Below are 60,948 nucleotides of genomic sequence, written 5' to 3' on the forward strand. Positions count from 1 at the left end.
CTGCAGTATGACGTAATGCTATAGCATTACGTCATACTGCTTTTTTACAGGCAGTCTAGCAAGCCACCCTGTGTGGATGGCTTGATAGGCAGTCTGTTAAGGCAGCCCTGGGGCCATTCATTAGGCCCCCGGCTGCCATGACACCTGCACGACTCCCCCGATCTCACCGCGGGGGGGGGGGGGGGGGCGTACGGGACCCCCAAACAGCGTTAGGGGCATCTAAAGGGTTAATAGCCGCGATCGGCCAAACGGCCGAGCGCGGCTATTGCCCGCGGGTGTCAGCTGTAATAAACAGCTGACGCCCGCGCTGTATGGAGGGAGATAGCGGCACTACCTCCCTCCATACACGTCCTGCAACAGCAGGACGTAGTTTTACGATAGCGCCGTCACTAAGGGGTTAAAACCAGAGCGTGTTGTAAAATGCTGCGTATAGTTCTTTACTAGAGATGAGCGAACACCAAAATGTTCGGGTGTTCGTTATTCGGAACGAACTTCCCGCGATGTTCGAGGGTTCGTTTCGAATAATGAACCCCATTGAAGTCAATGGGCGACCAGAACATTTTTGTATTTCGCCGATGCTCGCTAAGGTTTTCATGTGTGAAAATCTGGGCAATTCAAGAAAGTGATGGGAACGACACAGCAACGGATAGGGCAGGCGAGGGGCTACATGTTGGGCTGCATCTCAAGTTCACAGGTCCCACTATTAAGCCACAATACCGGCAAGAGTGGGCCCCCCCCCCTCCCAACAACTTTTACTTCTGAAAAGCCCTCATTAGCATGGCATACCTTTGCTAAGCACCACACTACCTCCAACAAAGCACAATCACCGCCTGCATGACACTCCACTGCCACTTCTACTGGGTTACATGCTGCCCAACCGCCCCCCCTCCCCCCCACAGCGCACACCAAAGTGTCCCTGGGCAGCCTTCAGCTGCCCTCATGCCACACCACCCTCATGTCTATTTAGAAGTGCGTCTGCCATGACGAGGGACCGCAGGCACACACTGCACAGGGTTGGCACGGCTAGGCAGCGACCCTCTTTAAAAGGGGCGGGGCGATAGCCCACAATGCTGTACAGAAGCAATGAGAAATAGAATCCTGTGCCACCGCCATCAGGAGCTGCACACGTGGGCATAGCAATGGGGAACCTATGTGCCACACACTATTCATTCTGTCAAGGTGTCTGCATGCCCCAGTTAGACCGGGCTTTTTAATTCATAGACACAGGCAGGTACAACTCCCTATTGTGAAGTCCCTGTCGACCGACAGCATGGGTGGCTCCCTGGAACCCACCGGCGGTACACAAAAATATCCCATTGCATTGCCCAACACAGCTGAGGTAGTAATGTCGTGCGTAATACAGGTGGGCTTCGGCCCACACTGCATGCCCCAGTCTGACTGGGGTTCTTTAGAAGTGGACACATGTAGGTTAAACTCCCTGTGGACCCACTGCCTGGGTGGGTGCCAGGAAGCCACCGGCGGTACATAGAAATATCCCATTGCATTGCCCAACACAGCTGAGGTAGTAATGTCGTGCGTAATACAGGTGGGCTTCGGCCCACACTGCATGCCCCAGTCAGACTGGGGTTCTTTACAAGTGGACACATGAAGGTTACACTCCGTGTGCACCTACAGCATGGGTGGCTCCCTGGAACCCACTGGCGGTACACAAAAATATCCCATTGCATTGCCCAACACAGCTGAGGTAGTAATGTCGTGCGTAATACAGGTGGGCTTCGGCCCACACTGCATGCCCCAGTCTGACTGGGGTTCTTTAGAAGTGGACACATGTAGGTTAAACTCCCTGTGGACCCACTGCCTGGGTGGGGGCGGTACATAGAAATATCCCATTGCATTGCCCAACACAGCTGAGGTAACGTCAGCTGGAATGCAGGTGGGCTAAAAATTAATTTGATTACACTGTAGGCGAGGGCCCACAAAAATTGCTGTATCAACAGTACTAATGTACATCCCAAAAATTGGCCATGGCCAGCCAAGAGGGCAGGTGAAACCCATTAATCGCTTTGGTTAATGTGGCTTAAGTGGTAACTAGGCCTGGAGGCAGCCCAGTGTAACGAAAAATTGGTTCAAGTTACAGTTCCAACGCTTTTAAGCGCATTGAAACTTATAAAAATTGTTCAGAAAAATTATTTGAGTGAGCCTTGTGGCCCTAAGAAAAATTGCCCGTTCAGCATGATTACGTGAGGTTTCAGGAGGAGGAGCAGGAGGAGGAGGAGGAATATTAGACACAGATTGATGAAGCAGAAATGTCCCCGTTTTGGATGGTGAGAGAGAACGTAGCTTCCATCTGCGGGTGCAGCCTACGTATTGCTTACGTATCGCTGCTGTCCGCTGGTGGAGAACAGAAGTCTGGGGAAATCCAGGCTTTGTTCATCTTGATGAGTGTTAGCCTGTCGGCACTGTCGGTTGACAAGCGGCTACGCTTATCTGTGATGATTCCCCCAGCCGCACTAAACACCCTCTCCGACAAGACGCTAGCTGCAGGACAAGCAAGCACCTCCAGGGCATACAGCGCTAGTTCAGGCCACGTGTCCAGCTTCGACACCCAGTAGTTGTAGGGGGCAGAGGCGCCACCGAGGATGGTCGTGCGATCGGCTACGTACTCCCTCACCATCCTTTTACAGTGCTCCCGCCAACTCAGCCTTGACTGGGGAGCGGTGACACAGTCTTGGTGGGGAGCCATAAAGCTGGCCAGGCCCTTAAAGACTGTTGCACTGCCTGGGATGTACATGCTGCTCGATCTCCGCACCTCCCCTGCTACCTTGCCCTCGGTACTGCGCCTTCTGCCACTAGCGCTGTCGGCTGGGAATTTTACCATCAGCTTGTCCGCAAGGGTCCTGTGGTATAGCAACACTCTCGAACCCCTTTCCTCTTCGGGAATGAGAGTGGGCAGGTTCTCCTTATAGCGTGGGTCGAGCAGTGTGTACACCCAGTAATCCGTTGTGGCCAGAATGCGTGCAACGCGAGGGTCACGAGAAAGGCATCCTAACATGAAGTCAGCCATGTGTGCCAGGGTACCAGTACGCAACACATGGCTGTCTTCACTAGGAAGATCACTTTCAGGATCCTCCTCCTCCTCCTCCTCCTCAGGCCATACACGCTGAAAGGATGACAGGCAATCAGCCGGTGTACCGTCAGCAGCGGGCCAAGCTGTCTCTTCCCCCTCCTCCTCATCCTCCTCATGCTCCTCCTCCTCCTCCTGTACGCGCTGAGAAATAGACAGGAGGGTGCCCTGACTATCCAGCGGCATACTGTCTTCCCCCGCCCCCGTTTCCGAGCGCAAAGCAGCTGCCTTTATGGTTTGCAGGGAATTTCTCAAGATGCATAGCAGAGGAATGGTGATGCTAATGATTGTAGCATCGCCGCTCACCACCTGGGTAGACTCCTCAAAATTACCAAGGACATGGCAGATGTCTGCCAACCAGGCCCACTCTTCTGAAAGGAATTGAGGAGGCTGACTCCCACTGCGCCGCCCATGTTGGAGTTGGTATTCGACTATAGCTCTACGTTGTTCATAGAGCCTGGCCAACATGTGGAGCGTAGAGTTCCACCGTGTGGGCACGTCGCACAGCAGTCGGTGCACTGGCAGCTTAAAGTGATGTTGCAGGGTGCGCAGGGTGGCAGCGTCCGTGTGGGACTTGCGGAAATGTGCGCAGAGCCGGCGCGCCTTTACGAGCAGGTCTGACAAGCGTGGGTAGCTTTTCAGAAAGCGCTGAACCACCAAATTAAAGACGTGGGCCAGGCATGGCACGTGCGTGAGGCTGCCGAGCTGCAGAGCCGCCACCAGGTTACGGCCGTTGTCACACACGACCATGCCCGGTTGGAGGCTCAGCGGCACAAGCCAGCGGTCGGTCTGCTGTGTCAGACCCTGCAGCAGTTCGTGGGCCGTGTGCCTCTTATCGCCTAAGCTGAGTAGTTTCAGCACGGCCTGCTGACGCTTGCCCACCGCTGTGCTGCCACACCACGCGACACCGACTGCTGGCGACATGCTGCTGCTAACACATCTTGATTGCGAGACAGAGGAGGAGGAGGAGGGTGCTTTAGTGGAGGAAGCATACACCTCCGCAGATACCACCACCGAGCTGGGGCCCGCAATTCTGGGGGTGGGTAGGACGTGAGCGGTCCCAGGCTCTGACTCTGTCCCAGCCTCCACTAAATTCACCCAATGTGCCGTCAGGGAGATGTAGTGGCCCTGCCCGCCTGTGCTTGTCCACGTGTCCGTTGTTAAGTGGACCGTGGCAGTAACCGCGTTGGTGAGGGCGCGTACAATGTTGCGGGAGACGTGGTCGTGCAGGGCTGGGACGGCACATCGGGAAAAGTAGTGGCGACTGGGAACTGAGTAGCGCGGGGCCGCCGCCTCCATGATACTTTTGAAGGACTCCGTTTCCACAACCCTATACGGCAGCATCTCAAGGCTGATGAATTTTGCTATGCGGACGGTTAACGTTTGAGCGTGCGGGTGCGTGGCGGCGTACTTGCGCTTGCGCTCCAACAGTTGCGCAAGCGACGGCTGGACGGTGCGCTGAACTACACTGCTGGATGGGGCCGAGGACAGCGGAGATGAGGGTGTGGGTGCAGGCCATGAGGCGGTAGTGCCTGTGTCCTGAGAGGGGGGTTGCATCTCAGTGGCAGGTTGGGGCACAGGGGGAGAGGCAGGGGTGCAAACCGGAGGCGCTGAACGGCCTTCGTCCCACCTTGTGGGGTGCTTGGCCATCATATGTCTGCGCATGGTGGTGGTGGTGAGGCTGTTGGTGTTGGCTCCCCGGCTGAGCTTTGCGCGACAAAGGTTGCACACCACTGTTCGTCGGTCGTCAGGCGTCTCTGTGAAAAACTGCCAGACCTTAGAGCACCTCGGCCTCTGCAGGGTGGCATGGCACGAGGGGGCGCTTTGGGAAACAGTTGGTGGATTATTCGGTCTGGCCCTGCCTTTACCCCTGGCCACCACACTGCCTCTTGCAACCTGCCCTGCTGATGCCCTTGACTCCCCCTCTGAAGACCTGTCCTCCTGAGTAAGCGTTGCACACCAGGTGGGGTCAGTCACCTCATCGTCCTGCTGCTCTTCCTCCGAATCCTCTGTGCGCAGCTCCCTCGGACTTACTGCCCTTACTACTACCTCACTGCAAGACAACTGTGTCTGATCGTCATCGTCCTCCTCACCCACAGAAAGTTGTTGAGACAGTTGGCGGAAGTCCCCAGCCTCTTCCCCCGGACCCCGGGAACTTTTGAATGGTTGGGCATCAGTGACGATAAACTCCTCTGGTGGGAGAGGAACCGCTGCTGCCCAATCTAAGCAGGGGCCCGAGAACAGTTCCTGGGAGTGTTCCCGCTCCTGAGCAGGTGTCATTGTAGTGGAGTGAGGAGGCTGGGAGGAAGGAGGAGCAGCAGACAGAGGATTCGGATTTGCAGCAGTGGACGGCGCAGAACTGCGTGTTGACGATAGGTTGCTCGAAGCACTTTCTGCCATCCAGGACAGGACCTGCTCACACTGCTCATTTTCTAATAACCGTCTCCCGCGTGGACCCATTAATTGGGCGATGAATGTGGGGACGCCAGAAACGTGCCTCTCTCCTAATCGCGCAGCAGTCGGCTGCGACACACCTGGATCAGGAGCTCGGCCGGTGCCCACACCCTGACTTGGCCCTCCGCGTCCTCGGCCGCGTCCACGTCCTCTAGGCCTACCCCTACCCCTCAGCATGCTGTATTACCAGTGATTTGATTTCACAGGCAGGAAATAAATTGGCGCAAGACTGCAGGCCAAATATAATTTTTTCCCTTTTTTGAAAACGAAAGGCCCCACTGCCTCTAGTGAATGAATAATCTAAGTTTAATAACTGTGCTGTGTCCCTGCTAATGTGTCACAGAACGTGAGGGTAGCAGAGTTATTAACTCTGGCAGAGCAGGTATTTTTTTTCCCAATTAAGGAAAGCAAATGGCGAAGCCAGGAGTAAAACGTAGCTGGGTGCGTCTGATTTTTAAACGTTGCACACGCAGCCGACACGTGTCCACCGCCCTTAGGACGGACAGAGGCAGGACAAATAGAATTATTTTCAGTTTTTTTCCACCAAAAGGCAGCACTGCGTATATTCAATGAATAATAACTGTGTTGTGGCCCTGCCTACACAATTCTTTCCCTGCAGTATCAATGGAGGGTGCAATGCTCTGCAGAGGCGATTTTGAGAAGAAAAAAAAAATGCAGCACAGCTAACAGCAGCCAGCACAGTACTGCACACGGTTAAATATGGCCCTAGAAAGGACCGTTGAGGTTCTTGAAGGCTACACTCACTCCTAACACTCTCCCTGCCTATGCAGCACTTCTGTCCCTAATGCCGGGTGCAACGCTCTGCAGAGGCGATTTTGAGAAAAAAAATAATTGCCACTGCTAACAGCAGCCAACACACAGCTATCAGTGGCCCTAATAAGGACCTTTGGGGGTCTTGAAGCCTACACTAACTACCAATTCTTTCCCTACAGCAGCTCCGGTACAAACAGCACTGTCCCTCATCTAACTCACACGGCATCTGAGGCGAGCCGCGGGAGGGGCCGACTTTTATATTCGGCGGACACCTGATCTCCCCAGCCACTCACAGCAGGGGGGTGGTATAGGGCTGGAACAACACAGGGGGAAGTTGTAATGCCTTCCCTGTCTTTCAATTGGCCAGAAAAGCGCGCTAACGTCTCAGGGAAGGAAGTGAAAGTAACCCGAACACCGCATGGTGTTCGTTACGAATAACGAACATCCCGAACACCCTAATATTCGCACGAATATCAAGCTCGGAAGAACACGTTCGCTCATCTCTATTCTTTACTGATGTGTGAGCCGGCTTACTGCCATGTATGGCAGCAATTTTGCACTGCGCATGACAGCGTATCCCACACACCCTGTCATGCGCAGTCTTTTTTTTTTTTCATTTCCTGCTCTGGCGCTTAGCGATGTTGCGTGTAATTATACACAATCTAATTACACGCCCACAGAGAATAATAGGGCTCTATCGCGCCTGATACGCGGTATAATAGAACATGCTGCATTTTTTTACATGCGTATTTCACGCAATTTATATAGGCAAGTGTGACTGGATCAATGAAAATTAATGTACTTTCGTTGACTCTATTCACCACGTAATAAGCTATTAAATTAAGCTGGTGAGCATGCCCTAGGGCACCAGGACATATGCATCAACTATGATATATAGTGGCACTCCGGCTGTCAAATTAAAGGGGTTGTCCCGCGCCGAAACTGGTTTTTTTTTTATTCAATAGGCCTCCCGTTCGGTGCGAGACAAACCCAATGCATGGGTTAAAAAAAAACAAACGTTTAGTACTTACCCGAATCCCCGCGCTGCGGCGACTTCTTACTTACCTTACCAAGATGGCCGCCGGGATCTTCACCCACGATGCACCGCGGGTCTTCTCCCATGGTTCACCGTGGGCTCTGTGCGGTCCACTGCTGATTCCAGCCTCCTGATTGGCTGGAATCGGCACACGTGACGGGGCGGAGCTACGAGGACCAGCTCTCTGGCACGAGCGGCCCCATTCACCAGGGAGAAGACCGGACTGCGCAAGCGCGTCTAATCGGGCGATTAGACGCTGAAATTAGACGGCACCATGGAGACGAGGACGCCAGCAACGGAGCAGGTAAGTGAATAACTTCTGTATGGCTCATATTTAATGCACGATGTATATTACAAAGTGCATTAATATGGCCATACAGAAGTGTATAACCCCACTTGCTTTCGCGGGACAACCCCTTTAAGCCCTTTGGGTGGCTTTATACGACAGTGCTTGCCCGTGTTTTTGCACGTGCAAAACATACAGAACAGAACCCAATTATTTCAATAGGTTCATTCTCATGAGCGAAATACGCGGTAGGACTTGCTCTATTTTCCTGCGTTTTGTACAGCAAAGACCCCCATAGAAGTCTATGGGAAATGTGCAAATACACAAGATGTATGAAACACAGTGCAAAAAATACATTACTATGAGCAGGCATGTGCGCAAATGTACTTCATCCAACCTCGTTCATGCACAAATACATTGCGCTGCGGTGAGTGTGAAGCCGCCCTTAGATGTGCTTTTACTACTAATCACACCATCTAAGTAGTGTAAAAAAAAAGGTGGAGGCTGATCATTGTATACGGACAGTGCGGTACTGTAATAATACTTGCTAAGGCATCTCTTGGGTGTATGAGCCTAGATCTACAAACGCACGCACATTCTGTATACTGTAATACTTCCCTTTTATTGGAATGATCTGACTACCATAGTAGAACCATAAGAGCAGTTCTTTCTAACATCTGCTTGTAGTTAGTGGCGGAGCAATATCCTTTTTCCACAGCAGAGTTTTCAGAGATCCTCTCCTGAGCTGTGGGTGCATGCAATAGCATTTTTAAAGTAAAGCAACATGAAAAATCCCTTGTATGTAAAGCTATGCTTTCTGACTCTGGAAATGAATATTTGCAAATTCATTTGATGCACATTTGGATTGAGTACAACCAAAAGTGCCCTCCTAGTGGTGGAATATTATACTACATGGTGCTCAATGTAGCCAAGCTAGTTTATTACATTGCTGTTTTCATTTTGTACAGGTTCCATTGATTTTTGATGCCTGGATCACAGACAAGATCTTTAAATGGTTTCCGCACCTCAGACGTTTATGGCATATTGATATATGACTCCAATTTGACACATAGAGAGGTACAATTTGGGCCCAACTTTCTACTTGTAGCACAGTCCTGTGCACTAGCATTACCCAGTTCACAATTACCATAAAATTCACAATCAGAGCTACCAGCAAGCGGGAATTTTAAATCCCTGGCTGCTGATAGCTGAGAACTACAGAGCTGGGGACAGCGTCAGAAGCTGCTGCTGAGCCCCGGCAGGTGAGTATTTTCTTTTTCACTATTTTAAATGGCTTTTCAGGGAGGGGCTTATGAAGCCCTTCCCTGAAAAGCTACTGACAGCAGCCGGGGCTCAGCGGGGACTTCTGCCGCTGTCCCCGGCTCTATAGTTCTCAGCTAGCAGCATGCAAGGATTTAAAATCACCGCCTGCTGGTAGCTCTGATTGTGATTGGCTAAAGCGCTCTGCCATTCACAATTAGAGCTACCAGCAGGCGGGGATTTTAAATCCCCGCATGCTGCTAGCTGAGAACTACAGAGCCGGGGACAGCGCCAGAAGACGCGGCTGAGCCCCGGCAGCTGAAGGGAGGGGAGTATCCTTTTTTTTTACATTATTTTTTTGGATTTTCAGGGAACGGCTTATGTTTAAAGCCCTTCCCTGAAATCCAATGACGGGGATGCTGGCAGCAGGATCCTCTACCGCAGCTGTCATGTGTGATAGCTGCGGTTGAGAATTAAAGAATTCTGCTGCTGCATCTGCCACAGATGTAGCAGATGTAGCAGCAGAGAATTCTTTTAACTAGCGGGGGTGAAGGAGACATCTGCGGCAGATGTGTTCTTCATGCCCGCGGGGGTCACGGCAGCGGTGGAGAGGTAAGTTTTTTTTATGCACTAAAATGTTTCTTTTTCAGGGAAGGACTTATATGTAAAGAATGCAGGGGGCCAGCAGAGCATTGTTTTCAATGGAGCTGCCGGCAGCAGCCGCTGCTCCATTGAAAACAATGTGTGCATTCCCTATGGTGCACACATGTCCTATTTCTGCAGGCACGCACCTGCAAAGTACGGACATGTGCAAACACAATAGGGAATGCATTGTTGTAAATACAAGCCACCCTTAGAGCGGAAAAATGCAGATCGGAAGAGAGTCATGCTGTGGATTTGCAAATCTGCAGCATGCTCTATTTGTTGCAGAAATTGCGTAGATTTTCAGCACTGAATTCATTCATTGCAATGTTGTAAGTCAATTTGAGGGTGAAGTCACACGAACGTATATTGGCTCGGTTTTGACGCCGAGCCGATATACGTTGTTCTCGTGTGCAGGGGGGGAGGATGGAAGAGCCAGGAGTAGGAACTGAGCTCCCGCCCCCCCTCTCTGCCTCCTCTCCGCCCCTCTGCACTATTTGCAATAGGGAGAGGTGGGACTGGGGCGGGGCTAATTCTCGGAACTTAGCCCCGCCCCTGCCCCGCCTCTTTCCATTGAAAATAGTGCAGAGGGGCGGAGAGGAGGCGAAGAGGGGGACGGGAGCTCAGTTCCTTCTCCTGGCTCTTCCATCCTCAGCCCCCCTGCACACGAGGACAACGTATATCGGCTCGGCGTAAAAACCGAGCCGATATACGTTCGTGTGACTTCACCCTGACAGTGAAAACCGCATCAAAATCTGCACCAAAATCCACACACGGATTTTAGTGCAGATTTTGGTGTCGATTTTCATGCCCTTATTGGGTCTACACAGAGCCAACACAATACATGGCAAACAGGAAGACAGTTAAAGGGTTTGTGGCAACATTACACAAATAATCACCAGACCGTCTGGCCGCTAACTATACACCGGATTTGGCCCAAACTCACTGATCTAGTGCCATCACACTTCATGTCATCAGAACACAGTCCATTACCCACTCTTGGGCTGCAGTATACATAGTGTGGGTGGCAGAACCCCAGGAACTCCAAGCTCGTAGTGCAGGCTGTAAATGAGAGGGACATGCACCTTCCTTTTACAAAAAAACCAATATGTGCCTCTTAATTAACACACAGAGGCATCTATTCTCTGCTGTACACATTTTATTAGAGCCCTCTAGTGGCCACTTCCAGTACTGTTTTACCACAGGGACATGACAGGTTCTCATTAAAAGACACATATATAAAGCCTGTTTGCCAGTTAATTGATGGATTGTGAGTAGAGAGTCAATAAAATTCCGAAATAAGTTGAAACTTTGGAGTAATCAATGAAAAATGCATGACTTTATGATGATCAGGCTTGAAGAGTAGTTGAAGCTGCACAGCCTCATAAGTAACGGGTCCTGATGATAGCAGTGATCCACCAACAGCTTCCATGTCTACACGTGCTAACTTTGTTAACAATGCAATATTATTATAAGCAAATATCCTTGAAACTTCCACCAGCTCCAGAGACCGGCATTTAGTATGGATCTGTACTGGCACTATAAAATGAAACTCTGGTGTCTCCTCCGTGCTGCCAGAGAAATTCAATGAATTTTTTTAATACAACAAGTGAGATGAAGGGCTCAGGTAAAGGCCTCATGCTCACGGACGGAGAGGGATACGCCCACAGATTTCCGCCACAGGAGTGCGCGAGTGCCCACGATCAATCGCATAATTCCGCTACAGAAATACCGAGGTCTCCATTAATACTATATTAATGGAGACCTCCCGCGGCTGAAAAACGCGGTGAATTAAAACATGTTGCGATTTTTTTCCCGCGGCGTAAATTCGCGGCAGAATCACGCATGTGAGCATTGAGCTATTACGTCCAATAGAACCTAAGGCCTCATGTCCACGGGGAAAATCAGGCCCGCTACGGATTCTCCATGGAGAATCCGTAGCGGGTCCCTCCTGCCCCGCGGACATGAGCGCTGAAAAGAAGAATTAATAAGAATTAACTTACCCGCAGCGGACCGGGAAGGTCTTCTCTTCTTCACGGCCGGATCTTCTTTCTTCGGCCGGCTGATGTACTCGGCACGTCGGCGGCGTGCCGCGCGCAGGCGCCGGGCTGAAGCAAGAAGATCCGGCCGTGAAGAAGAGGAGACGTGCCCGGCCCGCTGAGGGTAAGTTATCCTTATTTTAGGTCTCCCGCGGATCCGGACGGCTTCCATAGGCTCCAATAGAAACCTGCGGGAGCCGTCCCCGCGGGAGACCCGCACCAAATGGAGCATGGTCCGGATTTTTTCATGCTCCATTTTTTTTTTAATCACTTTTATTGACCATCCGCGGGTATTTATCTACCCGCGGGTGGTCAATGCATCCCTTTGGGGTGCGGATCCGCGGGCGGGAGAAGAGTTAAAATCTGGTGCGGATTTTAATTCTTCTTTTGCCTGTGGACATAAGGCCTAAGAGCAGCGGAATTCCGCCACAGATTTACGCCGCGGGAACCGCTATGAAAATCTGTTTGTCGGCATTAGCCCAAAAAATGATAAAAATCCACTATAACTGAAACTTGATGATTTAAATTAGTTTCACAGCTCATCAAGCCTACAGTTTACGGCTGTTGGTCCTTGGATCTGGAATAAAGTGGAACAGGCAGCCATAGTCAGATATAAGCTAAGTCCAGCACACAGGTATATGAGGTGTAGTTAGTGTGAAAGTATTAAGATGATCTCTGTGTTACACTTGTTACATAACAGTTAATATTTAGCTGAGCTGTTCTGGAAGCTAGTAGAAGCTGCGTTTCCTGAATACCTCCTTTGGTCATTGTGTCTGCATTCCTTTACTAGGGTGGTGTGGGAAAGAGGCACATAATTATTCATTAAACTTTGTCATGATTTCTTACGTTGAGGAAGGTGGTTCACCAGGATAGGCCACTATACTCTCTTTGTCTGCTCACACTATAAATAAAGTTAAACTGAGCTGGGCTATTTAGAAAGAGCACAGCAGTGACTACACACAGTTAATGTCTCTTGTTCTTTCTAAAAATGACCATCATTATTACATTTGGATACATTGGAGAACGCAGATCTTGGTAGTCTAATTGCGAATTCAAAATTTTAAAAAGTACTCTAACATTAGGTATAAGCAGAGCTCAGTACATTGGATTGAAGATCAGGCATAGTCAGATGTAAGTAGAGTTTGGTAGACAGAAATTGGAGATAAGGAGTAGCGGTAAACACAATACACTAAACAGCCAGAATACTCAGGCATATGAAGTCCAAGGCTGAGGGTTTAAATAGAGCAAGAACAACCATGATTGGCCACAAAGCAGGTTAAGTCAATATCAGGATGCATGAAGCACACAACTATAGAAGGCTCAGAACAAGAATTAGAATCCAAAACTTTATTTGTACATGAAATAAAAGTTTGCTTATGTTTTAAACCATTGTGGTTCTTAATCATAGCTATGATTAGGCAAAATCTTTTGTTTTTATCTTCGTGTATAAATAAAGTTTTGGATTGTAATTGCGGTTGATGCTGGAGGACTTCCTGCTTCACAAACTTACACACTCACCTGAAGTCCGGCTCAGCGTCTCTGTGCTCTAGGCGTTAGCTGGCTATGCGCCCATGTTTCATACTTTCCTGGCAGTGAGCCACTTATATTTCTTTTCTTTGATCTTGTCAGAACAACAACAAGGCTTCAGATAGCATAATAATAAGGCTACATACTACAATGGGGAAGATCCAGGTTCAAGTCCCGGCATGTTCAGTTTCTAACATAAAGTATACTATAAAATAAAAATCTGAACACTGTAATACATGCATGGATCATTTCTAAAGCCGAAAGTTATATAATAAAGATATTTTTTTTTACATTTGCATCATAGCAACCTATCAGAACTGGGTTTTCATTTGTGAAGTTGCTTTTCATGGGCCGGTTGGTCGCAATAGGTTGTGGCATACTGGTCTTGAGCTGCACTGTTCCAGTCTGTTTGACAGGTTGATGTGTTTGTGGTTTGTTACTTTTTTAAGTGTCACTTTGTATTCCTTCAGAGTTTCCCCTGTGACTGTTTTTGTTCTCTTGTTTCATATCTAGATTTTACCGTGGCGCTTGTGCATCTCTGTCTGTTCAATTGCAGTGCCTCGGTCATTATTTAAGTCTGCTTCTGGGTCTGGTTGTTGCTGATTATTTTCTTAGTGTTTGTGGAGAGAAGACCTGTTCGTGGTGGTAGGAGTTCTGCTGTAAAGCTAAGCAGTGCTTTTACTTGTTTATTAGTGCTTTCTTTCTTTTAGTTGCTAGAGTTAGTGGCTGAGGCACAAGACCTGGGGCCACCTTTATCGAGGCGATAACCTCGCTTTTAGGCAGGGTGGTTCTTGTTCTAGTAGTCAGTAGAGGTTGTCCCTTCCTCCATTTTGTCTAGACTAGTCATTATTAGGAAATTATAGTACCAGTGTTTCTGGTGACGCAATGCGCCACTGACTGATATAATATAGTGAAAGGGATTGAAATTGTAAGCACATGGCTGTTGTTTTAGGACCTGTGATGACGTCCCTTATCTTTGCTTACATGCGCATGCCACACACACACAGCTTTGCTACATGCGTGTCACACACAGCTCTGCTACATGCACGTCACACACAGCTCTGCTACATGTGCGTCATACAAACTCCACACAGCTCTGCTACATGCATGTGACACACAGCACACACAGCTCTGCTACATGCATGTGACACACAGCACACATAGCTATGCTACATGCGCATGACACACAGCACACAAAGCTCTGCTACATGCACGTGTCACACACACACAACTCTGTCACATGCACGTGACACACAGCACACATAGCTCTGCTACATGTGCATGACCCACAGCACACACAGCTCTGCTACATGCATGTGACACACAGCACACATAGCTATGCTACATGCGCATGACACACAGCACACAAAGCTCTGCTACATGCACGTGTCACACACACACAACTCTGTCACATGCACGTGACACACAGCACACATAGCTCTGCTACATGTGCATGACCCACAGCACACACAGCTCTGCTACATGCACATGGCTCTGCTACATGCGCGTGTTACACACACAGCTCTGCTACATGCGTGTGACATACAGCAGACACAGCTCTGCTACATGTACGTAACACACAGCTCTATATGAATGTCACACACAGCTCTGCTACATGCACATCACACACAGCTCTGCTACATCTGTGTCACACATAGCACGCATAGCTCTGCTACATGAGCATCACACACAGCTCTGCTACATGCGCATCACACACACCTCTGCTACATGCGCATCACACACAGCTCTACTACATGTGTGTCACACACAGCATACACAGCTCTGCTATATGCACGTCACACACAGCTCTGCTACATGCATGTTACACATAGCTCTGCTACATGTGCATCACACACAGCTCTGCTACATGCACTTTACACACATCTCTGCTACATGCGTGTGACCAACAGCACACAAAGCTCTGCTACATGCACGTGTCATGCGCATGGCTCTGCTATATACAGGTGTCACACACAAAAGCTCTGCTACATGCGCGTGACACACAGCACACACAGCTCAGCTACATGTGCATAACACACAGCTCTGCAACATGCACGTCACATACAGCTCTGCTACATGTGTGTCACACACAGCACATATTGGTCTGCTACATGAGCATTACACAGCTCTGCTACATGCACCTCACACACAGCTCTGCTACATGTGTATCACACACAGCATGCACAGCTCTGCTACATGTGCGTAACACACAGCTCTGCTATATGAACGTCACACACAGCTCTGCAACATGGACGTCACACACAGCTCTGCTACATGTGTGTCACACACAGCACATATAGCTCTGCTACATGAGCATCACACACAGCTCTGCTAAATGTGTATCACACACAGCATGCACAGTTCTGCTACATGCGTGTCATACACAGCTCTGCTACATGCGCATTACACACAGCACACACATCTCTGCTACATGCGTGTGACCCACAGCACACACAGCTCTGCTACATGCACATGTCATGCACATGGCTCTGCTACATGCACGTGTCACACACACAGCTCTGTTACATGCACGTGACACACAGCACACACAGCTCTGCTACATGTGCATCACACAGCATGCACAGCTCTGCTACATGCATGTCACACACAGCTCTGCTACATGCGCATTACACACAGCACACACATCTCTGCTACATGCATGTGACCTACAGCACACACAGCTCTACTTCATGCACATGTCATGCACATGGCTCTGCTACATGCACGTGTCACACACACACAGCTCTGTTACATGCACGTGACACACAGCACACACAGCTCTGCTACATGTGCGTAACACACAGCTCTGCTACATGTGCGTCACACATAGCACGCATAGCTCTGCTACATGAGCATCACACACAGCTCTGCTACATGCGCGTCACACACAGCTCTGCTACATTTGCATCACACAAAGCTTTGCTACATACGCGTTACACACAGCACACACATCTTTGCTAACTGTGTGTGACCCACAGCACACACAGCTCTGCTACATGTGTGTCACACACAGCAAGCTCAGCTCTGCTACATGTGCGTCACTCGCAGCTCTGCTACGTGTGTCACACACAGCACGCACAGCTCTGCTACATGCACGTCACACACAGCTCTGCTACATGCGCATAACACATAGCTCTGCTACATGCACGTTACACACAGAACACATCTCTGCTGCATGCTCGTGACGCATAGCGCACACAGCTCTGCTACATGCACATGACACACTGCTCTACTACATGCGCGTGTCATGCACACTGCTCTGCTACATGCGCATGTTACACACACAGCTCTGCTACATGCGCATGTCACACATCACACACAACTCTGCTACATGTGCGCGACACACACCACACAGGCTTAGCTACATCCACATGACACACAGCACACACGGCTCTGCTACATACACATGACACACAGCACACACAGCTCTGCTATATGAACGTAACACACAGCACACACTGCTATGCTACATTCCTGTGACAGCAAACACATCTCTGCGACATGCATGTGATCCACAGCACACACAGCTCTACTAGATGCACGTGTCATGCACATGGCTCTACTACATGCGCATGTCACACACACACTGCTCTGCTACATGCACACGTCACGCACCACACACAGCTCTGCTACATGTGTGCGAAACACCACACATGGCACGGATCTGCTACATGCACATGACTCTGCTACATGCGTGTCACACACAGCACACATGCCTCTGCTGCATGCACATCACACACAGCTCTGCTACATGTGCGTCACACAAAGCTCTGCTACATGCACATGACACACAGCTCTAGAATCATAGAATGGTAGAGTTGGAAGGGACCTTCAGGGTCATCTGGTCCAACCCCCTGCTCAGCGCAGGATTCACTAAAACATCCCAGACAGATATTTGTCCAGCCTGTTTGAAGACTTTCATTGAAGGAGAACTCGCCACCTCCTGTGGTAACCTATTCCACTCATTGATCACCCTCACTGTCATAAAGTTTTTTCTACTATCTAATTTGTGTCTCTTCCCGTTCAGTTTCATCCCATTGCTTCTAGTCTTTCCTTGTACACATGAGAATAGGGCTGATCCCGCTGCACTGTGACAGCCCTTCAGATATTTGTAGACCGCTATTAAGTCTCCTCTCAGCCTTCTTTTTTGCAAGCTAAACATTCACAGATCCTTTAACCGTTCCTCATAGGACATGATTTGCAGACTGCTCACCATCTTGGTAACTCTTCTGTGAACTTGCTCCAGTTTGTCTATGTCTTTTTTAAAGTGGGGTGCCCAGAACTGGACACAGTATTCCAGATGAGGTCTGACTAAGGAAGAGTAGAGGGGGATAATTACCTCACGTGATCTAGACTCTATGCTTCTCTTAATACATCCCAAAATTGTGTTTGTTTTTTTGGCTGATGCATCACATTGTTGACTCATGTTCAGTCTATGATCTATTAGTAAACCCCTGTCTTTTTCACATGTGCTGCTTAGCCCAATTCCTCCCATTCTGTATGTGCTTTTTTATTTTCCTTGCCCAAATATAGTACTTTGCATTTCTCCTTGTTAAATACCATTCTGTTAGTCGCCGCTCACAGTTCAAGCTTTTCTAGATCTGTTTTAATACTCTCTCTCTCTCTCTCTTCTCTAGTGTTAGCCATCCCTCCTAGCTTTGTGTCGTCGGCAAATTTGATCAGTTTTCTATCAATGCATTCCTCCATATCAATTATAAAAATGCTGAACAGCACTGGGCCTAGGACAAAGCCTTGTGGTACCGCACTTGGTACATTCTTCCACTTGGATCTGCAGCCATTTATGACCACTCTTTGAGTATGATCACTCAGCCAGTTATGAATCCACCTAACAGTTGCCTTGTCAATCCCATATTTGGTCATTTTTTCAATAAGTATGGTATGAGATACTTTGTCAAATGCTTTACTAAAGTCAAGATATACTATATCTACAACGTCCCTGATCAACCCAGTCAGTGATTCTGTCAGAAGGAAATTAGATTAGTCTGGCATGACTTGCTTGTATCAATCTCATGCTGGCTCTGGTTAATTACTCTATACTCATCCAAGTACTTGCATACATGCTGTTTAATAATTTGTTCAAAGATCTTTCCTGGTGTAGAAGTCAGGCTCACAGGCCTGTAGTTTTTCTGGATCCACCTTCTTCCCTTTTTTTGAAGATAGGGGTAACATTTGCCCTTTTCCAATCTTCTGGGACTTCTCCTGTTCTCCAGGAATTTTCAAAGATTATTGAGAGTGGCTCAGCAATTACCTCTGCTGCTTCCTTTAGTATTCTAGGATGTAATTGAGACTTGAATTCATTTAAGTTAGCTAAGTGTTCCCTTGCCATCTCTCAGCTTATAGATAGCCTGCATTCTTTTATCCCCCAATAGCACAGGGAAGATCAGTTGATGTTCCATCTACTTTTTACTTTGCTACATGCGCATCACAGACGGCTCAGCTACATGCGCGTCTCACACGGCTCTGCTACATACATTGTCCATCAGCCTCTGCTTGTTTAGAATCTGTGATTACGTCACTGTCAAGTGATATGGGGCGGAGCTAAAAGCCTTGACTGATCACATGACAGTAGCATCATCACAGGTCCTGTTAGCACACGACTGCTGTCCGCATATATCTATATTACTCTCAAGCTCGGCACTAACAACCAATCAGGTTAAATTAGGGAACCCAAACAACCAATCAGGTTGAATCAGACAACCCAAACAAGCAATCAGGTTGCTGGAATAGTGAATCAGAACTAATGAGGTTGCTGGAATTGCTCCATAGTGCCGAGCTTGAGAGTAATATAGATATATGCCTGCTGTCCGGCTCTGTAGGTATATTAATAAAGTGAAACACCTGTGATGATGTGACTATCATGTGATCAGGGGCAGAGGTCAGAACCCAGGTGACTGATCACATGACGGTGACATCATCACAGGTCCTGTCAGCAAATGGTTGCTGTCAGGCTCTGCATGTTTTTTTCTTTAGGACCTGCGATAACGTCACCATCGTGTGATCAGGGGCGGAGCACGTAACAGACTCATGGACAAGTGGTCATTAACACTTTGATTATATGATATTTTACTCTGTTTTTCAGTATGAGTAGCTCAGTTAGAAGAGTTACTGTTGCCTTGGATTCAGGAAGCTCTGTACTCAAATCCTAATGGAAAGCAATAAAAGGATGAAAGGGCTTAAAAATTCACACCAGGTATTGTTAATATAAAGACCACAAAAAAAACTAAGTTGCCCGGGCCTAAAGTCCCATTGCCCTGATGACGCCACATTATGAAAAGCATGTTGGGTGGAGGGGTGGGCTGATATAGTCTAATTGTTTAGGTCAGGACTTATGCTCATTTATAGTGACTGTAGATAGGGACCCTAGTCTGCAGCAGAGGTTTGCCTATATCCGGTATCTTTTCTTGGCACTTTAGCCTGAATATACATTGTAGGGAGGTTGACTCACTTCCTAGTATTGAGGGTTTGATACCCAGTGGATATTTACTTCACGCATTAGCCCTGTAGTCTTAATCTCTCTTTTTTCTAAGTTGTTTTTAAAAAACATATTCCAATAAAAGTTATGCTTTAAATGTGGGGACACAACCACTGTGGTACTATTGCTTCTGGGCAACTTAGCTTTTTGGTGGTCTTCAAATCACATTGGCACATGGGCCCCTTTACTGTGTGGAGTAGAAAAGATGGTATGAATAATATCTGGGGCTCTAGCTGGCACTATTGTTTTCAGGGGTGCTGTCTATGTGAAACTAATTCTTGAAGGTATCTTTAGTAATGACAACACTATATCTGAAGTGCAGTATTTGGGGGCACTGTGCCACAAAGCAGGTACAGTAAGAGGGGCAGATGGGGCAGCGATAGGCACTGAATTTAAGGTATCAAAAGCATACAGAGTTTGCACCAGTTAGTTAAAAGTAGCGAGGGTGCTGGCAATTTGGGGAGACAAAGATCTCTGGACAGCAAACTTATGTATAAGTGGAAAATATGAAAGGTCTGAAGGAGGTCAAGAGGGATGTCCTCTTCCCAATCACTGTTTTTCTAAACTTCATAAAAATTCAGAATTTGACTTGTAATAATGCTGCCATCCAATAGGTGGTGCTGCATCTCCTTCCATGTGCAGGTTGAAGGAGAGATAAGACACATCATAAAACTGTCACATTCCTGAGCTCAATGGACTGATTAAGTATTTATGTCTCAACTCTGTCTGTTGTTTTAAATTTTGAGTGCAAAACAGTATTTTTCTATGTGTGAACATTTGTATTTCAATCAAGAGGGGTTGCCTCTCTACATTTGTATATTATATATGTGCCCCATCCAAACCAGTTCCATTTTAGCCTGAGGAAGGATCGATAGAAGATCCGAAAGCTTGCTGTAACTTCATGTATTTTTGTTAGCCATTAAAAGGTATCATAAGATTACTTGGTTTCTCTCACTGAGAACAATCACACTAAGGGCAGATACACATGGCTAATGTATGTTGTGCCCAACTCACATCAAACAGCACACGGTTACCCATCTGTGTGCTGCCCAATATCCAGAGATTCACCGTACTGCATGTGCTCTTCTAGTCTGTGTAAATGGATGAGAATAGGACATGCAGCTATTGTTTTACGTACATTGTCTTACGTTTTGAAACCAGGGTACTACGCTTCATTTGTATCTTGAAAAACGTCGATTACGAAAAATGTAATAACATGAAAAATATTAATGATAGATACATGAACCATATTGCATTCAATAGAGCATTAAACAAAGCACGTCTTAGATAGTGATTGACCTTGCGCTGACATCATCAGCTGAGTCATTAAATTGTGCGCATCGACGCACATTAATTTAGTCTAGCTCCGGCTTCCGTTGTACACGCACGACATTTGAAGTGCTATTATTTTGTCTTGGTTCAGAAACGCTATTGTTTCTTCTTAGGTTTTATTCACACGAGCGTATATTGACCGCCATTTTCTCGGCCAGCCGATATACGCTACCATCTGATGCATTGGATTCCAATGCATCAGATCAGATGGGCGACTTTCCGCTGCATAAAGGGCCCCTGCCAATCAAGATAGTGCATTTTGGCTGGGTACTTTTACGTCAGCCAGGAAAGATAGTTTAGAAAATATCTTCCTGGCTGGAATACGGCGGAAGCTCCCATAGACTCCTATGGGAGCTGCCGGAGAAAAGAGGTAGTTTAGCAGCGTGACTGCTAAACTCCCTCCCCCCTTCTCTCCTCCTCTCTGCCCCTTGCTGGCTGTTTGCAATGGGAGAGGTCGGGAGCTAGTTGCTAAGCTCCCGCCTCCTCCCATTGCTGGTTGCCGACAAGGGACGGGAGCATAGTACACTAGCACAAACGGCAGAGTTGTGCGCCCCGCTCACGCGTTTTTACGGTGCCAGCGGGCGCACGTAAAAACAGCTATGCTCGTGTGAAAGAGCCCTAAGGTGGAGCGGTGAGTAAGGAGACTTGGGGCTTATGCACACCTGCGTTTTGTTTCACGCGATTGTCAATGGGACTTTCTAATGTTAAAAATGCATCGCAAGTTTGTGCTTTGCAATTTTTGCGCGATACGTTTTTACCATTAGAAAGTCTCATTGACACTTGTGTTAAAAAAATGCAACGATATCGTGTGAAAAAGAAGTGCACAAGAAAAAAACGCAAGCATGCATAAGCCCTTAAAAGGCCATTCATGCTCCTCTGGGTAATATGCAAATCAGGGAGATGGAACAATTTAATATTTGTTTACATGTCAACCTTCAAAATGTGGAAATTTCAAAAAAATTTTAAAAAGCCCGAATATATGCATAATAAACACCAGAAGAATAATAGAAAACGTCAACACGAAGAAAGATCGAGAGATGGGGAATCCAAGAAGACCCGGATGTCCAATGCTGAGCGTCAAAGGGCTTGGTGGGAGGCCCTCAAAGTTGAGGCACCACACCGCTAAGGTGAACAAGTGCCCGATACAAATGTGACAAGTGCTTTCACCGCTCAGTTTGATGCAAATAGCATAACTGATTATATAAACGGTTCATTATCGAGGGATAGGATTCAAATCATGGAGGTCCATAATGAGCCACAACCATCAACATGAACAGCAAGTGCACCAAATGTGATATATGCGCGGACCGATACATAGCCGGAAATTTGGGACAACGCTAATAGGCATTTTTGTTTTGCATTTACAAACAATGATATTGGATATTTGCAGGGGTGTAGCTATAGGGGATGCGGTTGCACCCGGGCCCAGGAGCCTTAGGGGCCCATAAGACCTCTCTTCTCCATATAGGGAGCCCAGCACTATGAATAAAGCATTATAGTTGGGGGCCCAGGAGCTTCAAATTACGCCTCTAGTTTTTGGTTATATTTGTGATAGACTTGGGTTTGAGAAGCACTTGAAGCAGTCACAGAACATCGGCGTGATATCATTGCTCCATCTCAGCTTTCCTCAATCCGATGTGATTGCTTCCATGCTGTGTATCATTGGAGATCAAAAAAACAAAATACCACCATTATCAAAATGTAATGGCTTTCAACACCCACCAAAGCCAAATCTGCCACCACTTGAGGTGATCAGAGAGCGCCTTACATCACCGCGACTACCATTCAGGCAACTGCGGCGTCGGGAACATACTTGGTCATTTAATTTCTACTCATCATCAAAGGCATCCTTTGGTCTCAACACGCGGCCATCGGGCAGTTTTCGTTAACGATTTCCTCATCATTGTCTTTCAGCAAGCTGAAAGAGAACGATGAGCCTTCTCAGTGCCGCACGCTGTGTTCTCACCAGGATACTGATAATACTATTCTTTCAGCTGGTATCCCACTCAGAGAAAACAGCAAAAGTATGCAGAAGACAAGCGGTCCAGCTCTCTTCTGTACACCCTGCTCGGAGCTCTCAGCTGTATACCAGCTGAGCGCTTTGTGTACACAGCAGAAGTATGCAGAAGACAGCGCTGCTGCTGTGTTCTGTATACCCCGCTTGGAGCGCTCAGCTGGATACCAGCTGGAATAAATCAACAACCCTGCCTTACCGCCTCCCTAATTGATTTTAACCTTTAAATCCGCTATGCATCCGCAATTGTATCAGCGGATCGTTCGCACCCATTGACTTCTATCGAGTCTGTCCGCACAGAAGCGGCACTGAAATGGCGCGTGCCGCGATTTGTTTTCCACACCAAACAAATCTGCATGCTTAAATTCCATTATGGGCACCCATGCGTCCCTGTGGGCACTGTGAATTGTGGATCGTCCACATGGATTCCGCAAATCAAATCCGCCCGTGGACATTGGGCCGTAATTTAACTACGTGCAGGAAAGTTCGGGCAGACACTATATTCTGCGTTTTTTTCAAACTCCTGGGATTTGGCGCTGAGTTTGAAAAGCCGGCGAAGTGGGATTCCCCTCATTCAGGCGCAAGTACAGTCCGTCCGCCGAGCGTAGCTGCGCCCATGTGAAGAAGCCCTAAAACTAGCGGCCACGTCCCGAACTCAGCCTTGTCCGTTTTTTTCCACATGGCCCATCAGTTAGTGTGAAAAATCATTGGTCTGAACCGCTGTTCCTTTGTGGGAAATGGAGGCGATCCGCCTTGTTTGCTTCCGTTTTCCATTGACAGCCGCGTTACAAAAACTACCCTAACCTGGCGTCCGCCATTTTGGATGTTTTTTTTATTCGGGAAACATAAGCGCGCAGTCCGCACTTTCGCGTTAGCTTAAAAAACTAAATGGCGGCTGAAAAATTTGACAAACTGATTGAAACAGAAGGTCTTCCATCGCGGCGCAGGCCTACGGGCGCAAAAACTGAGGCGTTTCCCATGGTGGGCAGCTAGATGGAAACAAAAACTGCCAGTGTGAATGGTGCCAACACACTGGTGGTGATACAGGCTGGTCTGACGGTGGGCATAATGGGGGCAAGAAAAGCACATGGTGCCTTCTTTATGCCACTCGTGAGGGGGGAAGCCTCTCCTCGGCCACCCTCCGGCACACGGCGCAGGCTTCCCGCCTCATGGCGCCAGCACGGGCCGCGGACAGCCGGCGGACATAAGGCCGCTGACAGACGGGAAGAGGCGGCGTGTTGTGAGGTGTGTGCTCAGGAAGGGGCGGGCAGCGGCGCTCACGGGAAGAGGCGGCCGCTGGCGGTGGAGGAGCTGCTGTGTGTGTGACCCCGGGAGCCGCCGAGGAGCCGGGCCGGAGTGCCGACACCCCTACCGAGCACACCGCCGGGGGGCAGCAGACGGGGCAGCCGCAGACTCCATGTAGCGGGCAGCCCGGGCACAAGATGGCGGGTGAGAGGCGCCGTGTCCCGGAGTGTGGTATGCCCGGGGCAGGGGGCAGTGCTGGGTACGGTATGGCGGCACTGCTTAGTATGGCTCATCCCCGGGAGGGTCCTACAGATAACTATACTCCTCCCGTTGGACTGTTGGTGTTAGTGGGGAGATAAGCGTCACCTGAAGTGTGCAGGCAGCTGCTTATCTCTGGAAATATAGGATTGCTGTGTGGAGCCCGCTCCTTATCCCCTTCAGGGGGTGGGATGTGCGGGGGCACGCTTCTCTCAGGGGTCGGGGGGTTTCATGTCAGCGTCGGGGGTTCTACTTTAATGCTACATTCGGGAAGCAGGAAAGTGGAATCCCCCATGGACAGCAGGAGCAGCGCTGCACGCCGCCGTACTGTGAGCCGGACCTGTGACGGCCGCACGCCGCCGCCGTACTGTGAGCCGGACCTGTGACGGCCGCACGCCGCCGCCGTACTGTGAGCCGGACCGGTGACGTCCGGCCGCAGTGTTCAACGCCCGTTTACACCGAGCAAACATCACTCAGAATAGGTTCAAATGAAGTAAAGTGCGCGACAACCATTATGTCTAAACGTACGGCCGCTTCGCCTCTGCTGATTGTTTGGCGCTCCTCTTCAGCCGGCCTCACCGTCATTGGCGGTGCGCTCATCTCTCACCCCGTGTGTCACGTAGGATGGAAGAGCTGAGCGAGAAGTGAGCGATCTGCAGCAGTGATCTGCACATCCTGCGCGAACGACTGCCAGCACATTAGTGCAGCTGTAACGCGCTTGTTCAAACCACAAATCGGCTGGTGTAAAAGGGGCGTTTCTGCGGTCACGCGGGAGGTTACTGCTGCGGGACGAGTCACATCTGTCTGTAAAGCCCCATTTACACACAGATGATCACTTAAAATTCGTCAGAAACTGACAACTCTGAGCGATATCAGCCCTTTAGTACTTCATTGCATGTATTTAGAGAACAGCGGGTGGTCTGTTCTCTAAATACATCACTATTCTCTAGTGGGACAGCGGCTGTTAAAGAATGTTATCAGCACTGTCCACGGAGAACACAGCGTGCGGTCCGTCTTATCCTGAGGGACGAGGATTTCATGCGGACCTGAAGTCAGCGATGGACATAAAGTGCACAGTAGGTGCACGATGGGCGCACGTTTACACGCACGATTATCGCTCAAAAGACGGCTTCTGAACAAATTTTGAACAATAATTGTGTAAAAGGGCCTTCATTTAGATGTTGGATGGCGGAACCGTCGTATTGTCTCCGCTCTCTTGAAATGATATAATGACCTATAGCGGCAGAGCTTGCAGTACAGTAGTAAGGGGGCAGAGCAGCTCTTGGCGTTGCCCACAAGATTGGCACAGAACAATATTTCCATTTATCTTAGTCTCCTCAAATATCACTGATGCCGATTTGCACCTTCTTTTTTTCAACCCATTCATATAGAATGTCTTTGGTTGGGAGGCACACCAGGCTTCAGCCGCTGCAGTCGTGTCAGAAATGAAGGCAAATTTGACTGCCTTTAAGGTGTTTCTTCAAATTAGAATACAGATGATAGTCGGAGGGTGCCGGGTCAGGGGAATGAGGATGATCCAGCCCCCCGAAGCCCAGGGCAGCCAGTTTGCTTTGGGTGATGGCACAAGGTATTGTTGTACAAGAACATGACACCTTGGACCAACTTTCCCTGTCTCTTCTAACTTCGATAACTTTAAATTTATCCAGAAGTGTTGTGTAATGCACAGCCACGATAGTAGACCCCTTTGGAAGGTCTAGAAGCAGTATCCAATCTTTATCCCAGAAGATGGACACTATCACCTTGGATGACAACTTCTGCATTCTGAACTTCTTTGGCTGTGGGAACCTCTGGGCCTCCATTCCTTTGACTCAGGATCATACATACAAATCCACATATCGTCATCATCACCAGTCAAGACAGGAGAGCATCAGCATCCTACTGAAGGCGCTGCAGAATTCCCCCAGGGGTTTGCACTTGGGCACGCTTTTGATCTGCTGCCCCTTTGGCAGACCCCTTCATATGTCCAGCTGATCTTGAGTTATGGACCCAACTCTTTCTCTGGATATGCCCAGAGTCCCGGCTATCGGTTTACCAGGGACTTGCATCTATGGTTTCAGGAACGGTCAGCACTGGAGTCTCCCAGAACGGTCTTTCTCGATGATGTTGGAGTGGCCAGTTTTAAATTTTGGCTCCCCAGTTTTTCAGTTTTGGATATGAAGGGCACTTGTCACCCAATGTTTGCACCATGTCACCGTGTATGTCTTCGGCCGACATCCCTTTCAGAAACAGGAACTTCATCGCTGCCCTGCTCTCCTCTGCAGTGAAATCTGCTGCCGACTCACAAAGTATTGTGAAGGTTGAGCTTTCAAATGATGTAACTTACATTGATGTGGACACAAATGAAGATCGAAAAGCCAAGAACTTATGAGCACCCCCTCGTAGGTGTGTTGTAAGATGTTCTCCTATATCCTCTGTTAAAGATGCCCCATGACACAAACATATCCCTGTCCTGTGGATCGGTATCTGATCCGTGTGGGACTGACAGCTGGGAATGAGAATGGGTTCCTGTATGAATGCACTGGTGGTCCTGCATTTGTACTACCCCCTCCATTCATCGTCAGGGATCGCCAGACATGGCTGAGTCTCCGATGGCGCCAGTGGAATGAATGGTGTGACTACAGCTCCATTTATGTGTTGGGTTACACAGAACACGCCTGAAGGTGGGTCCGTGTCAGTGGGCTAAGGAGGTTTTATACCATTTCATAGCCCCAGTGCGAAGGACTGTCAGCGGCTCTGTGAATCTTGTCACCAGCTTTCCTAGATTACGTGTTGAACCTATGAGCAGTGCAGACATGTATGTGCACACGCTAGCGGTCATCCCAGGCATAAGCACACAGTTCATCTGAATCCCCGCAGTCCTTATTCCACAGCAGTGAAGTCATGATGAGTAATGCTGCGGGTGCGTTTCTCCTTCGCTTCCCCTTTTGATACTTTTCTGTATTCCCAGATGGTGTAATCGCTGTGTAAATGCCCACTCAGGGGTTTGCTGGCCCTCTCTTGTACATTGCTTCTGTATTATCTAATTGTTTGTTTCTTACAGATCTGTCACTGCTGCAGGACGATGTACAGGAAGAAATAGATGGATGTAAGTTTCATCTTCATGTATTATGGTCTGTAAACTTGCATATCCACTGCTAATTATGTGAAGAAATGCACAATACAGATATGCTGAGTGTTTACTGGCTGCCTTATCTGCTTCTTAGGCCTCATACACATGACTATGAACTGTTAGGCCTCATGTCCACGGGGAAAATCATGAGGGCTGAAAATAAGAATAAACTTACCTGCAGCGGACCGTGCAGATCTTCTCTTCTTCGCGGCCAGATCTTCTTTCTTCGGCCAGCGGATGTGCTTGGCACGCCGACGGCGTGCCGCGCGCATGCGCCGGGCATATCCGCTGGGCCAAAGAAAGAAGATCCGGCCGCGAAGAAGAGAAGATGATCTGCACGGTCCGCTGCAGGTAAGTTTATTCTTATTTTAGATCTCCCGCAGATACGGACGGCTTCCACAGGCTTCAATAGAAGCCTGCGGGAGCCGTCCCCGCGGGAGACCCGCACCTAAATGGAGCATGTCCATATTTTTTTTTTTTTATTCGCTTTTATTGACCATCCGCGGGTATTTATCTACCCGCGGGTGGTCAATGCATCCCTATGGGGTGCGGATTTGCGTGCGGGTGAAGAGTTAAAATCCGCTGCGGATTTTAATTCTTTTCCCTCGTGGACATGAGGCCTTACAGATTATCAATCCATACAGATGCACAAACTTTATTGTTGCATTCTTCATGGTGTGTGTGTGTGTGGTTTATCTTTACCATGATTCTGTATGCCTTTGTCTTTTAGGAGTGTTCCCATCTTAGCCTTTTATGGCTGGCATGGCAATACCTGCATCTGTGATCTGACCACCCCACCGGTGATTATGAGAACGGCCAAGGAGGCAGTCTTGCGCTGTTAAATGACTCCATTGAAGTGAATGGGATTTACGGAAATGGCGTAGTTTGCTAAGCTGCAATGTTTTTGTAACTCCCATTCCCTTTCTATGGGAGTTCAGGAAACTGCATAAGACCGACTGACTCGGTAATCCTTGGCGCTGGTCAGATCACAGAAGTGGGTATTTGCTTCTCGACCATAAAAGGCTGAGATGGGCATCCCCCCACCCCCACACACACGCCTAATCTGGCCATACCCCTGAAGTAACTGTTGCCGTTAAATTAGGGGGACAAAAACAACACCAATATGGACGTTCTGCACACGTGATTCTTGGTGTCTCTTGACTTCTATAGGAGAAACGTGTTACCAGGTGGGGGGAAAAAAAAGCCTTGCTTTAAATACAATACGTCCAGAAGGACATGGCAGCACATGGGGACTCTAATATTTCCTGGGATAACTAGCAGGGACTAGAAAGCAGACATGGGACGGTGGAAATATAGGCAACTTATGTCATTGAGTTGATGACCTTCATGTAGATTTTTGTGAAGACTTCCGCAGTTAATGACATCCTGTGCTCTTCACTAATTACGTAAAGTTACGTTATTTCGTTATTTCCTGCAATGTTGTCTAGTTCTGTGTAGTTCTGTTTTCTATTTCTCTCCTCATAGTTATTGCACTGTGGCTGCATTTCAGTTTACTGCTAATTACTGAGGTTTTACAGCAAATGCAAGTGAAATATGTTTGGGCTTAAATTGTACTCGCTGGGAAACTTTGGTAAATCACAGGAAAAGTGCAGCAGCGGCGCAACCGCTGTCTACAAAAAGCCTAAAAATATACTTTTACCTGCATACTGTAAGGCAAAACAGTGGGCCATGAAGCCTCGGACTTTACCCCATGGCATCACATTATCACATCATTGGATGGAATCATCTTCTGAAGTGAGTGAACAAGCATCTACAATCGTGCACAATTTGCATGTGCCCTTGACAACGTCATGTTTTTTGGGTTATTTATAGTTGGTATTAGGAAGTTGGGACGCATCTGATTTAATTTTTGACTTGGCTTACTTTTCTGGTAACCAGTTAATATTTTTACAAAAAAGTGAAGTTCCCAGTTCCTTCTGTTAATGGATGTTCTTTTCCTGTTGCAATGATGCATTACATTATCCTTTAGACTCCGATGGATCTTTGGTACGGTTTGCTGAGCCAGGGGCCAAGTTGGCCAAATTGGTTACACAGTTTGAGAAGTCTGTCATTCTTGTTTATGCTCTTGCTTGGTGATTGATACTGTTTCCAGTAGGTCTTCATGATCCTGTGGTGTCTTCTGAGATCGGATATTTTAATATATTACAGGATGTGTCCTATAAGCACTTCTATACTCTGATGGTGATAATTGGAAAAACAAGCCAAGTGCTCGTCGTTGGGCTGGGTTCACATGGGGTGGAAATCTCATGGAATGTCTGCAGCGGGACTGCGCAGAAATTCTGCAAGCTTTCTGCAGCTGGAAGTCCCACGGGTTGTCAAGCGACTTATTCTGCTACGACCAGCTTTTCCCCATAGAGAGGAGAGATGGCCGCAGCGGGAACGGCGATAAAATTGACATGCCGTGGCTTTGAATTCCGCATGGCATGTCAATTTCAGAGTGGCTTGGAATTCTGCAGCTTTATCCTGGGATTTAAATTGCAGGTGGAATCTCCATGCAGAGAGCCCAGAAATTCTACGTCAATTCCGCCCTATGTGAACCCAGAATCGCAACACACAAGTAGAAGCAATTTGCTCCGACTGCTGTGTGGTGGCCGGCGCTGGGAATTACAGGCGCAGCTGTCATTGATATAACTTCTCATTATAAAGTTTGCCCTTCTCTTCCATTATGAAAAAGTTTTCTCTATTTTGCTAGAACTGTTTATTATTACTTCAGAACTTTGGGGCAGATTGGGTAATCCTGTCCAGTATTTAGGCAGCATAATCTTAGTAAAAGCATTATTAATAAGTGCCAAATTCATCCCAGTGGTTAATGCTGGATGGTAGGTTTGATGCATCTTTAGACACTTGTCTAGCTTTTGTTGCATGTTAAGTCACGCCATTTTCCGGCAATCCACACCGCTATTTGTAAGCCGTGCTGATTTTTAGTTTAAAGGAGCCAACAATGTCAGCGTCTATTCATACAGGCAGATACATGGTTGGAGAAATTGTTCAGCCGTTCTCATCCCCTTATACAGCGAATGCGAACGACTGAACGATCGGTATTTAAACCAAACGCTAAGTGATGATTTTTATGCTTGTGTAAAATGAACGAAAAGTGAACAATTTACTAGTTCGATCATTGGCTGTGTATAAGCTTTTCAGACATTGAGGCTTGCGCTCATGCAGAACTAGATTCTACACCCCACCCTCAAAACAGGCAGTAGAAAACCTATCACTTAAGATTAGATTTAAGATGATTTTGCTAATCTTAACAACCCTTTAACTCTTTAGCACAGTTTTTTAGTCTGTTTTTTTCCCCCTCACTAAGGCTGCCTGTCCACAGTCGTTTTTGGCTTGCATTACCCACTGCGATAATCGGGCCGCGGGGAACGCAATGCACGCTTTCCATAGCAGTGCTATGGAAAGCGCAGTCCTCCCTGTCCGCAAGCGGAGAATCATAGCGATTCTCCACTCGCGTCCGGCAGATCGCAGCATGCTACGAATTGCTGCAATTCTCTGCGGTCAGCCTATTTGTCAGGCTGACCGCGGAGATCCATCTGCCGCCTCCTGCTCCCGGGCGGCAGCGATGCAGCACGGGATACTGCAACGCCCGTGGACAGGCAGCCTTTCTATATAATATACCTGACAAAATTCTTGCGTTTTGTTATGGAACCTCCTGATCACGGTTTGCTCCATGGGGTACGTTCGCGGAGAGCTCTGCATTGTGCCATTCCTCTGCTATTCCTCCTAGAAATGCATAAATGAAATGGGTGATCTTTAATCCTTTAAGGACCAGGCTGTCTGGTATTAAAGGACCAGACACTTTTTAGGGATTTTACCCATGTGATGGTTTTGCCCTATTCCTTGCTTTTTTTTTTTTATTATTCTTTCAGCTACCAAAATACTCTTGCAGTTTGTTTTTTTTTAACTTTCACACTTTTACACTATATTTGGGGCATCCATGGGAGCCCCAGTTACAGAGAAAACAACCCACCTGTCGTCACTAACAAAGCTGATCTGGGTCCGCAAGGCCCATGCAGCTCTGCTGTGGCAGGAGGCACCCGGCGGTCACGTGATCACCGGGTCAACTAACGGAAGACACTTCTGCTTTCTGTCTTTACTACATAGCTCTGAGTCTATACCAATTGAGTAAGGATTGACTACCAAATCAAGATGAGAAGACTGTTCCTATATTGGTAGCTTTGTAGCACAATGCATTGTGTATCCAATGGCCTTGATTGTTCAAAGCAAGTTTAATAGGCTAATATATGTTGCTTTCCAGGTCATGGTGGCACAGATGGTCTCGGTCTTTATGGGGCACAGACCACAACAGTTTCTTTATAGACGTGCAACGCCAGTGTTTTGGTAGTTGAATGTATCTTGATTTTCAAGTCATGTTTCTGATGTTTCTGATAGTTGGTGTGGATGACTACAGCTCAGAGTCTGATGTGATTATTATACCTTCAGCCTTGGACTTTGTCTCACAAGATGAAATGTTGACACCTCTTGGAAGACTGGACAAGTACGCTGCAAGTGACAACTTATTTAACAGGTATGTCCATGGAGCCACAGACTTCATCTTTCATGTATAACAGAGACCACTGCGGTTACCTCTGCTTCTTGTTGTGCACCGTTGCTTTATAATTGGATCTGTCATGATTTTCATTGATATTTGGAGTGGATTTTCAGGCCGGTTCAATGGCGTTTTTTCTTTTACGCTGTATGTGAACCCAGCCTAATAAAGACTTTGTCACAAGGTAGGTAAGTCGTGTGTATGTATGTTAGTATTAACTGGGCTGCAAGTTTCATTTGAGTTTTCACTTGGTTTCAAAAGTTCACGGCAAATCTAAAACTATTTGGCCTTTACTCACCTTGACTGAACATTCTTGCTAGTAGGCGGCATGCCCTGTCTGTTAAATATGCACAAATGTGTTCAGTTTTGTTTTTTCTTTAGAGGACATTGAAACGTGTTCTTCCACACTAGGAAGCTTGATAGCTGCTGTTAGACCAAAGAAAAACTTGAAGATTTAGCATTTGAATCGCCTTATGAAGCTGAAACAGAAAATATTCCCATCCAGCCAGCTGATTGCCATCCTTGTGCCAACACAATGGGCATCCTATTCCCTTTCTCTTTGCATGATCCTTCTTGTGGATGGAATAGTAGTATGAAGCTGTACCTCCTGTTTGGAAGACCTGTAGCCGCACACAGTGTTCTGTTCATAAAATCACATTTGTGCATATTTGAATATTTTATCATCTTTTTCATGTATTATGAAATTGATCTATTTTTTCCTGCTCTTGAACAAATGTCCCTTTTTTCCCCCCCAATTTTCCATGTTTGTGATGCAGACAAATGGTTGCACGAAGTCTACTGGACACCTTAAAAGAAGTCAGCGATGATGAGAAGGATTGTGTTGCTGTTCTAGAAAGGGTTACGAAACTTTCAGAAGACTCTGGTATGTGTTTATTTGTAATGAGAACATATGTGATGCTCCAATTGTGCACCTTTCTGTCTCTCCATTTCAGACCACTTCTTAAGCGATGCCATCGGCCTGACTTTTAATGCTGATCGTTAATTGTCTCTCTTTTCTGTGCAGAGCCCACAGTACGTGCTGAACTTATGGAACAAGTGCCTCACCTTGCAATGTTCTGCCAAGAAAACAGGCCTTCAATTCCCCATGCTTTCTCCAAATATCTTTTACCCATTGTAGTGAGGTATCTCGCTGACCAGAATAACCAGGTTTAAGTTTTATTCATTACTATTTAATCTACCTTGCATATTTTTTTTTTTAAAACCTGTTGTGTGGTGGGAAATGTGATCCCACAAGGCATAGGCGTGTTTTAACCTTTTCCAATCCACTGTCTTGACGTCTAAAGACATCATGATTTAAGGCTGTACAGCTCCGATGTTGGAAGACGTCCGTCGGGGGTTCTCTTACTGTATATTGCCAGCCTCTCTGCTGTCGGAGCCTATCCAATGTGTCACCTCATGCAGTACTGGCTTTAGCCTGCAGATAGCGCCATTGTATGACAGCAGAAAGAGTAAGCCCCCCTAGGAAAACTAGGATATAAATTGAATTGGAAAGGGTTAAAAATGTGGGTTGGGGATTTAGTTCCAAAATTTAGATACATCCTTATCAGCCTTGACAACATTTGGTGACCGGTGACTTTGCCTGTAGATGGATATTTGTAGTGGGATGTTGTCATTTTGAGCTGGGTTAGACTTTACTGTCACTATGGGGGTAAAGCCTTGTCGTAATTAATTTTAAGGCTGTCAATAGTGGACAGGTAAATCTACATGTAGATGTGTACTTTTACAGTAACATATAGGGCCAGCCATGTATGCCTCCAGTTGCACTGCCCACAGCCTTGCTACAGCATGTGGTTACTGGATAGCCTTTTTAGAGCTGGATCGCAGACCTGGCTAAGACTTGTCTAGGACTGGACTAAGGGGTTGTAATATTGGGGTATCTTTGTCTGCATTTTTTTTGGAGTATAATCGCATAAAAAGGACTGCAGAAATGTATTTATGTAATTTTAACTCTTTCAGGTTAGGAAGACAAGTCAAGCAGCATTGCTGGTGTTACTTGAGCAGGAACTGATAGAAAGATCAGATGTGGAGAGTAAAGTATGTCCAGTGCTCATTGATCTCACTGCGCCAGATAGCAACGATGATGTCAAGACTGAAGCTGTAGCAGTGAGTTTTATACTATATATAATTTTTTTTTCTTTTTTCCTTGTCTGTTTTTAAATGCCTTAAAGGACTTCAACCACGAGACCTGTTCATGAGTCTTGTGGAGTCTATGCCTCGGGAGGTCAGAGATGCTTTGGCAGTACGAGGGAAACCTAAACAATATTATGAGGGTAGTTTTAATGTAAGCTAGTCAGTTTATATGCACTACATAGCCAATATATCACCTAACAAGTTTTGTGTGTGTTTTAAGGTTAAAGCTATGTAAAGAACTAGCTGATATACCTGGCCTCGCCCAAGTTAATTTGATACAGGTGGTTACGTGTTTGCACGGAAAATTTTATGAAGTGAAGGTTACTTTAGAGTAACTGAGGAATTATATAGAGATTCTCATTCTCCTCAGGCTGCATGTACTGATGTCCCTCTGCAGAATGTGCCTCCCACTCTCCTGATTTAGAACCTAAAAAAATCCTTGCTCCAAATTTCACACTTGTACGACACCGAGTAGTTATATTACATAGGGGTGCATTTTTGCAATTAGCATTGAACCTAAAAAAATCCTTGCTCCAAATTTCACACTTGTACGACACCGAGTAGTTATATTACATAGGGGTGCATTTTTGCAATTAGCATTGAATAATCGAGTTGTGACCCCTTTACTTTTTCCTATTTAGGACCTAAAGAATGGTAATGCCAAATTTTAGGTTTGTAGATACCGGGAAGTTAGAGAATTAGATTAGGTACATTACATAGGGGTGCCAATACTTTTGCACTTAGCAGTGAATAATTGAGTTGTGACACTGCTTCCCCCCACTCCCTCTTTTACTTATCCTATTTAGGACCTAAAGAATGGTTGTGCCAAATTTCATGTTTGTACGACATCAGAAAGTTAGAGAATTAGTGGTGTGTGTGTGTGTGTGTGTGTGTGTGTGTGTATATGTATATATAATTAGTAAGTTGCTTGCAGCTGAGTGTGCTTCTGTAAACTGGAGCTGTCACTAAATAGTTACAATTGGAAAGTCACTTGACAATGTAGTACCAGACTTAACCCTGTCCTTGCAGAGTGGCTCTTCAGTAGCCTAGGATGTTTGAGAAATGCCCTTGCTATGAATGGCTATCTCTCTAGCTTTATTGTACATATATCTATGATTTTGGTCTTATTTTAAAGCCAAGAATTTTGGCTTTACAACAAGGCTGGGATTATATACTTAAAATATTTCCTGAGCTTTAGGAGGTTGAAGCGAGAGCTGCATAAACCAATAGCTCTCAATACTGGCTATATTTCTGCAGCCTCTATCTCGGGCTAACTCTCCCCTAAAGCTGCGATTTTTGCTTTTATTTTAAAGCGAAGAGTCCTAGCTTTAAAACAAGATTAAAGGTGGGACAGAGCCTGAGATACACTAAGTTGAACTGTGCCACTCACCTTCCTCTTCACTTTTACTCTCATTTGAAGTGAAGATGGAGGAATGGGGGCTGCAGGCTTATTAGGAACCGGAGGAAGACAGGCATCAGATCCTGCTGTGTCTGTATAACTATATTACTCCAGGAGGAAGCGGCATTAATATGTCCTGTAATTCATATTAACACCCCACCCTCCCTCTCTATCAATCAGAGAACTTACTCATTCACAAATAGGTTTTTTTTTTAATTTCCCTTAGAAAAGGATTGAGAAGATGAGCACTAGCTTATTTATTTACACTTCTCCTAGTTTCTGTGGTTTATTGACGCCACAACCCGGACATTTACCAGCACCCATGTCACAGCGTCACACAAACTGACATACCACCCACAGAAACCTCAATAAAATGTACATTGCCTCTGTCCTCTATCCACACCCCATATTTAACTTAAAATATACTACCCGTTTCTCTTATTCCCATAACACGCTACAGTTATAGTGATGACTATTATCAGTAGATCAAAATGTCTAAGCTGTTTCTGACAGATGGCCTTTTTTTTTTTTTTTATTTTGTAATGTAGATTTTATTTGTACATGTTAAAATGTGAAAATTATTCTGGCTACCAGAGGTGTAAAATGTCCAAAAATCTCCTGGCAGCAAAAGAGTTAATCAGGGTATTCCAATCTCCCTTTTTTTTATTTTTTATAACTGTGTCCTTATGATCAGTAGCTAAAGTATTTTGCAAAATTAAAATTATTACTACCTTTTTGTTTTATCTCCTGAGTTCTGTATAACATGGAAATTAGTAGAAAAAAAAGTCAATCGCATTCCTAAACCAGTTTTGGTGCACACTACCATATTTGTGAGTTGCGCCTGGGGACATGACTTGCGCCATACAGCACATTGACACCATCTGTGTGCTGTCTAATTAACATGGATGATTCACATTCTGGAGTATTGCATTCCTATATCTCATCCGTGAAATGGACTCCAGACATGCCATGTCTTATTTTCACATGGGTCTGCGTGAAAAAGTGTGTGGTTTCATGGGCTGGGACATGGTTTGAAAATGCACTTGTGTGGAAGGCTGGACAAAGACATATGTCTGTTCAGTTCAGCCTGTTTACCCCTCCATGTTGGTCCAGATGAGGGCAAAAAAAACCCTAGAATATGCACTTATCCTTAGGCAGAAGAAATAGATAGAATCCACATTTTTCACACTTCCTGTAAAACTTGGAATTTACTCCCTTTACGTCCTCACAGACATTCTCAGTAAATGTAAGGCTGTTTTTTGGGGGGTTTTACTATCTTTTTCACAGGTATTCTGTAGTATAACACATGCACTTGTGGGGGTTTCTAATACATTTTTTTTGTATCCTTCCCTTAATAGATAATGTGCAAAATGGCCTCAATGGTGGGTAAAGATATAACAGAGAGGCTGATCCTTCCCCGGTTTTGTGAAATGTGTTGCGACTGCAGAATGTTTCATGTCCGTAAGGTATGTTGCTCACATCTTTTCAATATTGATGATTTTCGTACATTATAGAGTAAGTTGTTGTTGTTCAGACCAATACAGTTTCATGAAACGCAGCCATATAAAATGAGAGCTCTCACCAACACATATATGAACTCTTGCTTTGCCATATTATGGCTTGGGTAAATGTGTACAAAATGGGTGTGTTAGAGGTGCTGGAGGAGTAAGTACACACCAGAGAGCGGCAGCCACACTGTAGACTTTATATTTACGCCTTACTTGCATCATTCGGATTTTTATAACTTGTAGCGTGTAGTGACCTTGCGGGTGAAGTCCTTCATCAGACTGGTTGATATGGCATGATCATGCAAAAAAGAAAAACCCCATAGTCTTCGCACATCAAAGACCAGGAATCTGTTAATCGAAAAATAAAATTATTGGACCAATTATTGTGATCTTTTTATTACTTCTTGCCAAGTTTTGCAGATAACAATCAAAAATGTGTTTCTGAACATAAACCTTGTTGTCTTAAGGTTTGTGCAGCCAATTTTGGGGATATCTGCAGTGTTGTCGGACAAGAAGCAACAGAGAAAATGTTGGTGAGTGTGATAGAAGTAATCGGCTGTAAGATTGTGAACATTTGATTATTTATCTGCGCTGCACATCTAAAAACTGCCTCTTTCTATTTCAGTTGCCTCGCTTTTTCCAGCTGTGTTCGGACAACGTGTGGGGTGTGCGGAAAGCCTGTGCCGAGTGTTTCATGGCTGTGTCATGTGCAACATCACAAGAGCTTCGTCGGACTAGGCTCTCTGCCCTCTTCATTAACTTAATAAGTGACCCATCTAGATGGGTATGTTTAATGGTTGGCATGAATTTTAAACGCCTGTTGTTTTTTTACTTTATGGAAGGATTGTTGCATAAATGTTACATTCAGCCATCACAAACTATTACGACCTGGTGTTATGACTCAACATATAAAAGTGGAAGGGCTTATTTGTGCATTGCATCGCATTGGCGTGAAAAACAGCAAGTTGACAAATGTGATATCGGCTGAATTTCTCAGCCCAGTATCGCTCGCCCGTGTGAATGTAGCCTTAGGCTGTGTCAGAGGTGCCATCGGGAGCCTTCATCGCAGATTCAGTTGGTTTTAACTAGAAGAACTCTGCATGCAGTGCTATTTCCCTACCCCCATCAAAATAGACACCGCAGCAAGACTGACAGACCATTTTGTCTTACAGTGGGTCAGTTGTCCCTCGTCTTCTGTTGTGCAACAGTTCTGTCATACATATATTTGTAGTTTGTTTGTTTACATTGGTTCTTCCAACAATTAGAATTCTATAGATGGTTTGGTGTATATTGAGGTGTCTTCATTATGGATATCACACATGTATGGACAACATTAGCAGTAGAGGACTGGAGCACAAGAAAAATGCATTTTTTGCGCTCAAACTTAGAAATTAGTCATGGAAAGTAAGACGTACACTTAAGGACTCGTGCCCACAAACGTATCAGTAGAACACCATGTTTTTCATTAAATATATTTTTTTTAAATTCCCCCACGCTGTTTCATAGTGGGGTTGTATATGAAAACGCTACCTGTCCACAATGTATTGCATAGGAATAGAGCATGTCTACACACGCGGACATGCAACTCGTGCATAATACGTGGTGAAAACATGGCTGTGAACATGAGGCCTAAGACTTTCTTTTTTTTTTTTTTCTAGGTTCGCCAAGCTGCCTTTCAATCTCTTGGGCCTTTTATATCTACATTTGCAAATCCATCAAGTTCTGGACAATATTTTAAGGAAGAAGAATGTAAAACAGCTGAGGCTGTAAAGCAGACTGAAGCCACTAAGAGGTTAGTATTTATGATTACAAGATTTTGCAGCTTGACGCTCAAGATTCCTGCATCTACAAAGGCTGGATTGAGGCACCTTGGGCTCTTTAACACGGAACTATTATCGTTAAAAAAATAAAAAAAATCGTTGCATCGTGTGGATTTCGAACGCTAATAGTTTCAGTGCAAACAAGGCAGACAACTGAATGATGAACGAGGATTTGTTCGCTTCTCAGTCAATTATTCTTATGCATATGTAAAATGAATTACATTCGCTCGTTCACATTTCGTTGCGTGTGAACAGCGATTGTTTAGTCGTTCACATTCAATAGTCCAGTGAATGCAAGCAACTGAATGATATGCAAATGCATTTGCGAACTATTTGTCTGCCTGCACGAACGAGCAAACTGTCATCATTCGCTCGTGCCTTAGGCCTCATGGCCACGGGGACAGATCTGCAGCGGGTGGCCCATGCGCATGATCTGTGCCCCATAGGGATGCATTGGACACCCGCAGGTAGTTAAATACCTGCGGATTTCATTTTTCCCTTGAGGCGCGGATTGCGTGTGCGGGAAAAGACCCACAGCATGCTCCATTTTAGTGTGGGGCTCCCGCAGGCTTCTATTGAAGCCTATGGAAGCCGTCCGCATCCGTGGCACACCCGCAGCTGGATTTCTGTTCTCCGGCGCGGGAGCGTGGGAGAGTAGGAGTTCAAAAAAAAAAGTGCACGGCACATGCGGGCGGCACGCTGCCGGCGTGCCGAGCACATCTGCCGGGCCGAAGAAAGAAGATCCGGCCACGACGGAGGGAAGATCCGCAGCGTCCGGATAGGTAAGTAAATCTTTTCAGGCCTCATGTCCGCAGGAAAGGAGGGACCCGTTGTGGGAATCGGCATGAAGAATCTGTGGCGGGCCTGATTTATTTTTTATTTTTTCCCCTGTGGGCATGAGGCCCCAGAGCAGTGATGGCGAACCTTTTAGAGACCGAGTGCCCAAACTGCAACCTAAAACCCACTTATTTATCGCAAAGTGCCAACACCTCGGGGGCGGGGCTTATCACAACATATGATTTTACCCCCGTCGTTCTAAAAAGGACAGGGCCGCTTCAAAATAGACAGCGTGCAGATTTTGACTGCTTTTTGGATGCAGGGGAAATTTCTGTGGAAAATTCTGCAGCATTTCCGCATTGGCCCCCAGTGCATTAGGGACACCCCCCAGTGGCCCCCAGTGTATTAGGGACACCCCCCAGCGGCCCCCCCAGTGCATTAGAGACGCCCCCCCAGTGCATTAGAGACGCCCCCCCCAGTGCAGTAGTGACACCCTCCCAGCGGCCCCCCAGTGCATTAGTGACACCCCACAGTACGCCTCCCGAGACCCACATACTTACCACCTCCTCCTCCTCCTGTAAGCTCAGCTCCTCTTCTGGTCAGCGATGGTCCCGGCATGCATATTAACTTTTTCTTCCCCACTTCTGCCTCAATAGGTAATTCCCAGCAACCTGATTGGTTGTTTGGTGAATCAGCCAAACCAAGCAACCACTCAGGTTGCTGGGAATTGCTGATTGCTGCAGAAGTGGGGAAGAAAGTGTTAATATGCTCCCGGCACACATTCTGACACACACGCTGCTGGACACCGCCCCCTCCCGGCGGAACCAAGTAGTAGGAGACGTCGGGGCAGGGGGGAGGGGGATTCCAGCTGCAGACTGAAGTCAGTGTGTGCCGGGATCAGCGCGGCTACCAGTGCCGTTTGTGAATGCCGGCAGGGGAGCCGCGGCCCCTGCTGGTATTCACAAGTGGTGAGCGGCCGATGTGGCGCGTGCCAGCAGGGAAGGCTCTGCGTGCCGCCTCTGGCACGCGTGTCATAGGTTCGCCACCACTGCCCTAGAGTAACTAAGCCTTTTTTATTTTTTCACAAACCGTTAAAACGCATCACTCTCTGAATCTACTGATAGAAGCCATACACAGAAATTTGTATGCTGTGAGAACAAATTACAGCAGCAGCCCATGAAAGTCACAAGACACATCTGCTCATTAATGGATTAATTACGTGCTGTGCATATAAATATATGGAGGAGGAACAAGCTGCCGTGTGCTTAGTCCCTCACTCTGTCTTTAGCTCTGTCCATTTCACATATGGAGTTCCGAAGTATGTCTCAGCCTAACCATAGATCTCTGGGCCTGAACTCGGGGTCTCCTACGCATGTATGATGCTTCGAGTTCGGGTCTGGAGGCCTACAATGAGGCTGGAACACGTTTTGGAACTCCATGCTTGAAACGGACGGAGCTAAACACTAAGGCTGTTTCCAGTTACTGCCGTCCCTTCCCTGTCTCCAAGCCAATGGAGAAATATTGTGGTCTTTTCCTGGCAATTAAGGCAGTAATATGGGCTGTACATTGTTTTCCAGTGTCCCCTAATAGAAGAGCAGCTTTTATTCAAATTTTTAATTAATTCTATAGCTGAGTTTTTTAAATTGTGTTTTAAGCATTCCGTTGAATGAGAACCTGCCGGAAGAAACCGAGAATGTTACCCAAGAAGATGCAGTCCCAGCGGATGAGTCTCCTACAGACAGCAGCCCAGTTACCTTCACTGTGAAGCTAGAAACCAACTTGGATGATGATCCAGCTTCGGATGAACTGTTTAGTGTCAGCAATCACTCTGACTTTCTTTCACATTGCACTTTGCCTTTGAAGAATTCAGTTGACTCTGTGGAAGCAGAACAGGGTTGTCCTGATGCAGGAGCATCGAATGTTTTAGAATTGCAATCTCAGGAGAGCCCTGTGACTGAGCAAGAGCTATTCAATTCTTTCCATTACTGGAGGACTCCAATTCCTGAAATAGATATAGATCTAGAACTTCGGCATACGCAAGCTGAAGCACACAGCCCAGACAGTAGGCTAGTAGTACAGAAGGTGTCATCCCCTGGCTCCCCTAATATAGCCATGGCTACAAGGAAAGAGCTGGAAGAGATGATTGAAAACCTGGAACCGCACACAGATGATCCTGATGTTAAAGGTAAGCAGTTTGGGCTTTCCTGAATATGAATGCGATTTAATGTCTGGTGTTTCCTTATTTGCAGTTTTGGATTGGTGTTCAGTACGTTGAAATGTTGTATATGTGAGTTGGCGATTTATATAATTTAGGTAGTATATGAAGCTCCGGTATCGATGTTCTGCCTTGGAACAAAGTGTGTATGAAAGATGGCGTTCAGAAGACCTAGAGAATGAAAATCGGGTGAAGTCTTAGTTTTGGCAAACGATGTTGCTGCTTTATTTTGCTTGCATTCATATGCCTATCCATCTTGGGTTTTTAGGGTTTTTGCATGCTATATGAATTATTTACTTATGTTAACTCCTTTCTGAATGAGATATATGGATAATTTTATTATGGGGTATTAAACCACTCGTACTTCTTATATTAAAGTACATCTGTAAAGCCGTATATAACTTTTCAGACAACTTGTCCTTGAGTAGCCTCTGTGTCTCATCAATCTTGTACTATACATGACTTTTGTTTTTTATCACTGCAAATCACGGTTGAAGTGCAGCCCCTCTGCAATCCACTGCTTGTTGTTGGACATTCAGGATGTTTCTCAGGTCTTTCAGTCAGTGTATACACAATCCATGCTTCTCCTAACCTGCTTTGCGAATTATCTTTATGTTGTAGGCATCTAGTTTGCTTTGGCCAAAGCAGCATAATTCTTATTGGGATGATTTTTATTCACTGCTTTACTAGGTCTTGTGTGTTTGCATGATCGTGCATATATACATATCTCTTTAACTGCACGGATTAGGAGAGGTAGAGATCGTGTAAACACTGTGTGAGAGCAGGAAGCTGAGCCTGTGAAGACAGTGCCTTCCCAGCAGCTAATAAAATGTCCCAGTCTACAGAAGCAGAATGCCTAACAACAAGCAGTGGATTGCAGAAAACCTGCTTTGATTTAAAGTGATAAAACCAATACAGTAAAACAGTAAGCAAATAAATTATCCCCCTGATGGCGCTCCCAACTTTCTGCTGATTTTTGTGGGGAAACCTGTGACAGTAAGTGTTCAGCTTCTCTGCATTAACGTTGCAGGAGAAATTCAGCATCACACAGCGCCCAATTAAACTGGGAGGCGTTCTTTGTAGCCGTGCCCAACTCTGGCCGCGAGGCAAGGATCGTGAACAGGAAACCCCCTCTATTCACAGGGTTGTTAGAGTATAAAAAGATGATTTTTAAATGGATTGGCGTGCGCTAAAGGAACAAAAGAATTAGTACTTCACGGTGGTGGTCTCGGCCACATCACTGCTGCGACAATCGTGTGGTGGCCGCTAGGTGGGAATGTATCCTGGACACTGCAGGAATGCAACCATTTCACAAATGTGGTAACGCCAAGTGGTTCAATTTAGCCTATAGCTAGACAGCGACATTGGTTCGCCAGCCAAACCCTGAAGTGTAGCCCTGCGATTTTGCAAACTTTAGACAACTCAGTGTGGTCGCATTGTAACTTGCAAGTTGCTGCAATGTATCAGCCCGCACAAATCCAGCCCTAGCCTTATTCTCAAATCTCCAGGAGGGACTGGAGAAATGCAAGTATCGACTAACAAGGCCATGTCGGGACAGATGACCAGCCCATTCTAATTGGCTCTTTTATGGTGACCTTTTGCCAGACTTTGCTGCAATCAGTAGTATATGATGGTGGTATGTTGTGTGTGGACTCCCCCACTTGTTTGTCACGTTTGAAAGTCATTCCCCTATTCTTGATCGGTAAGGGTACAACCGCTGCATGGCTGTCACAGGCAGTCCTGTTGAAATGGAATGTCAGTGTGAATGTGGGACCTCCAGTGCCCTCACTTCAGGATGTGCTGGAGCCGTATTCTCGGGAGCGGTGGGGGTCAGACCGCCACCGATCTAAAAATGCATCCCTAAGAGCGCCTACCCACTTGCGTTGCCGTTTTTCGTGCGTGAAAAACGCGGCTTTTTCGTGCTTTTTTCGCGGCGTTTTTTTGCAGCCCTCCATTGACAATCATGGGTGCATTAAGAGAAAAATAAGGACACCTATGCAACTGACAGTTCCTATGTGAAAAAAACCCACGAAACGGAAAAAAAACCCCAGATGGACAAGAACACATTCTATACTAATTGCTCTTGAGAAAAAACGCAAAACATCACAGGAAAAAAAATCGCAAGTGGGTAGGCGCCCTTATTCTATGGTTACGGGATAATTTTCTAACATTGCACAAGCCCCCTTTTAAAGAGCTCCATGAAATGTTCCAAAAACTGCTTATATGTAAGTTTGCACATTGATTATTGCATTGTTTTTGTCTTGTTTTTTAGCACAAGTTGATGTCCTCACTGCTGCCCTTAAAGCCTCTAGCTTAGAAACTCAGGAAGATAAAAAATCCTCTCACTTGAATCAGGAGATCATCTACCGCAATGATACAATTGAGACGGGGAGGATAAACTGCAAAATCTCACAAATTGATTCCATTCCTCTGATCAGCGATTCTGTAGAGGTAAGGAAAGGTCTTTCAACAGACTTCATTAAAATGCTTTTGTGAGCTGTAAAGAAACTCTGATAAATGCAGAAAATATGCTGAAACAAAGGCCGCCTGCAGACGGCCGGGTCGGATCCGGCAGCAAGAATTCTGGCCGTGGTACCCGATCCGAGCACCTGCAGAGAGCAGCGCGTACTCACCCGCGCCCCGCAGCTCCGGATCTTTCATGTGCGAGACCCGCACAGAAATGGAACATGCCGTGGTTTGTTTGCCGCGCGAGATTTTGCGCGGCCAAACCGCGGCTGTCTGCGTAGGATTGCGTTTATTAACGCAATCCTATGCAGGCTTCCAGCGGCGGAAATCCCGCTGAGGAATTTCCGCCCGTCTGCAGGCGGCCAAAGGGAACTATATTAGTCAGTTCGATCCAGAGCCGCCGCTCCAGTTGTCCCCAATCTTTGTTTACATGGCTGCAGGGGTCATATGTGTACATAGCACTGTCAAAGACATGTAAACAAAATTCTGCGGGTGATCAAACTGGTGAGTATAACTTCTTCCCCCCTCCCCCCTTTATCTCAGGGGACACCTGTAATTGGTCTTTTATCATTCTTATCGCTCCCTATTTGTTCACTTGCATTATCACTGATTTAAAACTATTGTTAGCTTTTCGTTCCGTCAGCGCTTGGGCAGTCGTTTAACCCCTTGAGTGGCACGCCCGGAAATTTTCCAGGAGGAGCTCCACTGCTCATAGCGACATAGCCCGGAAATCTTCCGGGCTATGTATCACTATGGGAGCTGCAGAGCACAATGCCACAAGCTGTGACAGTGTGCTCTGCCTGCACAGTCCCACAGAGAACAAAGCAAGGGCTTTGAAAAACCAGCAGAAGATATTGCCGATATGCCGGCAATCTCCTGCTTTGTTTACAGGTTGCCATAGAGACCATCGGCTTGTCAGAAGCAAGCCGACTGTCTCTGTGGCAGAGAGAGCTGGTGCTTAGCTGTCAGAGGACAGCCAGACATCAGCTCTTACAGCAGAGATCAGAGAAAACCTCCGATCTCTGCTGTGTTAACCCTTTACATGCGGCAGTCTATGTGACTGCCGCATGTAAAGGGCTGTCACCATCGGACCCCCGGAATGTGATCAGGGGTCCTGATGGGTCCCTGTGGAAGTCCCCTAAAGGGACAAAAAAAAAAAAAAAAAAGTAAAAAACTTATAAAAAAATTAATAAAAACACTTGTCTCCTTTTACTTTGTAAAAAATCAAAAATACAATCACACATGTGGTATCCATGCGTCGTAATGACCCAGAGAAGGAAGTTAATACATTATTTAACCCCTTAATGACATGGCCCCTTTTTCTTTTTTCCCCCATTTCTTTTTTTCCTCCCCCCTGTTTAAAAAATCACAACTTGTCCCGCAAAAAACAAGCCCTTTATATAGCCATGTCAATGGAAAAATGAAAAAGTTATGGCTCTTGAGACGCAACTGCAAAATTAGTTGAAATTCAATGATTAGCCCATTTAAAAAAAAATGCCCTGGTGGGCACAACAGGGTGGTAGGAAACCTGCCACTCAAGGGGTTAAAGGACTGTCGGTCCATGTAAAAGGAGCATGAAGCTACTTTAATACAATAATTTTCGCTCAGATTCCCACAATCCAGCGTGACTCTAAACGACTATTGTACATTGTAAATGCATGCACCAACTGAACGACTGCCCACTTACTGTGAATGGAGACGGGTGGGCTGCAATGATCCCCAGCCCCGCCTTGACTCCAGTCAGTCAGTGACGCTCATTCCGGTATAGGTGTGCGCCCATTTGTTCCATATTCCACAGATATAAACTGTTTATTTTTTTACATATACTAATTTACAAATATTTGTATATAGAGTTTTATAGACCTAGTAATCATGACATTATACAGCCGCATGCTCTGTGACAATCCCATAGTACAATTTCTAATGCTTAAAAAAAACTTTTCTGCTTTGTACTTGGCAGTATAAGGTAATAATAATAATCCTTAACCCATTTAGGACCAGCCACTGTAAATATACGGCGCTTGGTCCCGGGCTAAGCCCAGCCGTCTGTAAAATTATGGTGGGGGTTAAAGCCTCCTGCCTCTGCAATCAATCTGAGGCAGGACGGGTTGTCAGCTGCTAGTGACAACTGATAGCCCGGAGGAGAAGGCAGGAGGAGTTTGTAACCCAATGAGCGCTGTGCACTTGAAAGTGGAAGTGTAACTTTTACAATGGGAGCCTGGGGGTCATGTGACCGCTGGGATTCCCTGCTATAGCAGAGCTCCAGGGTCAAACTAGACCCTGACCATCTCTGCCAGTGACTAATGTCACTACAGGGGTTGTCTTCCCCTGTAATTGGGGCTCCTATGGATGCCCCAGCTACTGTGGAAAAATGTCAAGTGTGTGTGTGTGTGTGTGTGTGTGTGTGTGTGTGTGTGTGTGTGTGTGTGTGTGTGTGTATATATTTTTTTTTAAAGTTAATGTCCCCCAGAGCTCTTAAATTGCGTCATGGGGGACTTAAAAAAAACATAATTACATAAACAAGTAAAACAAAATTAACTATATACATAGGAAAGAAAATAACACAAAGCCAACGCCAACCAAAACCGTCGCTATAAGCGCCCTGTCATCCAAAACCATATATATTCTATCAAAATGTCCCAAACAAAATGAGGAACCCGTTCCCATACTACATATTTTAGTGTAAATTTACTAATTAAAAAGAAAATAACTAGAAATGTTAAAATCTTTATAGCTTTTTACCCCCAATACAACTGAAACGGAAAAAGTGTCAGTGAAAAAGAAATTTTTAAAATCGCCCTATATGTCACGGGGGGAAAACGCAGCAAAACTGATTTTGATGGCTAAAGGAAAAAAAATAGGGCAGTAAAACCACCACATGGGTAAAATCCCTCAAAAGTGTCTGGTCCTTTAAAGGAGATGTCCCGCGCCGAAACGGGTTTTGTTTTTTTTTTAAACCCCCCCCCCCCCGTTCGGCGCGAGACAACCCCGATGCAGGGGTTAAAAAAACCACCCGCACAGCGCTTACCTGAATCCCGGCGGTCCGGCGTCTTCATACTCACCTGCTGAAGATGGCCGCCGGGATCCTCTGTCTTCATGGACCGCAGGGCTTCTGTGCGGTCCATTGCCGATTCCAGCCTCCTGATTGGCTGGAATCGGCACGTGACGGGGCGGAGCTACACGGAGCCCCATAGAGAAGAGGAGAAGACCCGGACTGCGCAAGCGCGGCTAATTTGGCCATCGGAGGGCGAAAATTAGTCGGCACCATGGAGACGAGGACGCCAGCAACGGAGCAGGTAAGTATAAAACTTTTTATAACTTCTGTATGGCTCATAATTAATGCACAATGTACATTACAAAGTGCATTATTATGGCCATACAGAAGTGTATAGACCCACTTGCTGCCTCGGGACAACCCCTTTAAGGTACAAAACAGCTTGGTCCTTAAGGGGTTAAAGGGCAGCCATTTCTAGATGGAGCTCTTCAGTAGGGTCTCTGATAGTGGGTACCCACTAACCCACCTGATCCTATTATGTTTAACCCCTTCCCCCCCCCCCCCAGTCATAGCTGGCATCCCGCTGCAGCAGCGGGGGTGCATCGGAGATGCTATATAGATCGCGGCGTGGGAAGGGTTCACAGAGGGAGCCTTATACCAGCGTCCTGTGTTGCCAGTGCCTGGGATCGCTGTATAAGCTGTCCTGCCATGCCTTATCACAGTGATCACCAGTGCTTTAAGTCTCTCAGAGGGACATAGATGATGTAAAAAAATAAATAAATAAATAAACTAAGAAAAATGTAAAAAAAACACTTTGTGCTTTTCCTCATATTGCCATAAAAAAATTTAAAATGGCACATATTTGGTATTGTCGCATCAATAACGACGTGTACAAAAAGTTGAACATGCTTGTTATTTTGTACAGCAAAAAGCGTAAAAAAACCCGCTAAAAGAGGCAAAATGCAAACTTTTAGCATTTTGCCTCCCAAAAAATGCAATAAAAGTGATCAAAAAAGCCGTATATTCCCCAAAATGGTACCAATAAACACTACAGCTCGTCTCGCAAAAAATAAGCCCTCATAGAGCTCCATACATTGAAAAATAAAAAAGTTACAGGAATTTGAATGTAGCGATATAGAAAAAAAAAATTCTAAAAAATGGGTTTTTATTGAAGAAAAGTGGAAAAACCTAAAAAAAAATAAGAATTTAGGTATCGTTGTAATTGTACCGACCCGCAGAAAAAATGTCTCATTTATGCTGCATGATTAACGCTGCAAAAAAAAATCTATGGCAGAATTGATAAGTTTTCTCTCCCTGTTATCATTTTAAAAAAAAGTTTTACAATATAGTCTACGTACCCAAAAATTCACCATCAAAAACTACAGTTCGCCACACAAAAAACAGGCCCTTATGCGGCCTTGTCGACGGAAAAGTAAAAAAGTTATGGCTTTTGATAAATAGAGAAGAAAATCCGCCAAAAATCATTGCGTCCTTAAGCCCAAAATAGGCAATGTCTTTAAGGGGTTAAAGTGTGCAAACCACTCTGGGGGTTATTTCCAAATTGCTGAGTGCAGAGATAAATTAATTTTGTTTCCTATCCCCTCCTCCAAAACGGATTTGATGACCAACTACAGTGCATGCAGTCCACCCTGCGCTATATCCACAATGATTCAGACTTGAGCACTAGTAGCGGATATAGCCCCGAAGAGGAAAAGAAGTCCAAAGTGCAGGTGTGTAAAAAGGAGCCTTTTGTGCATTCTTAATATCGGAATCCTAAATGTTTTTTACTATGATTACTTTATGTTCCTAGGATGTTGTACCTCAGGCCTTATTGGATCAGTACCTATCAATGACTGACCCATCCCGTGCCCAGACTGTTGACACCGAGATTGCCAAGCATTGTGCCTATAGCATTCCAGGAGTGGCTCTCACGCTAGGTAGACAGAACTGGCACTGTCTCCGGGACACGTATGAGACACTAGCAGCAGACATGCAGGTAGGTAGACCTTTTCTATTGGTGCTAGGCTTTGAAAGCACCATGAAAAATCTTTGTTCGTGTTCTTGATTCTGATGTTTTTGGTGTTTTCTCTCTCTTCAGTGGAAAGTACGGAGGACGTTGGCCTTTTCCATCCATGAACTAGCGTTAATACTTGGCGATTCCCTTACTGCTGCAGACTTGCTGCCAATCTTCAATGGGTTTCTAAAGGACCTTGATGAAGTCAGGATAGGTGTCCTAAAACATCTCTATGACTTTTTAAAAGTGAGTGTTGATTATACTTCAGCTCTAACTTATTTATATATAATCTTAGTTTTTTTGTTTGTTAACCCTTTAAGGACAAGCACAACCCCGCCCCACCCCCTTTTTCAGTTCTACTGCCTCACTTTCAAAATATCCTAACTTTTATTTATTTTTTTTTTAATTTCTCCATAGCTGTCTGAGCGCTTACTTTTTAAGGGCAAGTTACATTGTTCAGTGGTACTGAAAAACATTTAAAAAAAATTTCAAGTGGAGTGACATAGAGAAAGATGAAATTCCACCTTTTGGGGGGGGCATACACACTGTGGCAAAAGTGACGTGATTTTATTATGAGTCAGTACGATTACTACGATACTGAATTTATAGTGATTTTTTTTTTGTTTTTCTTTTTGGAGTCCATACAACTTTTATTTTTTTTATTTTTTTTTTTAACTTTTCCTAATAAAACCTTTTTTACCCTCATATTTTCACTTTTTATTTTTTTTAAGTCCTCATAGTGGACTTGGAACTGATCACTTGATTGCACTTGCACGATCATGTAGTAGGATAGTTTTATATTGTACTGCCTTCTGTAGGGCGCTCTATCAAGCCACGCCCCAACATGGCTTGATAGGCAACCAGCCATGTCCTCAATGGGGGCCTTCCAGACGATCTAAGTGCTGCAGAATATGTTGGCGCTATACAAATAAAGATTGTGGTTATTGTTGTTGTTTCATCAGGGGGAGGGGGTGGCGGCTTTCAGAACTCCACAAAACTGATCAGGGATTTAAGTGCTGCTACCAAAACTGACAGTGACATTTTATAGGCTTAGCTGTTGCAATCTAGTGTTAACACGGATTACGGCTGTTGCTGGCGAGTGTCAGCTGTGAGAAGCGGCACGCGCATTGTGAGGAGCGGGATCGGCCCTCTATCCCTTTCCATACAACCCCTGGACGCACATTATGTAACTGTATGTCTTATGTCATTAAGGGGTTAAAAATGCAATAATTCTAAAAAAGAAAATAATTGTCTGTACTATGTATTAGAATAAGCGTGCAGTATCACAAAGACACAAATCACAGCATCAAGATGTTGTAGTTGTAAGATGTAGGGTCGTTAGCCCACATATGCTTGAAATGGGATGTAGAAGGAGAGAAACTGTATAAAGATAACGGAGTAGCATGTAATACACCTTCAGTTAACAGTAGGAATTGGAATTTGTTTTTCAGATACTGGTATTTCTAAATTACATTCACAAAGGTATGCTTTTTTTTGTATTTCAGCTTCTTCAGCCTGACAAAAGACAAGAATACCTTTATCAACTGCAAGAATTCTTGGTGACCGATAACTGTCGTAACTGGCGTTTCAGGGCGGAGTTAGCAGAGTACGTGCCTCCATGGTTTTCAAGTATCCAACGTAGGGCGAATATTTTCAGCAGAGTATCCATCACTACAGATGAGCGAGCGTACTCGCTAAGGAAAACTACTTAGTTGCTCACTCCTGCAACTCACCGCTCTCCCCCGCCGGCACCCGAATCTTTAGAGACGAGCGGGCAGGTACTCGCATAAGGCACTACTCGCTCGAGTAGTTTGCCTTAGCGAGTACGCTCGCTCATCTCTATCCATCATGTTAAGTTCACAGCGTTCCTATAGCGGGTTCCTCTGCTTAGCCTTTGCCATCTATAGTTTGCTGATGTAATTAGTAGAACCCCCTTCCACACAGCTCGTTTCAGCCTTACTGACACAACCTTATTTTTCACACCTGTCATGTAGCTTTTATTTGGGAATATTGGCAATACTATCACCGGTATTAACATATTGTGCTGGGTTCACACCAGCACTTCTAGGTTTTGTTGATCAGCTCCATCCTAGGAATAGTAAAAATATAAGTGCCAGACCCAAATGGTACCCAATGCACCCCATTCATTATAATGGGGTCCTTATTAGTGTTGCTTATCTTGATCGCCCTCGTGATAAAATTAGTCCCGATTTTTCTCAAAAGATTTTTGGCAAAAATCACAGGAAAATCAAATTTCTCATACCGCCTGATCTAAAAAATAACGTACAGCTAATTCGCAGCAAGGACGTCTTGCTGATGTCACCAAATGTGTCTTCCATTTTGCATATGGGCAGCAGATCATTGGACGCCTACATCACATGTCCTAGCCATCTATATATCATAGGCACAGTGTATCCAGTGGCCAGTTGAGCACGGACAGAGAAGCCGCATCACGTTTATATGCCTGTAGAACACATGGTCTGTTAATGGGACAGATATTCTACAGAGGATATATTGCTGCTGGTGTGAAAGCTTGTATACCAGCAGAGAACTTATACAGGGTTCTATTGGAGGGAGCAGAGAAAGAAGCTGCATCACATTTACATGCCTATATGAAATGTGGTCTGTAGATTGGACGATGGGATATTTCTTCTGCAGTCAATGTATATAGCAGCGAAGCAGACAGAAAAAATACAATTTGGTGTGGGGAATATTGCAGTTGTCCATTTGTGGCCTCAGTCATTCAAAGTCAGCAGTCCGGCCACTACATGTTTGCAGACCATACGCAGCTAGCAGTGGGGTGAGGGGAATTCAATTATACTACGCCAAGCAGGGACAGTTCACAAAGATACAAGCTATACTCTGTGGCCTTCTGTTCCTCCCAGGGATTGCAGCCTATTTAATTGGCAGCGTATTTTTTTTATTTTTTTTTGTTATTGTAAAGCAAGAAGAAAACCAAATTGGAAAACGCCAAATGCACACAGTGCGTGTCAGCAGCCTCAGATGTCATTCAAAGTTGCCAGTCTGGCCATTACTAATTATCTGCAGGCCATATGCAGCTAGAAGTGATCTATTTTTTTTTTTGGGGGGGGGGGGGGGGGTATGCAAACTACAAAGCTAGCTGATAAGTTACATAAAACTACACTTAAGATTAAAAAATACTATATAAAATGAAGCAATTCCCTTCAATAACGTGTTTTTTTTGCTTTTACATTTTGGGCCTTTACAAATGCAGAGATGACAATTATATGTGGTGGTCTTTTTGGTTTTTCCCCATCACTTTCCATTTTTGTTCTGGGGTACATACAACTTGTTAATCACTTTTTCATTGCTCTCTTTTTGTAAGGCCTCCTTCCCACGAACGGATTTACGCCGCGTAAATTCACGGCAAAAATCCGCTGCGTGGCCCCCTGCTATTAGGTTCTATTGAACCTAATAGCACAATGCACACGATGCGTAATTCCACCGCGGAATTACGCACCGCGATTTTTCCCGTCCTCACCCGCAGCATGCTCTATTTGCCGCGGGTGTACGCGCTGACAGCTTCCATTGCAGTCAATGGAAGCCGTCCGTTCACGCTATCTCCCGCTGTAACCAGCGGGAGATAGCGTGAAAAAACGCTTCCCCACCTACCGCCGCAGCGGTGGGCGTGTCACACGACGCGACGGCGGTGGGCGGGGAAGCGTTTTCACGCTATCTCCCGCAGGTAAGTATAGGGGCTCTGGGGGGCGCCATGACGGGCTTCACTGCGTAATATTACGCGGCGGAGCCCGTCACGCTCGTGGGAAGGAGGCCTTAGTCTGACTGAAGAGAAACGTCAATTTTGGCATTGTTTTATTAGCCACTCGCCATGTTGGATAAATAGCATGACTGTTCTCTGCGTTGATTACAATTACAGCTTGACCGAAATTTATACAGCGCTTTTGTTTTGCTTTTACTATTTTTGCAGAATACACTGTTTCACCAGGCCTAAAACTATCATGTTTACTGTCAGTTGTCATGGACGCAGTGATGAGATAGATGTAGACGGATCTGTATATAGCAATATAATCCTTTTTTTTTTTTTTCCTTTCACTTTAGTCCCATTATGACGGGACTTCACTGTCTGATTGCTTTTATAATGCATTTCAATTCAGTATTGTAATGTAGTGCATTATGCCATTTTTATTTAGCACATGCATCTTATTATACCCTGCCTCTGGTATGTCGTCATAAGCTTCAATTATGGCAGACCTGGAGGCTGTTATTGGGCTTGTTTGCCATAGCAACCCATCACTACCCCACAATCGCATCAACAGGGATATATTGGGAGTTCTACAAACTACTTAAATGTCGCTGTCTCTATGGAGCGCACCACATAACGGTCAGGATGAGTGGGGTTTTTTTCCCCTCCAACCCAGGCCATTGCAGCAGACCCCCGTCTGTCCATCAAATACATTTGACGTACAAGTACGATATCATGCGGGGACCACTTGCTGCTCATAATGCACATGTATGTCAGTAAGGGGGTGAATGGTTTTTACCATACAATATTGAAGTCCTTTAAAGGAGTAGCCCAGGATAAGAAAAAATATAGATGGGTATACAGATATCTCTATGTACCTATCCAGGTTTCTTCACTATTGTTTGCAGGTTGCAGTCAGCCTGAACTGTCTCTTAAAGACTGCTGCTGCAGCCAGTGGCAGCACTCGGCAATCACCACCGAGCTCTGACATTGGCTGCAGCGGCAGGTTTATGGGACGACACAGGCTGTCTGCAGCCTGTGCACCAAACTGCACAGAAAAGATCCACAGCTGCAGCGGGGGACTTGCGAGGACAGTATGAGCACTTTGCTCTTTATTATATTTACATATAAGGAGACCTGTTTGGTTAAAAAAAAATTTAAACTTTCCTCTGACAGCCCCTTTCTTAAATAACTGTGTGCACCACTATGTGACCGATACACACTTGACAGCTGTTATAATAATTTTAGCCCAGTGATTGTGTTCATCATATGCTTTATTAATATATTCCAACCATGTGAAGCAGTGGTCTTTGGGTGTGGTGGATGTAGTTTATATGCCATGAGCTGTAGTTCTCCCACACACGAAGAGCCAGCAGTTGGGTACTACAGCTGTAGTAGATGGTTTGTATTGTTTAATTCTGTTGCATTAATTTGAGTTTGTTTTTTTTTCCTGATCTTTCCAGGCAGTTGATTCTTCTACTTGAACTATACAGCGCCAGGGATGTTTATGACTATTTGCTACCAATTGCTTTAACTCTTTGTGGGGACAAGGTGTCGTCTGTCCGCTGGTTATCATATAAACTGGTGAGTGTCCTTTCTGCCCAGCCATCACTTAACCTTTTACATTTTATCTATTGTACCTGAAGCAGCAATAATTTTCCCAATAGTATAAGCAATGAGTCTCTTCAGTCGGTAATAAATACTTGCTATTTAGTCTGCTTCAATAAAACTGGCCAAGGTATGTGTTTGGGGAGGGAGCGCAAAAGCTGGCAAAAACACTGGCGTGTTGAAGACTGCCACACAAATTAGTTGTGTATTGGCCAAGCTCCAACATTTTGGCGTTATTGGGCAACTATTGAATTTGTATGGTGTCCCCCTGAGAAGGATTGGGTTGTTGGAATTCAGCATGCCAGATCCTTTCTGCTATCTGAGAAATAAAGCCCTGCCAGAGAAGTCTAGGAGCATCCTTTTTCCCTTTTCAGAGTACAGACCTGCTCAGCCAAGTGTGCATGGGTGGATCGGGAGATCTGTTGGCCAAGTGAGCGTCAGGCCAACAGGTACTTCTCATGTATGATCAGCTTAATGCTCTTCTTCCGGAACGTATTTAAATGTTTTACATTTATTTTAATAACGTAAGAATCCCTAATCACCAGTGAATCGATGGCTTTTCTTTATTTTAAATGTTACGCCTTTTGCAGGTTAGCGAGATGGTTAAGAAGTTATACTTGGCTCCTTCTCCAACTTTGGCCCTGGAGCTCATGAATAAGCTTGTGGAGCAGTTTTGCAAGAGCCCAAAATGGTCAGGACGACAAACCTATGTGTTCATATGCCAGGTTGGTTATCTATATTCTCATATACTACATATACCATTGCGTTTAGTTGGCAACATAACTAGCTTAATACAAGACACGCTTCTCTCTCCTTTTACATAGTGCATAGCACAGCTTGTTTTGGTGTTTTATTTGATACTTGTCATGCAATTATTTGTCAATAACTGAACTGCAGAGGCGTCTCAGAGAATTTGATTTTCCTGCTTGGTAACTGCTTTATAGAAGCTAACCAGGAAGCGCCGCCAGGAATAGTCCTGGGTAGGAGCGGAAGCTTTGCACTGGCCCCTATGCAGTGGACGGCGCTCATAATTGCAAGCACAGCAGCTTTCGTTAAAATCGATGGGAGCTGCGCCTGCAATTGCAGCTCCCATTTATTTCAATGGGAGTATGCTTGGCAGATTGTACGCTTGTAGCTGTAGAAACGTCTGCAACATGTTTCCTTCATTTGGGTTTTTTGGGTAGCAGGCACGTTAATTTCTACAAGCTCCCTTACAGTTAATTAAGACAGTCGCTGAAACTTTGGCAACAAAACTGCCATGCACAATATACCCTTCCATTTTAGTAATACAATCTGTTCAAATGGCAGGGTATCTACAACAACCCTATGCTATCCTTTTTTTAATAAACTTTTATGTTTCTATAAATACTAGATGACACTTCTTCAGCATGTATAATCATGGCAGAATTGGCTGCAGTGTGTGCCTTATGCCATATAATAGGTGGTTTATTATATACCATTGGTCTAAAAATCATCCAATGCCCATACCTAAATTCAGGTCCCAAGTATCTGTCGTATGTACATGATAGAGGCTTTCCTGATGGGACAAGTTATTACACATATAAGTGAGCAAGGCTGCTGATTATACATAGCCACGATGAGTCTACAAGAGATGCACTTAGCATGTAAGCCCCAAACAGATTTACTGTCCATTACAGCTGAACAGATTCTGATAGTATTTGTGGCCTTGTTATGACCAAGTTGGATATAGGCAGATGAGGCACTTGTGATCCAGGTAAATCTCAACTTATATTTTTTATGTTCATGTAAATTGTCATAATGTTTCCTTTTGTTTGCCTTAACAGGCTCTCATTGAAGATGATTGTCTTCCTATGGAACAATTTGCTATGCATTTAATGCCTCATCTACTGCAGCTTGCCTCTGATAGAGTACCAAATGTCAGAGTCCTTCTTGCAAAGACCTTAAAGCAAACGCTGTTGGAGAAAGGTGGGCTAAGACCTTAATAGGATTTATTGGCAAAGGGCAATTATGCATATGAGTTTACATTATGGTGCAGCCTTTTTAGTGGTGTCCAATGCATTTGTGAACTAGTTTTTTATTGCAAACGTCTGAAAATATAAGCTTCAGCATAAGTGCATACATTGGGCAAAAATTGAAATTTGGACTTTGGTTCCTGTGCTTAGTGAAGAGGAAGGGAGACACACAGTTAACTAAGTGAACTTGTATATATTTTATGTTTAAAAATATTTTTTCCAAGCATTGCAATTAGCACATGGACTCCGTTAAATTGCAAAAAGAGTATACTTCGTTTCCATGAGCTCATGGCATGTCTCCATCAGCTATACCGAAAACAAAAAAAACCAAAAGACATAGACTAATAATAAAACAAATACACCTTTAGACAAAGACAAAAGACATTACTAGGGGACACAGTAACACAAGGAGGGCAATTTACGGGAGGCAGGGGTAGTCAGGGTGATTGGGCGGTCACCAGAGAGAGTGGCAACCCATTCCAACGGTTCTTGCGAGTCAAAACTTACAGCCGACCAGACTCCACCCAGGTCCTAAATTTCTCTGTAGACGGGAAAGCGATCTAGGTCTGCCACGTACTGTATATCTCCTCATGAGCAACGTATATATATTTTTATGGCTTTCGTATATAGTGTTCCAGAGAAAATACACTGAGCTTTATAAGCAGCCCTGCAGTAATGGTGCAGAAATGTCTCAGCGCTCCTGCTTTTAGCTTTTCTTGGCACTCTTATTGTAAATTACAATGTCTGTCTCTGTTTACATCTGTGCTCAAGGGTTCTATTTCTCTGTTCTTTCATGGGAGCAGAAAAATAGAGTTCCTGCTGGGAACAGATCTGTCCTATGATGGAGCTAGACCAACCTCATTGACTGTAATGGACTACGTCCGGCTTCTGTCCTGCCCTGCGCTATTTCATTCTTGATCTTGTTGTGGTACCATATTGGAGGCTCTACATGTTTACATCGCTTCTGTAGTGGCCTGGAAATTGAAACCTAGTACTGTTTAGTTATGGGGACCGGTAATATAATAACCGGCCCTAGGGGTTTAATCTGAGTCAGTTTACACGAGATGCAGGTAACCTAGCAACCAGTTAGGACGTTTTTATCTAGCTGCACAAGATAAAAAAAATGCATAGAGACTCAGATGAGGTAGGTAGCCTAGCAACCAGATAGATTGTGATTGGCTGCAGACAAACTGGTCAGGTGACATGATAAATAGCTGGACAATGGTCGCAGGAGCCAGACAGTGAGACGCACCAGGCAAAGAAAGTGCCAGAGAGTAGAGGCAGAATAAGTTTAAGCAATAAGTAAAGAGAGGTGCCAGGCAGAGGAGCGCCAGGCAGAGAGAAAGCGCCAGAAAAAAGAAGCACCCAGCAGGAGAAAAAGTGCCAGGCAGGAGAGGGAAGTGAAAAGAGAGAACCTTCATGACACAGAGAAACAAGAGAGAAATCCTGAGAAACCGTGAGTAACTGAGGAGAGACAGCTTTGACAGTGAATAAAAAAATAAAATAAAAGGAAGATCAAGAAATGAAGAGCTATAAATACAAAGAAGGATAGAGAGAAGGAATCCAGAGTAAGCTCCCAGTGTATGGATGAGTTAGTCACAGTTTGTGTATCAGTTATTATGCACTGAATGTGATGACGTAAACGACCTCATCTCACTGCCTTATTTAGTAACATCGTGGTTACAACAGTTTAAGCAAAATATCTGGCTCTGTGTATTATTCCACACCTCACCACTCACAACTACAAATTGTGTCCGAACAAAACAAATCACAATTAATTGCCAGACACAAATAATATTAGCGCTCACCATAGCGCTTTGTGGCGGCACGACACTTCTAACGTAGATGGAAACAGAGCATCAAGTTTTTAGATTTCTAATTGGGATGCTGTAGGCTGCTCCACCATGTTGTCTCTTTTTTTTTTTTTTTATATGTACTTTTAGTTTTTGGTATATTCTTAGTAAACTCTTTTGTAATGCATGCTGTTTTTTTCTGTCTTCAGAGTACTTCTTAACCTCTGCCAACTCTCACCAAGAAGCCGTGGAGCAGACGATTGTGGCTTTACAGATGGATTATGATAATGATGTCAAATATTTTGCCAGTATACACCCTGCTAGCACCAAACTTGCAGATGATGCAATGAGCACTGCTTCTTCCACCTACTAATAGGCATTCATTTTTTTAGGAAAGGACAGCTTGAACTCGAACCCAAGATCACGTTATTGGCCTTTCGTGTCTTGTTATTCCTACTCTACTTTTAGGAGGGAAAAGTAACTCTCAGAGGATTGCCACCAAAGCCTTAAATCTTCTGTCTTCCTGAGATGTCAAGAAACTTGAACTGACTTATGAGTAACTTTATATCTGTGAGGACATAAAGCTCTGCTCTTAGGTTGTCAGCATTCAGAAGGTTCACTTCCTTAGTCTTTCACTGCTGGAGCTGGTACTAAAGTGCTTGCATATTCGTACTGTGCCATAAGATGCCATTCAATGGAAGAACATGTTATGAATGGGTACTAATGTGGCTTGCCATATGCAATAGCACTATTATGTATCTATGGGCCATAACTTGCAGTGACGTCTACTAATCAGTCTGTTCCAAATCATTGTAGAGAATTTCCAGTATTAGGGGGTAAATGGGGTTTTTAATAAGTGTATCCCCCATCACTTTCTTAATGTGTGAATAGTTTCCTTATTGGGATGTGTGTTTAACTGAGAAATAAAGGGGTTATACCCTTTTTTTTTCTTAAGGGCTCAGTGCTAACACTACATTAGATAACTGATTTTAATCCTTAAATGCAGCATATTGCTGTACTTATAGGCAGGCAACATTGCTGTTAAGTACCTCTGTTCTAAATTGTTTTCATGCTGGTCATGACCTGAAGGATATGTGTTGATTCATGTGCTTCAAGTCAAGTTTTCTTTTCTTTTTTTTTTTTTTTAACTTGATCATGATCAGCTGAGGTGCATCACTATTGGTCTTCATATAAATGTACATATCTGTTGTACTCCCTGGAGTACTGCAGTCTTTAATAAGGCTGTTTAAAGCTCAATTGTAATACAAGTTTATCTGCTTGTCTGAATAAAAATTTATTAATTTCAATACAGTCTTCCTTCCTCACTTCTGTTAACTTTACTCTGTTCTAGATTTCCCTGTTCTCATTGAAATCAACAAAATTTACCCCTCTAGACAGGAAACCTGGGAAAATATAAGCTGGACATCACCACACCCTTCAGTCCAGGGCTCCTGTCCAGAGATAGAGGTGAGTCCTGAGATTCAATGTCCTCCATAGTAGGTTTGCACAGAAGGCTCTCTGGACAGCATACATCTCCTCATGGGAGCAGCTGTAAGTCTAGTGAGGGCTGCTTCTGGTGCTCCTCCGGCTTCCCAGTATGTTGTTGCTGCGGCTGAGCACCGTTGAAGCCAGGAAAATAGATTAACGGCGGGGAGGTGTTTCCATGTGACAGGAAGATTCAGGAAGCTGCATATCATGTGATGTGACAGTTTGTCATCACTTCCACTGGTGCTTCAAGTGCTTCCAAGTCAGTGCTTCAGGAAGCTGAAGGGGCCTGTGGGACATAGAACCCATCATCCCCTAAATTCAGAGCTGCACCAGCTAGCTTTGCAGCGTCCATCACTCCCCAGCCCTCCAATGTGTCAGAATATGGGGAGAGTGGAGGATGCACTGACAAAGATGTTCCTGAACAGCCTAGCCTGGTTCCTGTGGTGTGATGGGGGATAAGAGGATCCTTATGGGGAAGATTGTATTGTAATGGGTTTTCCTTGCTTTTTTTTTTTTCTTCATGAATAGGCCACTAGGGAAGACGGGTAGGAAAAGCCACCTCCAAGACTAAAAAAAAATTACCATCTGCTTATGCTAAATCAGTTTGCTCCTCATGTACAAGGGGGGTGCTGATAAGGATTGAGCTTTACCCAGAAAAAAATGTGCTAGGAAGCTGTAAATAGCAGGGTGTACTTGATTTTTGCATCATTGAATATAGACAAATAGACAACTATGGGTTGTCGGGGCGGAGCCAAGCCGGGGATGTGAGCAGACGTGTGGAACTGGAGCTCTGCTAACAAGGTCTAACAGGACATGGACCTGCTGAGGTTGACCAATGAACGAAGGGA

At 45.5% G+C, this 60,948-nt stretch overlaps 1 protein-coding gene across 4 annotated transcripts; it reads left to right on the top strand.

Moving 5' to 3' along the window:
* Nucleotides 1-24,208: 24,208 nt before the first annotated feature.
* Nucleotides 24,209-59,919, top strand: PPP4R1 (protein phosphatase 4 regulatory subunit 1). 4 transcript variants are annotated; one of them, XM_066579546.1, is made up of 20 exons: nucleotides 24,209-24,418; nucleotides 27,507-27,551; nucleotides 31,992-32,127; nucleotides 32,925-33,031; nucleotides 33,173-33,315; nucleotides 34,126-34,272; nucleotides 37,057-37,164; nucleotides 37,674-37,739; nucleotides 37,832-37,990; nucleotides 38,865-38,998; nucleotides 41,459-41,988; nucleotides 44,291-44,469; nucleotides 49,114-49,209; nucleotides 49,290-49,475; nucleotides 49,578-49,739; nucleotides 50,999-51,099; nucleotides 54,681-54,801; nucleotides 55,416-55,550; nucleotides 56,631-56,772; nucleotides 58,822-59,919. In XM_066579546.1, exons 1-20 carry the CDS (start codon nucleotides 24,385-24,387, stop codon nucleotides 58,983-58,985), a joined length of 2,895 nt encoding a protein of 964 aa, XP_066435643.1. In that variant the 5' UTR covers nucleotides 24,209-24,384; the 3' UTR covers nucleotides 58,986-59,919. The 4 variants fall into 4 exon arrangements, with proteins under 4 accessions (XP_066435643.1, XP_066435645.1, XP_066435644.1 ...); XM_066579548.1 differs by having other exon boundaries at nucleotides 32,043-32,127; XM_066579547.1 differs by having other exon boundaries at nucleotides 24,209-24,391.
* The last annotated feature ends 1,029 nt before the right edge of the window (nucleotides 59,920-60,948 follow it).

This window comes from Eleutherodactylus coqui, chromosome 9 (genome assembly GCF_035609145.1).
Source record: "Eleutherodactylus coqui strain aEleCoq1 chromosome 9, aEleCoq1.hap1, whole genome shotgun sequence".
Classification (NCBI taxonomy): Eukaryota; Metazoa; Chordata; class Amphibia; order Anura; family Eleutherodactylidae; genus Eleutherodactylus; species Eleutherodactylus coqui.

What these genes read in the sequence shown, in the direction of transcription:
- PPP4R1 (XM_066579546.1), top strand. Translation starts at nt 24,385, where the DNA reads ATGGCGGGTGAGAGGCGCCGTGTCCCGGAGTGTG. An exon ending in AAGCAACAGAGAAAATGTTG is followed by an intron (nt 37,740 to 37,831) that starts GTGAGTGTGATA and finishes TTTCTATTTCAG; the next exon opens with TTGCCTCGCTTTTTCCAGCT. An exon ending in CCTATGTGTTCATATGCCAG is followed by an intron (nt 55,551 to 56,630) that starts GTTGGTTATCTA and finishes TTGCCTTAACAG; the next exon opens with GCTCTCATTGAAGATGATTG.